Raw genomic sequence first — 72,089 nt, forward strand, 5'->3', positions numbered from 1 at the left:
TAAGAAAAGAGCAAAGAGCACACACTAGTGCATTTCCCTAAATCATCTTTTCGCACACAAATCAAAAAATGCTAAATGCAAATGCATGTATTTGTTTTCGTTCTCCTTAATGTGAAAAATGCCAAAAAGGAAAACTAAATGCAGCAAAGATCTGAAATATTTCACTCAAAATGACATTTTTGACAATTTCTTCTTCAAAAGAGAAAGGAAGACTCAAAACAACACTTTTCAATTTTGAATAAAAAAATCTTTCGGCACTTTGAATATAAAGAAATCAAACCAAATACATGAAGAAAAGTTTAATCGATTATCAAGGGAAGGAAGAATTTATGACACTTCTCTTTTCGACACAAAACGACAATTATGACACTTTTTGTACCAAAGCGACAAATTGATTTAAACAACTTTTCGACAAAGGATTGTAAATGAGGAAAAAATACACAAAAAAATTCACTAATCCTAATGTAATTGAGGCTAATCTAAGTGATGCAAGTAAGCTTTAGTAAAGAGGAACTGTTCATATGCAGCAAAACAACCAAACAAAAACTGAAAACAAGGTCAAAACCCTCAATTTCTAGATGGAAAAGGAGTTTAGTCAATCATCACACCTAGGCTTCACAAAAACTGAGATGCATCACACTTATTGCACTAGAGAGGTGCGATGCATACTGAGTCATAGTGGAAGATAGTGCGATGGTCTAGGAAGCACAACTGAAATGGGTTTTGGCTCAAATGTGGAGTTGTTTTCAATGAGTTAAGGTGGGTTTTGATGAACAATGATGAGCAAAGTATGATGGAATGTCTTGAGAGGTTATTGAGCTACCAAAATGGTATCTAGATGTGCTTGCAAGTCAAATTTTTAATTCATAAACTAAACTAGAGGTTGACTGAAGCAACATTCATCTATTATGCAATTGCAGAGCAAGAGCAGTTTGAAGGCTACCTGGCTGACTTCAGACTTTGTCTATAGTTTATTAAAGTGAACATAAAACAAACAATAACAATAAGCAAACATCTATTCATTCCCCAGTGGAGTTGCCAATTTTTTTCTGGGAAAACTAGTATTCCTAAAGAATGCTAGTCCTCTATGTTTGGCAGCTACCCTAGGAACAACAGTTTAAAGCAATTCAATGACTTCTTCTATGTGTAACAGATAAGAGAAAGATAATGGGACCAACCAAGAACTTCCGCTTATTCCCTTGCTTGCTCTCTCTCTCCTTTGACAGATCCTACAACTCCTTCCCGTACTTAACGCACTTGGAGATTACGTACACAAGTACAACAACAAAGAACCGTCAAAGCATCGTGATCTATTATAGCATAAACATTGCAGAATCAGATATATAATGAACAAATGATAGCATTCACAAATGATAACATTCACAATTGCACAATCATATGGAAGAAAACTTGAAGAGATTTATTAATAGAAAGGAGAATTACAACCCAGTTGTCTAATCCAGCATCATCCTCCCAGCTTCAATCCTTCACCTCATGAAATAGCAAGATCACTCCAACAAGAATACAATTCTCTTTCCTCAATTACAAACTATCAACACTTACTTGCAATTCACAACATTCCAGCATCTAGATCTCTTGGATGAGGGATCCATTGTGTGAAAGGGTGTGAGTCATCCATGGGACTTGATTAGTGTCATTCCACTTGTTACAATTGGTCCCACAAGAGAAGGGATTGGAGATTTCTTATATCCCTTATTCATCCTTGGGCAAATTCAGAGAGGCAAGTAGCACAGGAGAAGTTTGTAGAAGATTCCATGAGCAACCACCTAGCAAACTATCCTGGACATTTGTCCATCCTTGCCCATCGCACCCTATAGAAGGCCTAAACAGTATGCATCATACCCTGGCAGTGTACCACTCACTATGCATCACACTTTTCTAGTGGAACAATCAATATGGTTCAATTTAGGCAATTTCTGGATGGTTTCTCAGATAGAACTTTTGGGGAATGATGTATTCAGATGATTATGTTCCTTTAGGGTATGAAACAACTCTTTTAGGGGTTTATGAGCCCTAATAAATCAACATATAAGTTTGGGGTTGATGTGCCCAAATATATCTATAACACCCCAAACCAAACTATACTTTTCACCATAAGAACTGAATCAATAAATGAAATGTTGCAACTTCAACCAGTGCAAAATCTAACCCCTAGTTCAATTGGAGACCTATTAGGCTGGTTCCCCAAGCTTACCACTGTAAAACTTGCTAAGATGTTACAGACCTTCATCAGGGAGGAAAATCATATCCCAAAAGATCCTCCTCCATATGTGGTCACCGTATTTTCCCCATTTGGTCAGGACATTGTATCAATGATTTCTAGTATCTTAGGTTACACCACTAGTGAGTATATAGATCAAATCATCATGGCTTTCATGTCCATCTTTACTCCAGGAGAGCCTCCTGTTGTCATTTATGATTATGCCAAGTTTATAGCTGATAGGATGCATGACCAATTTCTAAGGATGAGTAATGAGAGAGTCTTTAAGTATTCCTCTATCATGTATCACCTCTTTTTATACTACCAAGCTGATAAGTTCCCATTTACTCTCCAGAAGCTTGATACAAAGGGTCACCCTAGGTTAGTGATTTTTTGGACTGCTTTGATCCATAAGAATGATTCCCCATATCCATATACAGACTTCATAGACCTATTTGTACACCCCATTGTGACAATGCTACTAGGACGCCCTCCTCCAAGAATCAGTTCAGATATAAGGAGGAACCTACAACTCTCAAAACGACACAAAGTGGGAGATTGGTACTTGTACCAAAATCACACTGAAATTAGAATCTATGGCTGTGAGTTGGCCCCATATAAACTACCCAGATACCTGCCAATAAGGTTATTTTCTCTGGAGTACTACATGCAGATAATAAATTTAGATGAGGTGCATTTTGCCAAAGCCAAAAGGAAGGCCCAGATCAGAATCAAAGATCAACTATGCCCCTTTATGTGTAATAGCCGAGAAGCTAGAAAGGAAGAGAACAAATCTTTTAGAGACTCAATCTAAAACAGAGCTTCATGTGGAGATATGATCCCTTGGACTTCATCTGCAACATAAGACAGAAAAACAAGATGGCTCCCTACATTCACCACCAAATCCCTGAAATAGAAAAATATGCAAATCAATTGGAATGGGTGGAGAATATTTTAGTGGATAGGGATAGCACTGAAGTTGCTGTTGAAAATACTCTAATTGATCTATAGAAACAGCTTGATGAGGGTTTTTTCCTACAGGTGCCAGGAGAATCTCAAGCCCAAGAAGAATCATAGGCACAAGGAGAATCACAGGCACAAAATGAGTCACATGTAAAAGAAGAATCCAAGGTACAAGAAGAATTAGAACAATAAGACCTATCAGAGGAGCTAACTCAAACAGGTGTACCAGAGCCCATGATGAGTACTCCCCTAGCCTTGCAAACTCCTCTAAATGAGGAGAAAAACCTCAAAAGAAATAGGGAAGAGGCCACTACTTCAGGCAAAGCCACATCACAGGCCTATGCAAAGACTAGCCTGGTTAAAATTCAAAGGATAAATCCTATCTCTGAACAGGAATTCATAGAAGAAACAGTTGGGGCCACCAGCACAGAAAGATACAAGGACATAAAAGCTAGAAATGAGAGGCTAAAAGCCCAAACTTATGCACAGTACTTACAGATGGCCCCTGCCAATCAAACAAGGCTTATGTCAGCCTATGATGTAAAAGAGCGGAATATGCAAATGAAATTCATGAAGCCCACTACTCAGTAGCCAAGAACAGCAGTAGACTTCAAAAGGATAGACTTTGAAGTACTTAAAAAGGATATTCATCCTATTGACGAGATTGAGTTGCACAAGCAGACAGGGGAGATGATTTACTCCACCTTGACAGGGAAAGGCATCATTTCCCACCAATTGCAAAACTCCCTGAATAACATATCATCTTAGTTCCAATTGGAGAAGGCCTCTTCACAGTCCAAAGACATGAGAATCAAGTCCTTAGAGGACTTAGTCATTGAATTGGGAAACGATCCCAAAGACGTAAAGGCCATTGAAAAAATGATAAAGAAGAAGAATGATGACATAGCTACTTTGAAGAAGCAACTCAGGATTCCACAATTACATCACCCACAAACTACAGAAGTCCTGGAGGCACAAAAAGGACATGAAGAGCTCATGGACTTAGTCCTAAAGCTAAATGACCAATTGAAAGAGACAGAGAAGGAGTTTGACATTTTGATTCATTCCAAACAAAGTGATCTGGCAACAACTTCCACAACTTCCATTCCCACAGTAACAATGATCGTTCCTTCTACATTGGCAACATCTTTGGCACCAACAGCTCCACCTGCCATAGCACTGCCAATCACAACTGAGTCTACAGCAGTAGGTACATCTACAAAGAAAACAACAAAGCTAGTAAAAGCCATGGAGGAGATGTCCATCTAGGCAACAGAGCTCAAAAGGCTAAAGGAGAAAGTGGCAAGCTTAGAAATTGACTGTAAGCTTGCCCAAATTCAACAAAGAGAAGAAACATAGAAACCCCTAAGGATGGGTGAGAAAATAAAGGTCCTAGAGAAAGATTTGAAATTACATAAGCCACTAGGATAGAGCAAAGAAATGCTCTGTGCCAATATCATTGATTCTATCAATGATATTTGGCCATCAATTCAAGTCATATTTCAGCAAACAGAACTAGTAAAGGTAGCTACTGGAGCTATCTGAAAAGTAAAGGAATAATTGGGTGATATGCTTGAGGATGCCAATCAACTCATCCACTTCCTAAACAGCAGGAACAGACATGAGCTAAATGAGCTTGGTATAGAGGATAGGATTGAAGCCATCCTAGAAGTGAAAAAGGTTCTTTCCAAAAGAAACTTCATGGTTAACTTAGAAGAAAAATGTCGTAACATGCAGGTGGCCATTGAAAGGTTTATTGCCAAATTACAAATTTTGAGGGACAAAGGCGTTCCCAGTCCTATGGTCATCCATGATAAAATCATGACCCAATTGAACTACACTGACAGACTTACGAAATTGGCTAAGGAATAAGCGAGTATTTCAGGTATCAAAGCCATGCCTACAGGGAAAGTACCATATGATACTTTTGAAAACTTGTTCTTTTTGGAGCATGAGGTGAAAGATTTGTTTGTCACCAAGCCCAATTTTGCTAAGCACATAGAAGCAGATGAAATATATAGAAGAATGTTAAAATCAAAGTTACCTGAGGATGAATGGTGGGAAAAAATGACAGATTTACTATAAGTTACCACAGTAAATCTGAAGGCAGCCAGATGAATCAAGTAAAAGACAGATCAGCAGGGTCAAAGAGTAGCAGGTCAAAGAGTATCAGTGAAAGATTAAAGATAAATATGATTCCAACATACAAATATCAGCCAGCTTAAAGGGCTCAAACTCAACTGCAACAGCCAGCACTACCACAATAAAAGGGACAACATGATGCAGTTTTCCATCTGTCTCTATCTTCATGCTTGAAGATCCTTTTATTTTCTAAATTAAATCTCATACTATTATCAGATATTTCGTAAATAATTTTTGTATAAATACTTCACATTTCGAAGTATTTATGGTGGATTCAAAGAAATTTCGTTACGCGTTTCTCTTAAATCAAAGTCTTATTGTATCAAAAAACTGGATTGGCTTGTTGGATCATGGAATAAAGCTCAGATATTTTTCAGGATTCTTGTGTAAAGCAAAAATCAAATAAGTATTCTCTCATGTGTATTATTGTTTTTCCTTATGTTTCTTAATTATCATATGTGTTCTATGAAATCTGAATGTTAAACTAGGAATGATATTTTTGAACTAGCTTATTTTCATTTTGTCTTGACTGTTTACATTCTTAATGTTTTCTGCTAAACTATCTTAGCTAGGGAGTTCTTAGCTACTCCTTAGCTTCTTTAGTTTTCCTTTTGGTATATGCAACAAAGGATTATTAATTTCCATTTTTTGATGATCACCCTCTGTTCCTCATTCTGATCCCGATCCAAGGATTCTTAAGTTCCCTTCACCTTGCTTAGAATCATTCCATTCATCAGCCCTTGAAGATTTGTCTTTTGCTTTGCTAGCCTATCTTGTGAACATTCCCTTTAATGATCTGATCCAATTATGCTATCCTTTTATTGACTCCATATTCCAATGGCTTGAAGAAACTAGCTCTATCCATCTATTCCTAGATTTACACCACCCAACCAAAAATCAAAACCTTATGAACACTAAGAACTAGCCTAAAATCCTCACCCAAACAAAGTTAAATTATAAAGAGAGAGCCCTCTCTGGACTTACGTTGGCTATAACCTGAGTCTGAAGATTGGTTTATGGTTACCTCAGATTATTCCTTCTTTTGATAACTTCTAGGGAAAACTTCTGAGTGATAACACATCATATGAGTTATGCAAAGTGGAATTTGATTGCAGTTGAAAAAATTAACACTCCCTCTCAACTAGGGAGAATTCCACCTACCAATGTATGTCCATCGATCAACATGTCATTTTGGTATCTTCAAGATTCATCACGTATCATCAATAATCATGTTTATAATTTACTCATCATGCTATGACCAACTCAAATGTCTCGTCATCACAACTGTACATCTTGATCTATCCCTTGCTTATTCTTGCTTATCTCTTGACTATTCCTGCTTGTATGTTGAACATTCTCGAATCTAGAAGAAGAATATTTTTTTTACCACAGGGGAGATTAAGCTACCACCCTCTATCCATCAGGCTTCTTTCTGGAATCTCTGTTAGTGGGCTACTAATCAGAATATCCTCATCAATAATCACTAGAGAGCATATCATCAAGGACCACATCTCAACCTATAACCACATTAGAGAGCACATCTTGATCCAAAATCTCATGGGGGAGTTATACATCTACAACCCCATATCGAGCAATAGGATATCCAAACACACAAGGGAGCACATCTTGACCCTGGAATCACATCAGGGAGCTCAATCTCAACCCGGAATTGCATGGGATTATCTCAACCCATCTTATTGTCTACTGATCTTCCCATTGATGACCCTGAATAGTCATGTTGTTGAACATCTACATCATAATCGACTTGGTTTGTACACCCTAAGGGCACTCTCAAATCATTGTCCAAATGAGGAGTGGTATTCCTGACAGGCCCTGCTTGTGGGTATGATACCAACTAGGGTATACTCTACAACAACCAAATAGGGGAGCATCATTCTTCAACCCTATGAAGATAGGGGAGTATCATCTCCAACCCTACGGGTAACAGATATGGGTCATACCCTATTTTCCAGAGTTCCCTCAACCCCAGGAGCCCTACTTCTCAATTCCTTACCCTGGGAGCTCATTCAGGGAGGAAGAGTTGGCTTAGTGTTTTCGATGAGCACTACTCTCATCATAGTCAAATATGGTATCTACTTGTCTCAATAGCATTTTATTCTTGTTCATACATGAAATTAAATCAAATATCATATTACATCATAAATAATCATATAAATCACAAAAGGATACCATAATCATCCTCCCTCTGAAGGAGATGTCAATCACAAGCCTAAGATTGTCTCAAATAGTTGCATTGACTCAATATATGGAAATATCGTAGTCCCAACTATATATATATATATGGGATTCTCTGTCATCATAATGTATCCATGTCATATTCAGATCCTGATCAGATGGATCTCTAAGGAGCTTCTACATCCTACCTCGCAACTAGCCATGCTAGCAACATCATACTCAATCTCGGTTGAGTGTAAATCTATGGACCTGTCATCAATAATATCATGGCATATCTCATATTAAGGAAACACTCATATGTGCTCATTAAAAATAGATCCATGCATTCACATATAAGAGAAATATCTCATCCTCAAAATATATAACATCTCATGCAGATATTTCAAAGGATGTTTAGTGGCAATTCTATGTGAATGAAGCAACTCACTCATGAATTTATTCAGGTTCTATGCACATCATATATATATATATATATATATATATATATATATATATATATATATATATATATATATATATATATATGGATGGATGTTCAAAACAGAACATCAATGCTTTAATCAACTGTCGGATGCCATATCAAATTCAACAACATCTTGAACTTCAAATAGGAATGTCCATGGATTTACATTTCATCATTCAAAAACATTTTTCAATAGCTTTTCAATATGCAATTTCTTTCTCAATTTCTAGAAATCGATTCAACATGCCATGATACATCATATCGAGCTTCATAATCCATCTCCCTATTCCTTAGTTCATCAGAGGCTCATCACCTGTCAAGAGTAGACCATCAATATGTAAAACCAAAACCATAATGAAAATCAAGCCGTACCTTGGAACTCATCATCCTAACTTCATCAGATAACTGTCAAATATGGACATATCTAGATTGAGGAGCTTGCTTTATACAATGCTCTCTGCAGTCATAATGCCTTACTAATCCAACATAATCAACCTTACATAAAACAATGTTGTATCAACAAATTCATCTCATTAGAGTTCAGAAGTCAGATCAACACTATTATCAAAGTCATCAATTTCACAGTATCAATTCTTTCAACCAGGTGACAGGTAGAGCACATATCAAGTCTTGAATTCATTTATTATCATGAAAAAAAGTTGTCATAAACCATTAAATATCAATCCAAAACTTTATCAAGTCATTCTCATAATAATAATAAAAGTTATTTCTGTCACAAGATGCAAATGCATACACCAAGGATAACTCATGCAGGTTCCATGTTCATACTGAACCACGACTATCAATATTAAAATCTTTGTGCTAGGAACAAGGAGGCCAATACAAAACCATTTTTCTAAATACCCACATAAGTCATTGAAGGTGACTATGCCCTCATAGCATTGATATCAAAGAAAATAAAAAAATGTTAGATCAAATCATTAGTCATTAGGTTAATTCCAAATTTGTTATCGTAGAGAGATCTATAGTCCAAAACATATCTCAATCATCAATTCAACGTTCTAAGTCATTGTCAAGCATCATGTCAAAGCTCCAAACACATATCATCTATATCAATCAGCCAAATCATGCCAAACTCTTGTATGTATGTCTTGGTCACCTGTAAACACAAGTCCAATATTCGTGTTCATATTATGGCAAACAATCAAGGTTTTCCTAGTTGCAGATCTTATGGTTTTATGCAACATATCTATAGTACTAACATCTTCCAGGTCAATATATGATTTCCTGCACAATACTTCATTTTCTGTGATCAGCAATTTAACCCAACAACTTCATAAATCAGTTTACAGTGGAAAAATATGTCAGAGACACCTTGATTCGGAGTTCAGACAGCTTCAAAAAACTTTTGATGATGATCAAATATAGTCAAACCCCTGGATACTCCCTCCAGGTTAGAATGGGAATGTATTTAGCATCTTGGACACTGCCTTGGCCTTAGCATGTGTGCGTATAGGGACGAAATCTCTCGGTTTTGTGCCTGTGTCTGGAACGGAAACCCTAATTTATGTACAAGGTTCAAATTTCAGACATTATTACAGTTCAATAATGTCAAATGAACATAAATGATCTTTCAACAGTACATAATGCAAATAGTAATGTGTGTAATAATCTTGAGAAGAGATTATCCTTCTAACTGGGAATCTACTTCATTCATCTTCATTCATGTCACCAACTTGTCTCTACTAGAGTCATGCAACAACAGATCGGTTAGATCATAATCATGTCTATCATGGTCATCAACATCTTGTCATCAATATTTTGTCAAGTGTCATACTAGAAAGATTAAGGTAGCAGACATATGTGACATGATATGAGCAAAATAACACTTTCTATCAAGACAATCCATCAAGTTAGGGAATTCAGTTTAACTATACGCCATTTAGACATAACCACAGGTAATAAGAGATCTAGAATATCAATCTCATAGTTATACCTTTAACATCAAGGTTACCATGCTTATCATGATCAATAGGATCAAGTTAGGTCATTCAATAAATCTATACCAAAACAACAAGAGTAACAATTTGTCTTTCCATTAGCTTTCAACATGCTTATCACAAGAACTATCAATAGCATCATGTATAAGAATTAGTGAGTTAACCTTCTATGTGAAATCCATCATCAAGTATCAAGAGTATCATCCACTAGAGTCAAGGTGCTAGCTTTCTTTATAGGATCAAGATATCCAATAGATATATTTTAGCCAAACATCAAATATATCAATGTATCAACAGTAGATAGCCTTGTAGAATTCAAGAAGATCAAAAAGTTCAACACTAGGTGCATCTTTTCATTATAGAAAACATAGATCCAAGTCACTTTCATATGCATGTATGAGCCATTAAAGAAAGATATATTATCATTATTCCTTAGGGCTTACCTAGCCATCAATGTTACTGTTGAAATACAACATACCATGCATACCTTGTGGTGTTCAAATACGTATGCACCTTTTAATTATACAGAGGCAACTTATAGCACTTTTTCATGTATATTGCCTCTTAACTTTTTCCATATCTAGACATCTTTCCTACATTTCAAATGATCCTCAAGGAGGATTCACTCATCACATCTCATCAAGGAAGTTAGAAACATTCATATATGCAGAAAATGTAAACAATAAACATAATAATTAGATCCATAAGTCTAAACAAAAGTAAGAGGATTCATAAGTCAAGAAATACTTATCTTCAATGAGAGGTGATCCTCTCCGTCTTGAACCAGTCATCACCATCCATAGTCCACATAACATTTTTACCTTTAATCAACCAACAAAACCTTCAAGGGATTAACCTATCTAGGGCTTCATCAAATCTTTCACAAGTGCTTGAGCCTCCTCATATTAACCATGATTTTCCATAAACCAGGGTTTTCTTTCCAAACCTAACCTCATAGAATCCATCAAACCCTAATAGTAAAGTTTCCTAGGGCTTTCTTCAAACCCTATAATTCTTTTAGGTCTCCACCGTCCTCTTTTTTCTCCCATCAATGGTGTTATCATGAGGTGATCTCCATGGATTTTCTTCAACCCAGTTTTGATACCATGTTAATTTTTCATAGGCCTATATTATTCTTTGCTTATATAATTTCATTTCTTCATTAACACATTAAGTTCACCCCATATCATCATTACATTGTTCAGATTTGCATCATTATTCATCAACATATGCAACTATGTAGAAAGAACAACATCATTACCATCGGTAGCGGAACATAAAGAAACAATGAAAGAAATGCATGCACACATAGAGACACTGGGATTGGTCCGAGACCATGGAAAAACCCACTATGGGGAAAACCCTTGTAAATTATTCTTCTTCTTAGGTCATCATCAAATGACACAGCGAAGGAGAGTACAATGATCCATATCTTCATCAATGCAACAAAACAACCAGAATATACGGGAAATTACCTTACACATACTTATACTAAAAAATCCTGATTCTAAGGACTGTAATGTACAGTTACTAACTTTCATATACTGTTGGATATTGTTGTCACTATGTTGAACACTTTTGAACACAGTTGCATACTGATAACTCATATTTAGGTCTCGGATGCATGCAGAGATATTTTGTGATAACGTTTAAGATAGATCTCGATGTTGTCTACATAACTGGATGAGTGCATCTAGGACAGATCTGGACACACCCAGGTGAACTACATGCGGGCGTCTGGGGACCAACCATACCTAGATCTGCCTCAAATCTTGGACACTCACTTTAGGTTTTTTTTCAATCGTTTATGGCATCCTAGATGCTCCCTTGAAGCTATTGTGCTAGTGTCTATGACACCCTAGATGCTCCCTATACTATTTTGTGTGTGCGTCGGAGATCCAAACTGAAATTCAGAAACCCTAACCTCCCAGATGCTCCCTTATATATTGTGTGTGAGCATCCAAGACTTCTCAAACATTGTCTTGACCATATTGTCTCAGTGTCTAGGGACGAAAATCCATAGTTACGAGCTAGAGTCTAAGACCCTGAAACCCTAATCGCATGCAAGCTTTGACCCTGTAGTTTCATACCCTTTACACAATCTTTCCTCTGTCAAACCTATGTGAACCAAGACAATAAGAGAAGAGAACATGGCTTGACCAATTTGTCTAAATGAGCTTGAGGTGTCTTCTATTTATAAGCTTTCATGAGGGTCCACTCGGGGTTGAGGCCAACCTAATCAATTTCACATGTGCTTAGGGCCGACCCAATCTAATATACATGAATAAGTAAATAAATTCAAAAACCAACTTCTTCTTGTCCAAATAAGGTGATATTTAGGTCGATTTTGGTCCTCTCAAAAATAGGAATCTAATGAAATTATTATATTCATCATATGAGCTGTCCAGAGTGGAGGTTGATCATAGTTGAAAAAATTAATAACCTGTAATAGTACGCAGCTTGAAAGGAACACACGACCACAAATGACATAGAAAGCTAATATGAGAAATAGTTCATAAGTTAACAGTGATGAATTAACCAACATAACATGTGCAATAAGATTCGTTCCAATCCAAATGAAATAGTTCATAAGCATAAGTGTAAGTTAAATAAAAGACATTACAAACATAATAAGAATAGTGCTACTATATTCACAACATATGCATGAAAATGTGCCAACTCTGAGCTTTTATTAAGTGGAATTTCCAATCATACATATACCATTAATGGAACACTAGCCCCAATAGTGGAACATGAAGTCAACATCACCTACTGCTCCAAAGAAAGATACTCTCTCTATGCTATGGAGAAGCCAAGGCTCTCACAAACTCCCAAGCCTCTAATCCTAAGCCTAATCCTAGCCAAAATCTTGGCTCCAAAAATTCCTTTACATGAGTTATGAGGTTATATTTATAACAAGAGGGGGCAACTCTTCAGCTTCTTTAAAAATGACTATTCAATTACATTACATCATGACTCTTCACATTCCACAATTGACACTTGGAATTCCACTTACAAATTATTTACAAAAGAATATTACAATACACTCACACCCATATAAGAAAAAATAGGGTAGAGCCTACTAGACAACCTAACAAGACAAAACACTATCATGCTTGAGATTAAGGAAAATCTAGCTCAGCAACTTCCAATTGATCTCTTTTGGGCATATATCGCTGCCAATCTTGGTGATGTGTGATGACATCCCCAAAGTGTGTGATGATTTCTGGATGGAAGTGGACTCTAGCCTCCATGGAATCCAGGTACAATGATTTGGAACCAGTTTGAACTTCCTTCTGGAGCACAAGCAACATTTTCTTGATTTGGACAAGGCAACCAATGTATTTATACATATTTTGTTTGTTCACCTCCATATTCCTTCATGGAAACCTGTTTAAGCTACTCCAAGTATTCTTCTATCTCCTGCTTGACTGTTTTGGGGTTTGGCTTCAGTGAGTGAGCCAATTGATGGGATCTTGTGGGACTTTCCCAAGAAATCCAGATTGTTGTATAATCATGTATATGAGGCCTAATGTTACCAATGAATCAGGCAAGTTGTTTTTTGTTGTGGATCAACATCCATACTCTTGCTTTATCCATCTCTACTTGTTGCTTCATTTTATTGCCCAAGTCAAGTGGTTCCCCTTTGTATTGAATTAAAATTAATTTACCAGCATCAATGACAACTTGTACATTCCTGATAGTTTTGACAAAGTCTTTACACTTTTGTTGCAAGCCATGCAAGTGGATACACTACAACAAAACCAGCGATTAGCGTCCCTTTTTACTTCTTTTTTTGCATCTAGAGCCCATTTTTGGTGCTATTTGCATCCATTTATCAAATATGGTGCAAAACTTGACACAAAATTTGCATCAAGTTTTGCACCAAATCTTACACCAAGTTTAGCACCAGGTATTGCAATAGGTTTTGCACCACGTTTTGCACCAAATTTTATGCCAAGTTTTGTGTCATCCTTTACACCAGGTTTTGTTCCAGGTTTTGCATCAAGTTTGGCACCTAATTTTTTTTGACATACTTTTGCATCCTCATTTGCATCCACTTTTTGCACCTACACTTGCATCAACTTTTGCATCGACTTTTGCATCCTTTTTTAAATCATTTTTTGCATCCATTTGTGCATCCCTTTTGCGCCAAGTTTTACATCGAGTTTTGTGTCTAGTTTTGCATAAAATTTTGCATCTACTTTTGTTGCATCCACTTTTCCCTCTTGTTTGGCATCCATATTTACATCCTCTTTTGCATCTATTATTGTACCCACCATTGCATCTAATATTTTTGTGCCACAATTAGCGCCTAGTTTGGCACCTCCTTTTGCACCCACTTTTGATTATAATTTTGCATCCACGTTTGCATCCTCATTTGCGTCTAGGTTTTCATCAACTACTACATCTATTTTTGCATCCCTTTTTGTATCCAATTTTGGACCGGGATTTGCATCGGGTTTTGTGTCTCGTTTTGCATCTACTTTTGCATCGACTTCTATTGCATCCACTTTTGCACACAATTTTGCATCCACTGTTACACCCATTTTAAATTTCACTTTTTGCATCCCTTTTTACATCTTCATTTGCATCATACTTTGATTCTTTTTTTGCATCTATCATTACATCCACTTTTGTTATGCCACAATTTGCACCATGTTTTGCACTCACTGTTGTATCCACGTTTGCTTCCAATTTTGCATCCATGTTCACATCCTCTTTTGAATCAAATATTGCATCTATTTTTGCATCCACTTTTATGTCAGGTTTATGCATTGGGTTTTGCATCTCGTTTTGTATCTACTTTTGCATCTACTTACATTATATCCATTTTTTGCATCCAATTTTGTTTTTCCTGTTGCATCAATGTTTGCTTCCACTTTTACATCCATTTTTGCATCTTATTTTGCATATTTTTTGTCTATTGTTACATCCACTTTTGTTGCACCATATCTTACGCCTACCATTGCAACCACATTTGCTTCCACGTTTGCATCCCCTATTGCATCCACTTTTGTTTCATCCATTTTTGCATATACTTTTGTTTCCATTGTTGCATCCACATTTGTTTCACCACAATTTGTGCCAAGTTTTACACCTACCATTGGACCCATGTTTGCTTCCACTTTTTCCTTCATGGTTGCATCCAAGTTTGCATTGACAACTGCATCTACTTTTTCATCCACTTTTGTGTCAGGTTTTTCATGTTGTTGTGCATCTACTTATGTTGTATCCACTTTTCATCCAATTTTACTTCTATTGTTGCCCCCATTTCTATGTTCGCTTTTGCATCCCTTTTCCAACACTCATCATATTTTCTGCATTGATGATATTTCTTATGGCATTGACAATTATGAACAATTGATGACAATGTCAATAATATTGACAATGATGAAAATGAAGATGATGGCGATGACATGAATTGTGATTATGATGATAAAGACGATAGTGGTTACAATGACAATGATGATGATGGCAATGATTATGATGATGACGATGCTAATGACGTTGGCGAATCTTCCCAATTTTAGATGTTGTCATTGTCATAATCATAAGCATTATCTTTGGTGTCATGATCATCATTTTCATCTAGGTCATCATCAAAAACAATAATGGCATGAATGATGATGATGCATGATTACAACAATGTCGATAGAAATTACATTAATGATGATGATGGGGATGATAAAAATGACAATGACGATGATAATGGTGGTGATGATCATCATCATCGATCATCTGTCAAAAATAGATTTGTTATTTCTCTTACGTATATCAATGTGTCCTAAACAACCCTTTTCTAGCACTGATCACATTTTTTGGGTTGATGATATTTCTTACAACATCTACAATTATGAACAATTGCAAACAATGTCCATAATGATGATGATGATGGCATGAATGGTGATTATGATGATAATGTAATGATGGCAATAACAATGACAAGGATGATGGTGATGATGATGACAATGATTATGATAATGAGAATGACCTTACAATCTTATGGATTTGTGAACAATTACTAGTTTCAATACCATCTTCTGGATACGTATTACTATCATTCTTCATGCATTACATTTCCATCGACATCTCTACTCTGAGTAGTGGATGGCATGTCACCAATGTATGCTAATTTCATCAATTCCTCAAATTTTTCACGTGGTAGTGCTCTCTTCAATGCTTCTCTTCTTCTCCTAGTATGGTTTAAAGGATGAATTGGATCATCTCGTTGAATTCTTAATGGTCTAGTTGGATCTTGATCATTAATAGGTGTATCATCAACATCGTTTACCTATAATTAAATGCAACCATTATTTAATGTTAGATAGCAATTACTGTATAGAACATGGATCCATTTCAAAGATATACGCAATAAATTACTCAACAAAACAACATTATACATGTATACAATAAATTAAAAATATTATTTTTGAACACATTATTTTAAAAACAAGCCACATTAATTTCATATTCTTAGATTTTCTACCTTAGGAACATCCAAAAACAACAATTGTCTCAAATTATTCATCTATGCATGTAGTATCATCATGACCAACCTCTTGTTCATTGTGTTGATTTTCTATTTCATTTACAAACTCCATTGTCATATCCTCTTCCACCCATTTCTTTTTGCGTGATTTAATTGTACGGCGTAGGCCACGTCCATATGCAGGTATTTGTATTGGTCTATCAAAATGATTAAACTCCTCATTTGTTCTGATTCCATTGCCAACCTAAAATAATTGATACATGCATTATTTTTTCCAAGGTTAGAGATTAGACTATATGATGTACTTATATCGTCCATTAATTTATAACTGAACTTATTTATAACACCCACAAAGTATAACAATTGTATCAAAGTATTCATTCCATGTATTATCATCATGACTAACCTCTTGTTCATTCCCAACTTTGGTTGAAGATTAAGATGTCATCTAAATACACCACCACAAATGCATTGGTGAAGGGTCACAAGATGTCATCCATCAACTTCATGAAGGTTGCAGTAACATTCGTCAACTTGAAAGGCATGACCAACCATTCGAAAAGTCCCTCCTTGGATTTGAAGGCAGTCTTCCACACATCAGAATTAACCAAACTTCAAGTTAATATTGCTGGAATATTTGCCCCCCTTGAGCTGGTCCAGAAGGTCATCAATCCATGGGATTGGGTACCTATTATAGGCAATGATTTTGTTTGGCACCCGATAGTCAATATAGAGTCTCCAGGTCCCATCCTTCTTATGTACCAATACAATCAGACTCCCACAGGGTGATGAGCTTTTCCTAATGTGCCCTTTCTGCAACAACTCCTGAATTTGCCTCTTGATCTCATTCTTCTCCAGAACACAACGTCGATATATTGATCCATTGGGAATGACGCGCTTGGGGTCAGATCGATGGAGTGCTTGACCTGACAATGGAGAGGTACCCCCGCAGGTGAGGTGAAAATGTCCTTGTACTCCTCCATGACCTTGTCCATCTGCTACTACTGTGCGGAGGAGCCATGTTTGGAATTTGTGGCCACAATCTTCTTCTTGTCCTGAGGGTGAATCATAAGGAAAACAAATTTCCTAGTCTGTGAAATGATCTTACTACATTTCTTTGCAGAGATCAAATAGATGGTGGTAGGCGGGGCTACTCGAGCTAAAGGAGTTGGAGACTTTTGGCTAGTCTAGAGAATATCACAAAACAACTCCTAAACTTCAATGCACTCGCTTTCCAACACATACTAAGAAAGGGCAACAAGTTGGTAAACATGCTTGCCAATGAAGGGCTCAACTTCACTTTAGAGGTCATGGAATCTCTATGGGAACAAATTTTTGTTGCTCAATGGAAGCATGAATGTCAGGACATTGTTGAACAAGACAAAGTTCCCTAAGGTGGGTGCACAACATTAATTTTCCTGATTGACCATGATCTGTAGTAATCATATGAGAGGGAGGCAAGATGCCCACACCTAGCGACCTGCATGGCATATCTGCCACCACCATCACAATTCTCAGTAGAGGATGATATTTATGGTATTAGAGGCATTTGTACGAAAGGAGGTGGGCTACTATCATTTCGTAGATCTCACACTCTTCGAATCGAGCACACATTCATGGTTTTGTGTAGGTGAGTACACCACTGTCATTTAAAGAAGCAAAGCATATCATGTTGGATCATTAAGAGAAAAATACAACCAATTCTCGAAGCCTTTAAAATAGGGCATATGGTCATGGGGTCCTGCAACACTCTATCAATGACTCTAGCTTGCAAGCGCCATGTAATCCCCGACGTTTGCACTTGCAATCAACCCCTTAGGATCTCCACTTTCGGTTATCATCCATGCCTCTCCTTTACAAGGATCTCTATCAATCAAGTTTGGTCTTCTCCTTTACTCCCCTTGCAACTCACTTCAGGATTGGTTCTTTTCCACAACCTCTCTTCTTGCTCCGATTTGGAATTTCGGATCTTGTCTCTCTGTCCCCATGCTTGGCTTTATTTTTGTTGCAGGTTTCCTCACCTGAGCCTCCTCACAATTTTAACCCCCCCCCCCCCACTTTCAGTTAGAAATTTTAACCTCTATCTAGTTTATTTTTACCCACCATCGACTTGTTCCTCCTTTCAATCGACTTTCTGCCGCCCCTACCTCTCACTCAGTCATGGTTCGATGTTGCACCACCATCTCCACAGAGGCAGAACATAGGGGCAGATCGAGTCAACCCCCCTCTCCTACTCGTCCCTCCCTGCATGCCTCCCATGCTCAGGATTCCACCGGAGCCATCGTGGACCATTATCAACGTCTCGTTCTTGAGGTCATGTAGTGAGCTATCGCTTACATCAAAGGGCAAGTTCATTGGGCTAGAAGATACGTGCCAAATCATCACGTGGAGCGAGAAACACAAGATTATATTCATGATAACAGAAACTCCACCAGGGCGAGGGCCTCTGCTTAAGAATATTAACCTGTAATGGCATACTGAGACACTCATGGGCCGGGTACTTACTGACAGGGTTGACACCTAACAAGAGCTCCTTATTTGATGTTAGAACTCCTGGACATAATGAACAACATGGAGAACATGCTGAATGACATGGATGACAACCTCAACCAAATTCTATCTGCTACCCAGGCTCCATCAACCACAGGAGATGACTCTCACCCTCGAGCTCATACTTAACACCCTGTAGAATGACAACTCAAGTGCAACTCTAGGAAAAATGATAACTCTCTCTATACCGTCTCTATTCTTCTACTTGTTTCAGAATGTATTTTGGTCTCTTAGTTTATGTAATTTTGTCTATGTATATCCTTGTTTTTGGTTTAAATTCCCAGACTCTCAGGTCAGAAAGAATGCGAGCAATATGAAAATTTTGTTTATGTGCTATTGCTTTGACCTCCCTAACGATAGACCAAACCAATCCATCTATGTTATAATCACGTTTTTTCTCGCAGTAATATAATCTAAATCCTCTAATCTTACAAAAATATGTCATTATTAGCTCAAGGCTGAACTCTTATGGGATTAATACCCTTACTTACTGGATTTTATTTTAAAATACTCGTTTATCTAACTTACTTGCTACATTAACCCAACTACCTTGTTATTTACTGCGCTAAGCGCATGAAATAACTCCATTCTTTCAAACAATTCTATCTCTTTATTTATCCTGTAAACTATTTATAACAACATTCTTTAACCCTACCTTATACCTTTATAAAAAGATTTAATTATCATTATAAATCTCCATCAACAATTATATTTTTATAATATCTTTCCTCAATGATCTTATTACCTTGAAATAAAAATTAAAAACTATCCTAATCCCTAAATATAAACCTTTCCCTTTCCCTAGAATGGAAAATGGTCCTTCGCACTCTTATAACCCCTAAAAACATATTCTTTTAAAATATATAGCTATCTCAATTATCACTCCCTTTTAAAAAACACCCTAACATCATATTCACCACTTTTAAAGATTCTCTGCAAAGATTCACCACTTTCGAGGATTCCTTGGGATTGGACTATTCGACATACATAACAAACAACTACAATGGTCCAATATCAATCAAAATATCCACAATATGACATATTCCATAAATAACTAACACCCCTGAAAAAAAAAACACTTTCCTTTTAAACACACCGAGATTTGCAATGTTTAAATACATTGTAAACGAGTCTGACCCCTAACCAGAGTTTGATAAAAATCTCCTAATATTATTAAATTTGGATTTAAGAGATCTGTGGTTTGTGTCTTTTGAATCAGTGATCGGAGAATCCACAGTATGAACATTTTTATACCAACGTTTCAAATCCCAAGTGGGATCCATCATCAGGGTTGAAGAATGATGATAAAAGAAGAGCAATAAGGCAGAATAAATACTAATGAGGAAGAAATTTTCAAGGAAGAACACACTGTCGGCTAGAATCTTTAATTTTATATAATTTTATTTTTATTTCATATTAATTATTATAAATAATTAATATTTAAAATAAATTAATATAATAATTCATACATTAATTAATGTAATAACTATTATATAAATTAATATAATAATAATCAATTATTATATAATAAATAAATAATTATTATTATATAATAATAATTAAATATTATAATAATAATTATTAATTAAATTAACATATTTAAATCATATTGGTAATTATAAATGATTAATATTTATAGTTAACTAATATAATAATTAACTAAATAATATATTTAAATTATATTAACTAATTAATAAATTTAAATCATATTAGTAAATATAAATAATTAATATTTATAGATAGCTAATATAATAATACAAATATTAATTAATATAATAACTAATATATAAATTAATATAATATTAATATAATAATAATCAATTATTATATAATAATTAATTAATTATTATTATATAATAATAATTAAATATTATAATAATAATTAATTAATATAATAATTATTATATAAATTAAATTAATATATTTAAATTATATTAGTAATCATAAATTTATTTAAAAAAATAAAATAAAAAATATCTCTATTTTATAATAACTTAATTAACATTTGACCAACTGAAAATTTCGATCACATGATGTTCCATTCCCGAACCTCGTCCCCCCAAAAGAGGGATTTCTATCACGAGCTGTCTGATTGTTAATAACTAAGAATTTCGCAATAAAATAGATTAAACCAAAGCCCTGCATAGTACCGTGAGGCTTTAAAATCCCTTTTAACAAAGTCATATCCACACATCTCCATTGATTCAGCCTTTAAGCTCTGGAATCTCCCCCTTCTTCTTCATCTGTCTTCAGCTTGCATTCTTTCAGTGTTACCAGCGGCAAAAATGAGTTCTGCAATGCGACGATTGGTGGGATCTGCACTGAAGAATGCATCATCTTCTTCTTTCAAAACTAATGTTATGCCGAGAAGGTTTTATTCGAGTGGTGGAAGTCCGCCACGCAAGGTTGTTGTGTTGGGAGCTGCTGGGGGTATCGGGCAGCCATTGGCCTTCTGATGAAACTCAATCCTCTGGTGTCAAAGTTGGCGCTCTATGATATTGCTGGCACTCCAGGTGTGGCTGCAGATGTCGGCCACATCAACAGCCTTGCTGAGGTGGGTTCCTCTTTTCCTACCACGTTTTTTTCGTTCTCTGTATGCTGGATCTGTTCTCTCTGCGAACGATAGAGATTTTTTGATTTTAGTTTCAAGGGATCTCCATTGGGATCGATCGTACGACGACCCACTTGGTAGGATCTACTTTTCGTTAGTGTTTTACCTGTTATTAGTTCTTTGATTTTACGTTTCTGATATTGTCCATGGTCAGATAATTTATTTATTTTGGTAAGCGCCTATTTTTTTAAAGGAACCAGTCCTTATACCAGGCTTAGACTCCACTGCTATAACCTGTCAAGGTCTTTGGGATTCTTCGAATGTGGAATTTATTCTTTTGGCCACATTTTTGCAGGAAATATGCCTTCCGGGGCTTTTGAACGTGGGTTTAAGCCCTGAAAGCGCAATGATTTAATTTCTTAAACACAACCCAATTCACGTTAATGGTCAACTCAATTCACTTTCATGGTCAGTTTGTAAATGTGTTTGTGCATATTTTGATTGATGAAAAAAAGCACCTAGATATTTATTTCGTGGAAATCCATGGCTGCATCATGTGCAGCTACTCGATTAGGGTTTTTAATTTTATGGATCTAGGTGACATTTGGCCCAACAATCCATTGAAGCAACGCCCATCGCATTTTCATTCTAAAACGATTGTATTGTACACCGTGAATATTGGATTTGACTATACCTGACATTCTTTGGGCCATTTCAAAAGAGGCAGATATTGAGGGATACATTATTATTATTTTTGATTGTTTTCTTGTTGGCAAATGTCTTTCTGTTAACATAGTGGGTTTTTCCCTCATTGTAGATGCTACAAACATAGAATCTCTATTCCACCAATTTCATGCAGGATTTGCACCTGATCTTGTCTGTTGAATCTCAATATGGTAGTTAACTCCGATGGTGAGATAATGCCGCAACATACTTCTAAGAGGGCACTGAAAGTGCTATGATTTAACTGCTTGACTACAATCTGCCTGACATTTATGGCTAGATTGAAATTTGGGTTGTGCTTATTATTATTATTATTAGCAGTAGTAGTATTTGCTATTGATAGGAGAAGGTTGAAATTGAGGTTGGGCTCACTATTATTGTTTTTGTTTGGTCAAGGCCTTTTGACTGGCGTGGGTGAAACACCTTAATTGCATCTATTCATCAAAGTCACACATGACTTGCAGGTGGGCTCATCTGTGCAAACCTCAATAGCACAGGGGTGATGATTAACGACACCTCTGCATTATCATTGAACTGGTGTTTATCACGTTAACCCGACTTCATATTTTGGAATGACATGGGCAGCCGCATTATCATGGGAATATGCCTCCTTGGTTTTGAACCTGGGTCATCCTCATGACAAGCACCCTACAACTTGCCACTAAACCACAGCCCAATGGACGAGGTAGTTCATATTTTTTTGATGAAAAGTGCATCTATATTTTTAGCAGAATCCACGGCTGGATCATATGCCTCTGCTTAATAGGACTTTTTGATCTGATGGATCTAAGTCATACTTGGCCTAATGACTACTTAGAAGTTAGAATAGTCTCATTGCATTGTCAATTTGTTATTTTGTGAGGATTGAATTGATGACCCTCTGCATATTGGATTTGCCTCTATATCCAACCTTTTTGGGGTCATTTAGATTTGCCTCTTTATCCATGAGTAGATTAAATCAAAATAGTCTTCGCAGCGTAAATTAAACTAAGGTTGAATAAACTCCCTAAAGTGGCTTGTGAGATGCTAATTATTTATCACAGCATCACTTTTATACCTGGATTGGATAAGACTATACCCTGATTGAAATGTCGTATACTTGGATTGGACAAGATTATACCCTGATTGAAACGTGGGTTGGTATAGGTCTTCAATCTCCTACGAGCATAATCATTGCTTTTGGTGCTCTATCTCCTCGGTAAAAGCCAAAAGGTGGATTTTACTATAGAATACAAATAATCCTATTCTTGTTCACTATGAGGAGGACATACCATTGCTTGGGTCATGGAACAAGGATAACAAGTTTTACTTCTTTTGGAACTTTGCGATAATAATTTCTTTTCTTATTTTTTGGTCTACATATTTATCATTTAATTTGGTACTGCCATATTGATTTTATCATGCTTGTGTCACGACCTTGTCAGTAATTCACAGCAGTGTGACCTGGGTGCAGGTTGCAGGATATATGGGAGAGGAACAACTTGGCATGGCATTGGAGAATGCAGATGTTGTGATCATTCCTGCTGGTGTGCCTCGAAAACCTGGCATGACCCGTGATGATATCTTCAACATCAATGCAGGGATTGTTAAATCTCTTTGCTCTGTAATTGCAAAATACTGCCCAGAGGTAAGTTGTCATGATTTATGATCTTCTTTGAGGTTTTTGTTTTCATGCGATTTTCTTATTGACTATTTCATAGGAATAAGCATGACGTTCATTGTAAGTTGCTTTGTCGAAGGCTTTGTATGTTTGAGATCTATAGAGATGGCAATATATACAAATACATATTTGCAAGAATCTTTAAGCAAGTTGTTGATCTAGATTTACATAATGTTCTTGTATATAATCAATTCTACTGGAGAGGTTAACGAAGCTTGAAGACTTCTTTGAGTCAAACGAATAGGTGATTGACTCATTATTGACTCTTTATTTAGACAAATTGCAGCTAACTTTTGCCCATAAGAAGGAAATACTAATTGAAATGAAGTTAAGAGTAATTAGCTGTGTAGTCCAATGCAAGTTTGCAGCCACTGTTAAAGCCCTGTTATTCTTGTTTCTCCTCTTGTAGTTAGTAACTTAGCTTTTGGACTTTTGAGAAAATTGGCATATGAATATCAATATAAAAAATATCCTTGGTCTTCTATTTAACTGTGCACAAATCCACTTGATCACGAGGTATCCTCTATAACATTATATATTACATACAATCAGTATGTACTACCATTAGTGTGGCAAGTTAATAGATAAAGAAGTATGTTTCACAATTATTTGTTTTGTTCATGTACTGGTGTGTGTGTACAGTATGTATAGTCATAGTTTTAAAAACCGCTCAGAAAAACCGGTAACCGGTCAAACCGGCCGGTTAGCTAGCTGGCCAGTCCGAACCGGCCTAAAAACCCGGTCAGCCTCTGCATTTGCCCGATTTTTGGCCCTAACCGGTGACAAAACAATCCTCAAAGCTGTCAGAGTGTCCAATCCTCGTTCTCACTAGAAAGCCAAGAACAGGCAGGACTGGCAGAAAGTAATCATGACAATGATTCCAACCACACACATCCGCCCAAATGTCCTGTTGCTCCATGACATCTTGCAAAGATGTTCCGATCAATTAACTAGTCCAGACTTCTAAATATTATAAAAAGGCTTTGCCCTGATTGGCATTTTCCCAACTTGGTCAAGAAGATTGATCGCACTGCACAGAAAACGTGACAGTGCCTAAAACTGGAACTAAGCAAGCCAGGCACATCACCTTGTATATACAATTAACAAGGCTCGATATTGCTAAAATTAGGAGAACCTTCCCACCTCATCCATGAAAAATACGTCAACCCAATCCTCAACACTACTTTGAGCTTTCACTTCCTCAGCTGTTATTTGTTATCAACTGTTGTGACTGAAGATGGTCTCCAGTGACTCCATTGTGCTGAGGCATTAATTTCTGGAGTGAGCGGTACTGAAGGCGGACACTTTCACCGGTATCAAGTACTCGAAGTAAGTACCTAGATGCAGCATTTTAATTTAGGATTTTTTGGTTACAAACCCTTGAATATTGGACGTAAAACAACATTTCAACTTACCATCCATTCAGGCAATGAGACGTTACATATGCCTCCCTCCCAACAAATTTGTCTGGTGTACGCATGTTCCCCTGCATAATTCAGCAGACAAATCCCTCAATGTTACTAAACTAGTAGGTTGCTACAAGCACTCCAAAACATGTAAGAACATGAACTAAATAAAATTTTCCAGGTGGTCTATAACCCACATCATCAGAAATTTGCACATTTCCAGGTCATTTCCTCATTTGGATTGAAGCTTGTTTTCAATCCCTAACCACAGCAGATCTTGGTAAATTTTTACGGAGGAAGCATTTCAAAGCATACAAATGGATAAAGATTGTCAAAAGAAAAACTTGGTATCAGCTGCAACCGTCTCATCATGTTGAAGACATGCTAGAGTCTAGAACAAGGACATGCCTTACTATATGAGTCATGACTCAACGATCTGTGTTTGACCATGTTCTTTACACTCACCATCTGATGAAGGAAATAATAACATGCTTAATGAAATGAATGAAATAAGGTTCAAGTACGGAATCTTCACAATGTGCCGAAGTTCTGAAAGCAAAACCCATAATTTATCCAGACACTGAAACCATCAAACTATCCAAGTCCAAAGATAAAATTTATGTCAATTCATCAACTATGCAAAGAACCTAAAAAAGAAATAAATAAAAACATTAACTGTAAAGTACTTCTAGGGTGTAAATGCAGTAAACTTAAATGTAGCTAGGAATCTACAATTCAGTACATTGTTGGCAACTCACTAGAACTGAGTGTATAGAAGGAATATTAACACTAATAAAAGATGAAAATATATATAATAGGATATACAAGAGGTGGAAATATTACAAAAAAAACAGGAAATTGTAATTTAAGGGTTAACAAAATTTGTAAACAAAGGAAATACTAACATGCTTCATGAAATAGATGTAGTTTCTACGTAGCAACATCTTCACAATGTGCTTTAATTCTGAAAGAAATCCATCCAAAAATGTTGGACATCAGTCCAATAATCTCAGACATGTAATCCTACGGGAATTTTTCCATTGTAAATTAGGAATATGAACAGATAGAAATGTGAGAAGATAGGAAAACCTCTTGGCAATTGAAACCAAAAGTCATGCATCTATTGTATTAAATATGGTTTTAAGCTTAATGAAAGGCATCCAAATCTAGTGTATCCCTAATAGTGGTATCAATTATCGAACCCTATTAGCTCCATGATTCTCTACTTGTATATGATCTACCAGATCCTGTAAAGAGCATCATTCCTCATTGTCTCTCTTTTCTTCAATGGAGTCAGCCCATGGGAAACTATGGTTCATGCATTAGGAACCTTATCCAATGTACTCCACTGTCTCACCGTAGCACTCGACCTGTTTCACCGACTTCGACATGTACCAAATCTCACTCTGTGCTGAAGAACCTTCCATTGTGAAGAAAGGGAAAAAAATCCAGATCCGTAGCCTCTGAAGTAGACTACCGTTCCCAAAGAATTTCACTTTAATTGACAAGAATCTAGACTACCTACTCTCAAAGGATTTCACTTAGCAGATGCAAACTGGGGTTCTCTATGTACCCATTCTATTTTCATTGCCATCTATCTTCACACTCTTGTGGGCTGTATCTCCTATCTGAAATTCCACTCTCCCTGCCTGTGACTCTGATCTCCTTTGCTACATTGAGGCTATTGATTACATTCACACATCCATTTTCATGCAAAAAATTGCTTGGTTGGAAATTCTTCTGCGCCCTGGGGACATTCATTTTCATGCAAAAAATTTCTTGGTTGGAAATTCTTCTGCACCCTGGGGACCACGGGCTTAATTCCATTTTTTTGTTCATATAACATTAAAACAAATAATGAAGGTGTACCTTCACTGTTGTGACACTCATTCTCTAGTAAAAATTTTGATTAACATATATGATTTATATCCCAAGCAATTTTTATGACTCAGAGATTTATTTAAACCAGTAAATAATTTGCTGAAAACGCTGAATGAAAATACACTGGTACACCAAAAATTGATAGCAGAAACACAAGTAGAAAATCAATCACACAAAAGAAATTATAAAACCTACAATTTATCTATCACTTTTTGTTAGGGTCCCACCCTAACCCCCTTATTTATGTCAGGGGATCATGTCATAGTCAAGAGTCAATAAAGCCCATATTAATAATTGTAAGTGGTTAACCCGCAATTAATGACGGGACCACAGTTAGTTGCAAATGGGCGGTAGTATTAGTTAGATGGTAAATGGGCGGTAGTATTAGATAGATGGTATTAATAAAACCCACGATAGTGGCTCGTGGTATTGCATGTATGAGTCATATATAAAGGATAGAGACTCCCTGCGAGGAGCATTGTGTCTTGTTTTGTAATCGAGCTCTGCTCTATTGGAGGTTGCCCCCTCGAAGAGGCCTGTGAACATTTCTCTCTGGATAATAAAATCATTGCTATTCTGTGCTCTGGGTATATTTTCTTTGCATATTTTGTGTTCTCGGTATCTTTTCTTCGCAAATTCTCTGTTTGGGTATCGCTTTGCAGGTTAAGAGCATAACACTTTTATTTCTCACAACAAACAAGAGTTCTGTTACAAGGAAAATGGCTCATAGAGAAATACAATTTTTTTACAGCAAATGGAACCTGGAAATTTGGCTCCCTGAAAACTCTGGATCTGCACCCATGCGGCATCCCTCTCTCCTAGTTGTCATGTGTGCAGACCCTGAGCAAGCCAAATTTATCTTAGCCATCACACGTGCACTGTGCAGCCTCTGTGTGCATGTCCTCAGCTCGTGTGACTCTCCTAGAGATAGATCTCGACCCTCTACAAATTCTAATGCTCAACAACTCGTATGGTCTCAACCTCCACTGAGTTTTCTTCCTTGAAATTTTCAGCTGCAAACTTTTCCTTCTCTTCAGCCTTTGATTCTCTCAATCCTCACTTGGGAAAATCTCTCTCAAATTTGCAAATCAGTTGTAAATGTAATTGTCAGGCCAGGAGTAACTCCTCAAAATGAGATCTGTTTATTCACTTAGATTGCTCATAGTTATATACATGAGGGAGTGACTCTTGGGATTCATCTCCTGATGGCTCTTCCTTTTCCATTACTTATTATTTACACTATTTACAACTGCTCACCCAAATCCCCATGATTAGGTGTCAACATTCCCCCCCTTAATCTGAAGGGATGTTGGTGAGTCCAAGGCTAGTATATTGTTACATATTATATAGATAGAGATATGGAGAGGGGGGAGAGTGTACTGGATAATGTTTTCCTTCTATCAGGAATGGTATATTTGGATTCAAGAAATCATCTAGAATTGGTTTTTATGGCATTGCTGAGGACTTGATATCCATGGCAGGCAATTGTAAATATCATCAGCAATCCTGTAAATTCTACTCTACCAATAGCTGCTGAGGTTTTTAAGAAGGTAGGGACCTATAATGAAAAGAAACTCTTTGGTGTTACTACTCTTGATGTTGTCCGCGCAAAGACGTTCTATGCTTCAAAAGCAGGAGTTCCTGTTGAAGGTATTTAAAATTCTGGCTTGTTATGCTTAGCTACTCTCAAATATTTAGTATTCTGTAAAATATTTTTATTTTTTATAATTTAATCATGAAATATGCATCCTGGGCAAACATGCCAGGCACTTCTCCTCATTTCAAGGATGGTATCATAGGGCTCAAGGCCATCAGAAATATAGTCAGCTCAAGATGTCACTTGAGGGAATTGAACCCGGGTGGGAAGGATAACAGTCTTTGCACACAACCATCTGGGCTAGACCCAATACATGATATGTTGCAGGATCTTACCAACATCATGCTTTTTTTAACATTAGATACAATTCTCAGTTTTATGTTTGTTGTTGATGTCATCCTATGCTGTCTGCAGAAGTTGATGTTCCTGTTGTAGGTGGACATGCGGGTGTTACAATTCTTCCACTTCTTTCACATGTATATGACTTTGTTGGATCCTCATCTTGAGTTTGTTCTTTACTCTTGGATATTAGAAGATTAATTTATCAAAGATAAAATGAGATCATAATTACCTACCCTTCAATACAGTTAAAAAGGGAACTAACACTTTTTTGTTTTGATAATTTTTTTTAGGCAACACCAAAGCCAAACTCTGTATTGTCTGAGGAGGACATTAAAGCCTTGACAAAGCGCACACAGGATGGAGGAACTGAAGTTGTTGAAGCAAAAGCAGGGAAAGGTTCAGCCACACTGTCTATGGCGTAAGTTTATGTTTTGGTCCTCTATAGTGGCTAATATGCATTCATATCTTTTGAATGTTTTTTTATTCTTATGTGACTGTCTAGAGTGCTGAATTTTTCATCTTGATGCAGTAATTGGAGTCAGATAATCTTATCATGGTGTGTGCTTCATGATTTCATGCTTGGCATGCAACATGATTTCATGCTTGATAAGTACCTAATCTGAGATTCACTGTCAGTGAGAATATGGCATGAAGGAGCTTCTTTCTCTTTATCTGAATCTTGTACTTCATACATTTGCATGTCTCAAATCTTTTGCCTTAAGCTTAGGTACTTATCCTACATGAAATCATGTAGCATGCATGTCTCAAATCTTTTCCCTTAGGCTTTCTCATTTGTGTGAAACTCAGCGGGTGCTTTTAACCTGTGAGGTTTGACCGATGGATTTTTGCCTTTCATTTACCTTAGTTTGATTGAAATGTTCAGAGTTAATCTAGATTCTGCATGCAAAGATCCTTCCCTAAGAAAAGCCATGAGTCTCTTCAAGGATGTTATTCCTTCTTAAACATAAGATATGTCAAATGGATCCCGCGAAAGTTGTGTGCTTGATGATGGGTAAATCTGGGTATGAGATTTACAAATTTGCACTTACATGTATGCCTGTGGTTGCAATTCACAGATAGGCGCATAGCATCCATTCATTACCTCATCTTGAGCATTTGAGCATGGTTCATGCAAAAAACATTGCTGGTCAGTTAAATCCATTAGTTGAAAACTTGGAAGTGAAGAGTAGTGTTGTAGTCTTCTCTATGTTGATGAATGCTTTTTGAGACTTCAAAATGTTTAGACATGCAATTCCTTTTTCATCTTGCTCCTGTGTTCTCAAATTTTTTTTTTCTACTGTTTTTTAAGGCCAAATATAAACCATGGGATATATATTTTTCCTACCGTGTTTTTTTCGTTCTCTGTATGCTGGATCTGTTCTCTCTGCGAACGATAGAGATGTTTTGATTTTAGTTTCAAGGGATCTCCATTGGGATCGATCGTACGACGACCCACTTGGTAGGATCTACTTTTCGTTAGTGTTTTACCTGTTATTAGTTCTTTGATTTTACGTTTCTGATATTGTCCATGGTCAGATAATTTATTTATTTTGGTAAGCGCCTATTTTTTTAAAGGAACCAGGCCTTATACCAAGCTTAGGCTTGGTCTACATATTTATCATTTAATTTGGTACTGCCATATTGATTTTATCATGCTTGTGTCACGACCTTGTCAGTAATTCACAGCAGTGTGACCTGGGTGCAGGTTGCAGGATATATGGGAGAGGAACAACTTGGCACGGCATTGGAGAATGTAGATGTTGTGATCATTCCTGCTGGTGTGCCTCGAAAACCTGGCATGACCCGTGATGATCTCTTCAACATCAATGCAGGGATTGTTAAATCTCTTTGCTCTGCAATTGCAAAATACTGCCCAGAGGTAAGTTGTCATGATTTATGATCTTCTTTGAAGTTTTTGTTTTCATGCAATTTTCTTATTGACTATTTCATAGGAATAAGCATGACGTTCATTGTAAGTTGCTTTGTCGAAGGCTTTGTATGTTTGAGATCTATAGAGATGGCAATATATACAAATACATATTTGCAAGAATCTTTAAGCAAGTTGTTGATCTAGATTTACATACTGTTCTTGTATATAATCAATTCTACTGGAGAGGTTAACGAAGCTTGAAGACTTCTTTGAGTCAAACGAATAGGTGATTGACTCATTATTGACTCTTTATTTAGACAAATTGCAACTAACTTTTGCCCATAAGAAGGAAATACTAATTGAAATGAACTTAAGATTAATTAGCTGTGTAGTCCAATGCAAGTTTGCAGCCACTGTTAAAGCCCTATTATTCTTGTTTCTCCTCTTGTAGTTAGTAACTTAGCTTTTGGACTTTTGAGAAAATTGGCATATGAATATCAATATAAAAAATATCCTTGGTCTTCTATTTAACTGTGCACAAATCCACTTGATCACGAGGTATCCTCTATAACATTATATATTACATACAATCAGTATGTACTACCATTAGTGTGGCAAGTTAATAGATAAAGAAGTATGTTTCACAATTATTTGTTTTGTTCATGTACTGGTGTGTGTGTATAGTATGTATAGTATATTGTTACATATTATATAGATAGAGATATGGAGAGGGGGGAGAGTGTACTGGATAATGTTTTCCTTCTATCAAGAATGGTATATTTGGATTCAAGAAATCATCTAGAATTGGTTTTTATGGCATCGCTGAGGACTTGATATCCATGGCAGGCAATTGTAAATATCATCAGCAATCCTGTAAATTCTACTGTACCAATAGCTGCTGAGGTTTTTAAGAAGGCAGGGACCTATAATGAAAAGAAACTCTTTGGTGTTACTACTCTTGATGTTGTCCACGCAAAGACGTTCTATGCTTCAAAAGCAGGAGTTCCTGTTGAAGGTATTTAAAATTCTGGCTTGTTATGCTTAGCTACTCTCAAATATTTAGTATTCTGTAAAATATTTTTATTTTTTATAATTTAATCATGAAATATGCATCCTGGGCAAACATGCCAGGCACTTCTCCTCATTTCAAGGATGGTATCATAGGGCTCAAGGCCATCAGAAATATAGTCAGCTCAAGATGTCACTTGAGGGAATTGAACCCGGGTGGGAAGGATAACAGTCTTTGCACACAACCATCTGGGCTAGACCCAATACATGATATGCTGCAGGATCTTACCAACATCATGCTTTTTTTAACATTAGATACAATTCTCAGTTTTATGTTTGTTGTTGATGTCATCCTATGCTGTCTGCAGAAGTTGATGTTCCTGTTGTAGGTGGACATGCGAGTGTTACAATTCTTCCACTTCTTTCACATGTATATGACTTTGTTGGATCCTCATCTTGAGTTTGTTCTTTACTCTTGGATATTAGAAGATTAATTTATCAAAGATAAAATGAGATCATAATTACCTACCCTTCAATACAGTTAAAAAGGGAACTAACACTTTTTTGTTTTGATAATTTTTTTTAGGCAACACCAAAGCCAAACTCTGTATTTTCTGAGGAGGACATTAAAGCCTTGACAAAGTGCACACAGGATGGAGGAACTGGAGTTGTTGAAGCAAAAGCAAGGAAAGGTTCAGCCACATTGTCTATGGCGTAAGTTTATGTTTTGGTCCTCTATAGTGGCTAATATGCATTCATATCTTTTGAATGTTTTTTTATTCTTATGTGACTGTCTAGAGTGCTGAATTTTTCATCTTGATGCAGTAGTTGGAGTCAGATAATCTTATCATGGTGTGTGCTTCATGATTTCATGCTTGGCATGCAACATGATTTCATGCTTGATAAGTACCTAATCTGAGATTCACCGTCAGTGAGAATATGGCATGAAGGAGCTTCTTTCTCTTTATCTGAATCTTGTACATCATACATTTGCATGTCTCAAATATTTTGCCTTAAGCTTAGGTACTTATCCTACATGAAATCATGTAGCATGCATGTCTCAAATCTTTTCCCTTAGGCTTTCTCATTTGTGTGAAACTCAGCGGGTGCTTTTAACCTGTGAGGTTTGACCGATGGATTTTTTCCTTTCATTTACCTTAGTTTGATTGAAATGTTCAGAGTTAATCTAGATTCTGCATGCAAAGATCCTTCCCTAAGAAAAGCCATGAGTCTCTTCAAGGATGTTATTCCTTCTTAAACATAAGATATGTCAAATGGATCCCGCAAAAGTTGTGTGCTTGATGATGGGTAAATCTGGGTATGAGATTTACAAATTTGCACTTACATGTATGCCTGTGGTTGCAATTCACAGATAGGCACATAGCATCCATTCATTACCTCATCTTGAGCATTTGAGCATGGTTCATGCAAAAAACATTGCTAGTCAGTTAAATCCATTAGTTGAAAACTTGGAAGTGAAGAGTAGTGTTGTAGTCTTCTCTATGTTGATGAATGCTTTTTGAGACTTCAAAATGTTTAGACATGCAATTCCTTTTTCATCTTGCTCCTGTGTTGTCAAATTTTTTTTTTCTACTGTTTTTTAAAGCCAAATATAAACCATGGGATATATATTTTTACCCTGAAGACCTCCAAATCATTTGGAAAAGGAGGTGCTGCAGCAAAAGAGATGGGTTGAATTTGTTGTTTGGATGGACTCTATGGTATGTAATCTTAGTTGGATTTCCAATATACTTTTAAACCATATTTTCATTTTATTTTTTAGTACTATTAGATATTATATCTTACCTCATTTTATGGTTAACATTGTATAACAAAAACATGCTTTGTGTTATGTAATTAATACTAACATGTAATATTGATTTTTTTTGTCAGAATGCTATAGGTAATGATTGCCAAGACGATGATCCAAATTATGTTCAACATATATCAGGAGATGATGAGGATGAGGATGAGGATGATGGTGGTGAAGGAGGAGATGATAATGATAGTTGCGGTGTTGGTGATGATGTGGATCAGAGTAATGAGGATTGTCAAGATGATCATGAGGATGATCTTGGTGGTGGTAGCTAGGCATGCACATGCATTGTTTTTTATGAAGAAATTATTGTGTAGAATGACATTGTTATGTTTAGAGGGGTGTTGTGAATTTACCCTATATCAATGAGACATTTTGATTTTGTAATCATACGCTGAGTTTGATTTATGTATGTTGTTAATTTATCGTAGAATAATGATATTCATGAAATATTTTGATTTGTTAATCATATTTGAATTTTAGTTGTTTTGATTAAAAATAACACTGATTTTATTAGTATTATGTTGCTATTTTATACATGTTTTGAAAATTGTTAATGACACATTGTTATTTTTTTGGATGGATGTTGTCAATTTCTCTTAAATTTCTTTACAAATGATTTTGAATTGTGATATCTGCTTTAATGATATTTAGAAACTATCATATATTTCACTATGAATCTATAAAGGGGGTCATAAATGTAAAGAAATATATACTCTATATAAGAAGTCAAATGCGGATGTAACCATGGGTGCAAAATTGAAAGTAAATTTGGATGTTAAACTAGGAATTAATACAAAATGCAAACAATTGACATACAAAGTGTTTTAAATTAGAAGTGAAAAATTGTGCAATAGTTGACACAAAGAAGGGAACAAAACATGGCATACAAAAGGATATCAAATTGGGCAAAAACAAGGACACATAAATGGGCACCAAATTAGATGCAAAAAAAGACAACAACTAGATGTAAAATAAGATGCAAAGTTGAGCGTTAAAAAGAAACAAAAAACGTTACAAATTAATATGCCAAATGATGATGCAAATAATGGTGTAAATTTGGGATGCAAACTTGGGTGCAAAAAAGGAAAAAAAAAGATGTAAGAAAAGACATAAAACAAGATGCAAAATGGGGCTGAAAAAAGGTGAAACCAAGGATGCCATATTGGATGTAAAAAATGATTCCTAATCACATGAAAATTTAGGCTCGAACTCAGACACAAAATTATATGAAAATGTGGACACAAAATGAGGCAAAAAAAGATGCAAATTTGGATGGTGAAAACGATGTAAAACTAGACACCAAAAAAATGCAAAATTGGATGAAAAAGTCGGTGTAAATAATGGTGCAACATTGGACACAAGTAGACACAAAAAAATGGTGCAAAAAGGGGCATAAAATAGCTTAAAATTGGATGCAAAACTTGGTGCAAAAACAAATACAAAAGTAGACGTAAAAAATGGCTCTAAATTGAATGTACCATTAGACACAAAATAAGATGCAAAGGTGGACACAACACATGACTCAACATAAGATGCAAATATAAATGCAAATTTCGATGCTCAAAATGATGTAACATTAGATGCAAGAGATGGTGTTAAAAATGATGCAAAATTGGATGAAACAAATGACGCAAAATATGGTGCAAAATGAGATGGGAAAAATGGAGACAAATCAAATGTAAATGTGGATGTAAAAAATGGTCCAAAAAAAGATGCAAAAATGGGCACAAAAATGGATGCAAAATTTGGTGCTAAATCAATTCAACACATGGTGCAAAGATAGGCAACAAAGCTGGTGCAAAAATAGAAGCAAAAACTAGTGTAAGACTAGATACAAAACCTGGCGTAAGACTAGATGCAAAAACTGACACAAAATGGATGCATAAAAAGACGTTAAATTGGATTCAAAATACAGTGTAAACTTGATGCAAATGATGGTGCAAAAATGGAAGCAAAGAATGACACAAAATAGGAAGCAAAAGAGAATGAAAAATAGATGCAAAAAATGACACAAAACTAGAAGCAAAACCTGTCATAAAATAAGATGCAAATCTTGGTTCAAAATTTGACGCAAAAAATGATGCATAGTTTGGTGTAAAAAATGATGCAAAATCTAGCGTGAAAAAGGATGCAAAATCAGGTGCAAAAAAGGACGCTTTAAAAATTGTACAATAGAGCCAGATTTAGCGCCAGGTTGCTCATCACAATTACAAAAAAAATGCACTAAAATCTGGCGCTAAATCTGGCGCAAATCGCTGGTTTTGTTGTAGTGATAATAGTGTTATGCACAGTAACAAGCTCTTCATAAATATTTTGCATGGTCTCTCTAAGTGTCAATACTTTGCCAAGTATCGCTACCTTTAACTCCTCTACATGGACCTGTGTGGAAGTTGCGTTCTGAGTTGTTGTGCGGAGTTGTTCTACCTCTTTCCTAACAACCTACAAGTTATTTCTTATTGACCGTCAAATACCCAGTGTTTGACTTTTCTTCACCTACAGAGGCCAAGTTCGCTGCAGCAATGGCATTGGGATTCTTCCTAGTGTCCACCATGGTCACCCTTTCTTTAATAAATGCAGGCGGTGCGAGGTCATCTGAAAAATTCTTCTTACGCACTTGTACAATATTCTTTTGTAGTTCATTGGATGACAGATTGTATGTTTCCATTACCAGATTGCCATCAAGAGGAACAACTTCCTCTTCCTCACCTAGAGCTAACCTACTACTAGAGGTGGTGGACACTAAATGGTGACCTACTTTGTTCTTGGCATCAGGTCGAAATCTTCATTTTGTGGCTCTAGTTCCTCCTCTATGTCTATGATCTCTATCAACTCTTCAATCTATTGAGAAAGCTCAGTGTCCTACATCTATCCTCTCTCCTCTCCTAGTTGTTAGTTTTATTCTTGCTCTTCAACTTGTTTCTATGATGTTTCTTATGTTATTGTGCTTCGCCTGTCTTCTTCTTCCTACTTCTACTTGTTTTCTTGTTCTTTATTCTTCTTTTCTTCCTCCAATCTCCACTTCTCTTCCCTTTTCCTTCATTCTTCTCTTTGAATCTTTTGTTTTCTCTTTTCCTCTATTGCTAAAGAAACTTTCATAATGGTTGGATCTGCTTTCACTTTGTGGCTCCATTCTCACCCTAGACTATAAGCAACCTTTCTCTTTCACTTATCTTGCGTGGGGTTTCTCCCTTATGCTGACACTACTTCCATAGTAGCTTCCTTTTGCGAAGTCACCTGTGAAGTTTCTGCAAAATTGACCAGCTTGCGGGACTTGGAGGCGTTATAACAATTCTTCCATAGATCCTCCTTTGGCCAATGAAATGTCTTGCTAAGCCATTGGAAATGAATTCTCACACAATTGTATTTCCAAATACCACAGGGATAGTACAGGTTAAAGTCACGAGTACTAAATGAAAACTTCTATATTGCCTTTCCTTTGGTATTTGCGACTTCCAAGTTCTTTATCTCATACAATCCAATTTTCATATGAAGAGTTGGAAAAGGTGCTTTCTTCTTCATGTTCAAAGCTGTTGACAACCCTATGGAGAGATGATATGAAAATTATTGCATGAAAAGCTTGTTAGTGGCATACCTTGGAAAAAGATGCAACAACTTCTGACTATCGAACACTCTAAGGAAGGTGCCATACGATGAGGCAAACCAATCTGCGATCTCTGATACTGCTTCCAATTCCCCACATGACATTCAAGGTGGTTATTCCTCAAAGATCATCTTGTATATCATAATGAGGAAGTGGTCAGTTAGATTCTCCATTACTCCTATGTGGCTGCAATTAGAGAGAAATCTATAGTTGATATACATGGCAGGGTCCTGTAGTGTCCAACTCCAATCCATGCTAACGAATGTATTATGTGCACATATTGCATCCAATAGATATGCATACATGTAGAATATTTCTTTCCCTCCCTTGGCAGGATTTTGGGTGTTTTCTACATGGATACTTAACTGTCGAGATGACCATTAAATGACTTCCCCTTGTTCAAAACCTGGTTCAATAATATTTCCTAGCCTTTAGGAAATGTCTTTCTTCTCTGCTGACCATAGGTTCTGCAGGCTAGGATAACCAAGAATTGATATGCCTTCCTAAGAGACTTTGTCTTGTAAGTGTTGGTGGGTATCTGTTGAAACTTTTATGGCTCTTTCACCCGACCTTTAACGTCTTTCATGCCCACATAGTTTTTGGTGGCATATAAGTATGAATCCATGAGTGCTTCTGGCTCGAGAAAATGGTACATACGATGATAATCTACTGCCAAAAAGGTAACAAGCTTATGTAGGCTAGCATTTCTCAAAGTCATAGTCTTCACATCATTATGTGAAACAATCTAGCTGATAACATCTGCACATGGGAATGTTATATATCTACATGCAACCCTATGTAGCCCTAATTTCTAGACATTAAAATATACCTATCGGTCCTCTAGATCTACTTTGAAGCTCTTTGGTGAAAAGATTATTTCACTTTCTGCCATGTAAGATCTGTTTCCTTCTCCACAAACAGTTGAGTGTCTAAAGATACTGACAAGTTTACAGGCATACTCTCAACTACTTCCTTAGTACTTATTTATGTGGTATCTTTTAAAACATCTCTCTTGGGTTCCATGATACTAGTGACTGCTGGAGAGAAGTGCTCAACAACTGTGATACCTACAGGAGGGAGAGGCACTCATGGCAATATTACATTAGCTTTTGGAAATCAACTTTAAAAGAAATATCAAGAAGCAAACACACGGACTGATGAGAGATTTTGCACAATTTTCATGATCAAGGGAGTGAGAATGGCTGAGGTAATTACACATTGTGAAGTCTCAACATCCAGTGATGCAACCTAAGGCTTGAGACTTCTCAATGTGTAGTTCAACCTGGGTAGCGACAAGGAGAGACTGTGCATTGTGTAGTCTCAATGGCCAGGGTGGCAGGATTGAGCCCTGGGACTAAGCAATGCATAGTTGGTCCAACCTATACTAGACATTACATAGTATCATAGGCCAAGCTTTCATCTTGAGCCTTAGACTTGTGCAATGCCCAGCTGGGCAAGGCAGTGGATGGCCAAGTGAAGTGAAAATCTACCTAGTGAGGGTGTAGGAAACAAGCAGATCTAAGTGATAATGCAAGTTAAATTTCAAATATGACAAAGTATGGATATATCAATCTTAATAAAGTTCATAAACTCAACAAATATAACTAAAAACAAATATGCAAGGAGAGTCGTTGAAATAGCAATCACCAGTGTGCAAAAACAAGAACACTGATGTGACACTTATGAAAGGAAAATGACAAATTGAATCAATGCTTCTACAAGCTAATATAAGTTAAAACGCTAGAAACATTGAAGAGAAACAAGAAAAACAACACTCATAGAAGTGAAACGATGAAAAACGACAAAAAAAGTGGCAAAAGACGACAAAATCAAAACTCATCCAGAAAACAACACAAACTCCACTGAAGGCTCCTTGATATCCTTGAGAATGATAGAGATCCAAGATCGAATGTAAAAATGAGCTCTAGAGGTGTCAATTAAATAGATTTGGGCGGATCAGGTTTTATGATGTGCATGCCTAAAATCAAGGAAAAAGAGACACTTGGCAGAAATTTCTAAAAATAAGTGGTGTGCCACCTTCGGGAAACTAATAATGACTCCCTATTTTCTAGGGATGCTTTTTATTTTTTTATTTTGTTTTTTCTCTTTTTTTTTTCTTTTTCTGGAAACTTTCCGTGCACACTACCAAGGAAGATTACACAATTTCTGGGAACTAGGCCACTTCTCGGCTCAATGCATTGCATAGTTTCTGAGCACAATGGATGAATTGCACAGTTTCTGAGCTTAGCGCTAGGATTCCATCCATGGCTTCTCATTTATCAAGCTCAAAGTTGGCTTGCCTTCCAAGATTATGTAGTTTCTGGAGGTAAGCCCAAGACTGTTGCAAGGTCAAGTCAGAAGGTTAGCTTGTGACTCAAAAATATAAGATCAATATAAAAATAAGAAAACACAAGCACAACATAAAAGGATAAGTCTTGAACAAATCATGAATATTTGATGACAGTAAAAGATAAGTTCTCGTGGAGAGAAGGGAAGGCTCCAAAATCAAATCATAGGAAAAAATTTAGAGGGTGGTTGTAGTAGCTACAACATGCACATAGGATATAGTAATTATCTCTTAACCTTCCTATGAACACATTAAATTTTGAAAATGACATCATCAAATGTAGAAGGAAAGGTTAACTATGCCAAAGGATGGCCAAATGAGCCTTAAATTATGACTATTTGGGAGGCTCGTTATACTCCCTTACTGAAAAAGTTTATCATCCTTTGAGAAACCTTGTCTTCTAGTTGTACCTCATTCATTATCATAGTGGCTTTCCTAACATCCCAAGTCATCTCAAAAGTGGTGGCCCCATCTAGATTAAATCATGCATTCTCTTCAATCTCTTTTCACTCCTTGTTTTACTCTACCTGATCCTTATTTTCCTATAGGACCAATAGTGGAGAAGAACTTATTTTGAGTCCAACCCATTAAAATCCAATAGAGGTGCCTTGACCAATGCATTTCTCAGCCTCTCTCGTGAATTATATTCTCTTATTCTCAAGTTTTGTGGTAAGGTATGCCACCTCCTATGGCATGCTTTCAAGTTTTGTGGTAAGGTATGCCACCTCCTATGGCATGCTTTCATCTCCCAATAATCTGAGAGTGTATTCGAAATAAATAATTACATGTTCTTGCTTTTCCTTATAGGAAGTTTCCATTTTTGGATCCTCTGCTACGAGTTTATTGTTATAAATGATGAGTTGAGGGGTTGATAGTTCTTCCCTGATCAAAAGTGACTCTTCCATCTCCTTGGCCATGATTCTCTTAATTTCCTTTCCCTGGTTTCCTCATGGTTTAGCTAGGAAGCTCAATCCATTATTTTAATATCACCTAATTGAGAACTAGTGTCCCAAATATTCATATCAATCAATACTAGGTTATGTATATAAATTTTTGCAATTCAAGCCCTATCTTCAATGCTACATTTTTGGAAAATTCAATGAACTTTGTGATATCTTGGATAGGAAATGAACCTTGTTGGTCCAACGTCCTAAAATGAAACTGGTACCATTAGTATTTTAGTAACAAGGAATGTGTTTTTGATGGATGCCTACAATGTGTGGCTTCTGTGGATAGACGAGCCATTTTGTTTTTTTGCTTTCTCCTGTAGGAGCCTTTGATATTGTTGCAAATGGGCTTTCAGCTCTTTATTATCCTTTTGTAGATGGTCCCATATATTTGCTTCCTTGAACCTAAGGTTAGTCATCTCCTCTTCCATTGTCCTTTTGATTTTTCTTCTTCAATCTCAACTTCCCATTTTATTAATATTCAAGTTCCTCCTTTGTTTCTGCCCCTTCTATCTCCAACTCAGGTTTAGCTTAGGTCTCTAGAAAGGCTTCTCTGTCCATATATATTACATCAATCCAAGAAACAGGATTTTGTAGTTTCTCTAAAGCATCCAGGACTATAAACTTTATCATCCCATGGTGAGTTAGGTACTGGTTTTTTTCCTCCTTTCACTTGTAGCCTCATTTATTTGATAGATTGAAGGAGGAAGTCAGGGATGCCCAACCTATCTTGGACAAGCATGTCTACTTGGAATTTGAGCTAGTAGAGAAATGTAAATTTATATGCACGCATAATATTTAACCTGCCTTCACATGATATATACTTGAAAACATGGTAGACCGCTTCATCACAAGGATAGGGAAAGCTCTCCCTCCTTACTCCATTTTATATTATATGGGCTTCTCATCCTAAAGAAAGAAGTTCTTCTTTGTTATAGGGGCCTCTTTGTTCCATTTTACTCCCTTTGGAAGTATAGTGACCCTGTTGACAATTTCTTCATTTAGTTAAATGATGAGGCCTCTAACTAATGTGATAGCATCATTCCCTTCTAGATGCTAGAGCTTTAGAGAAAATTCTTCAGAAATTCCATCATCAAAACACCTTAAACTCTCAAACAAACATAGCCATTGAAAATTTGAAAAAATGTTGTGGACATCAAGGTGTTGATGGCTCTTAGAGGGAGTTGTAGGTTCCTTTTTTTTAATCCCTCTCCCATATCTTCAATAAACTCTTATCGGAGTAAAATAATGATTTTTCCCTTTTTTGCTACAGGATCCTAGGGTTTCTTGTGCAATAGAAGTTGTTGAAACAAAGGTAAATTGGACAATTTGTTCTACGAGGTTGAGGGGAAGGAAAAATTCAAAATGTACTTCTCCCTTGTTCAATACACCTTATTCTTTATTCTCATCATGTTTATGACATAAATACTCACTTAATTCACTACTTTTCCTTTCTAAGTTTTAAAACAATGAGAATTATAGAGTATTTTCCAAAGAATTGAAGTAATTCCTTAAGTTATTATATCAAATGATGGTGAGGAAAATTTTTACTTCCTGATGGTTTTCTTTTGTTCTTCAGGGTTTGAGGGAAAATCTTGGAAAAAAATAAGCATCCTATAGCACCATATGATCTTCTTGTAGCAACCTATGTTCTTCCTATAGCACTATTTTGAAAAACCTTGTAGTTTCCTGTAGTGGCTTGTGTACGAAATGTTTTGGTTGTGTCAACCTCCTATAGTATTGGAAGGTCTCCTTGCGACTTATAATAGAATTTTCATGTAATATTAGATTCAGGTGGAGGGGTTGATTAATGTGGTTAGTCCTTGATGTGATGGGCTCAGTGCACTATATGAGTTGGCCCCCACCTACCACATTAAACACCACATTTCACAATGAGTAGGCATGTTGGCCCACCTCCTCTAGTTATCTTCCTCTTTTTCTCTTTTTCCTTTCACATGTGTGGGTGATGTTGGAGAGGACTGAAGTTGGCTATTAAATATGGTCAATACTGATCTACTAAGTTTTTCCTATAAAACCTTTTCCTTCATACACTTGCAACATTTTTCTAGCTAAAATAAGTTTGTAGAAGCAATTTTTAGGATTGCATACATGTGCCTTACCCTTAATGTCTTTTTCAGGTGATATTGAGGCCATTTATGTGACTATTTGAGCTACATTTCATGGTTTTGAAACTACTTATGATGACTTCTAGAGGCTTCAATATTTCTCTTATTGTTTTTGGAGGTCTTCTAAAGTTCTTTATTATTGTTGCTACTTCTCTGGTTCAGATAATCAAAGTATTGTTGATGTGTATGACTTGGTTCTACTTATTGTCAGTGATAAGGATCCTATAGAACCCTACAAGAAATCCTATAACTACTCAGGCTAGCTTTATGAGTTCCTAGAATATGTTGATCTTCAAAGCTCCTTAGATTGGTGTTGCAAATTTGGCCCTATAGGGATTCTACAGACAGCTATAGGAATGTGTGTTTTCATGTAACAACCACATAATCTCCTAAATCTCCCAATTTCCTCTAGTTTTGGCCTTCAAAAATCCTTTTAATTCAACGAGGGGTTGCTTGTGGTGATGGAGAGGCATTCTCTATTGGTGATAGGTGACAAAAACAGGGAAGGTTGGACTTTTGTGGGTTTTTAGTGGAACAATGATGATAAAATTAAAGGTTGATGGAATGTGTAGGTATTAGGAGCTTTCATAGACCTTCTCCCTTGCCCACATATGGAAAACTCTAGTTCTACACCCTTTTTCTATGCTTGGTAGTTTCTTGTAGAAATACAGGAACTTTCATGTAGCAATTTAGAATAGTAATTGAAACAGATGGAAGAGACCTGTAAATGATGGAGGAGCCTTAGAATAAGTGTGAGAATGAGTGGTATGGATGTAGAGAAACTTATTGAGGGTTCTAAAGGTGAGTTATTGGACTATAGGTTGATCTCTTTGATTGTTGCTAGATTTCTATTATGCTTGCATCATTGTTAGAAAATAGGTGACTTTTCATGTCTCCATTCTTCTTTTTCTTCTTGTTTTTTTTCTTTTTTTCTTTTTCCTTTCTTCTTTTTTAATTATGGGACCCATAGGTTGCCTCATTGTGGTTTTCATCCTAAGTAGATCTACCCCATGCACCTCAAGGGAAGTTTTCACATGGGATATTTTATTTTATTTTTCTTTTTTTTATTATTCAAGCTCATTGGCTACCTTAGGGAGGTTTTCAGCCTATGAGCATGCCTAAGGCGCCTCAAAGGAGGTTTTCACCTAGGGTTTTTTTTTTTTTTCTTTTTTTTTTTCTTCTTCTTTCTTGATCAAGGGCTAAATGGATTGAGAGATTTTATTTTCTCAATCACATTTAGTTATTTTCTTATTGAAGTAGTAAACTCCTCCCTTGAGAGAGGCTTCCTATAAAAATTCAATTTGTATCCATTCGATAGAAGAAGGATTTGTTCTTCATCAATTCTCCTAATCTAATTTGAGCCATTATCATGGAATTTCTCCACCAAGTAAGGACCCAACCATTTGGTCATGAGTATTCCTTTGAAATATTTGAACCTGGAATCATACAAGAGCGCCCAATCACCCTCTAGGAAGGTCCTAGCCTTGATGTGACTATCATACCAAACTTTACTTTGTAACTGAACCACTTCAGTGTGCATAAGAGCTTGCAGCCTAAGTTCATCAAGAGCATTCAACTATTGAAATCTCTCTTCCTAATATTTTGTGATTTCTAAGTCAAGTGATGTTTCCATTATTAGTGTATTGTGCTCAAATTCAATAGAAAATAGGGCTTTCTTACAATAGAACAACTCAAATAGAGTCAATCCAATGTGTTATTCCAAGTATTGTTGTAGGCCCAAGTGGCCTTGTTGGGTCCCTAAAATACTAGTGATTACCCCATTACTATTATAGTTATACCCCTTATTTATATTGTTGTGCCCCTATTACCCCCTTATTGTTATTTCTGTGCCCCATAGAATCCCTCTATTGTTATTTTTGTGGCTTTATATTATTATTGTTAGGTCGGCTGGATTAGATTGTGACTCCTTAGACTCCTATATATAGAAAGGAGGTTTTGTCTTTTGAATCATCCAAGAATTGTTCATTTATGTAATGTAAAGGAGGTTTCCCCATCGAAGAGGCTGAATTCTAAGGCGTTGATCTATCTTTTCTATCTTTTCTTGAGCTGGTTTCATAACATTTGGTATCAGAGCTTTGGATTCTAGGGTTTCGCTGCTCCAAACAGGTCATCGTGGCATTTTCGCTATAACTTTTTCTTCTGTAACGTTTCAGAAGTTGCAAAAAAAACCCATTTGAGAAGAAATCGCGCTGAACGTTGCGTCTGAATTTCAGAGCTTTTCACATGACATTTTCGGAGATATGATCTGAGGAAGTTGGTCTTTTTGCAGACTCCTGAATTACATTCAAAACAGGTGACCTGGGGAAAATTGTCATAACTTTCTCTCTGGGAATCAGATTGAAATTTCGTAAGAAGGTACAGAAAGAAGACGGACCGTAGTTTCTTGTATATCATTTGCAGAGCCAAATATCAAAAATTGTACACGTGGCACTTCATACAACTTCGCTCTTCTGGAAAGGTCTATAATCAGGTCATCTTGGGAGATTGTGCATAACTCTTTCTTGGAGAATCCAATTTGGATCAGACTGGTGGCATTGGAAACATGACACAGAGAGCTACTACAGGTCACAAATTCAGAACTATATGATTGGAAAGTACAGAGATACATTAGAGGCAATATCGAGCTCCTACAAACTGAAAAAAGGTGTGTAGATTTTTTTAAATTTTTGGTTAAGCTTGGTTTGAAAATTTATTTTGAAGGAATTCAAAGAGCATAGTAGAGCATTATTATCGGTAACTGATGCCCCAAGGAAAGAAAATGCAAACACCTAGTAAGGAACCTGAAAGCTCTAGCATGACTCATGAAGAAGAGGAAGAAATGCTACATGATATATCAAAATTACAAGAACAAGTGCAACAAATGTCACGCTCACAAAAGTTAACAGATGCTAAGATAAATGGCATGGAAGCTAAGATAAATGGTGTGGAAGCTAAGATGGACAATTTGAAGATAGATTTGAACACAAATTTGAAGACATGCATGGCAGATTTGAATACAAATTTGACAAATTTTCTACAAGAAATACTTACTAATGGTGAAAAGGTAGTAAAGGAAACTCATGATGAGAACAAAAGAAATGTTAATCATGATTCCATAGACGCTAATGTTGGATCGATGAATCACCATATTCCAAAAATCGATATGAGGAAGTTTGATGGCAAGGATCTCGCCACATGGATATTACAGATGGAGCAATTCTTCGATCTCAATAATGTGCAAAACGCACAAAAGGTACGTATGGCAACTGTATATTTGGAACCAAATCAGTTTGTATGGTATCAATGGCTTTGTTCTTGTAAACAATTTATCACTTGGGCAATTTTTACGGAAGAATTGATAGCACATTATGAGGACACAAAAAGCAACACCTTTTTTAGCCAATTGATAAGTTTCAAACAAAAGGGTTCAATAATGGAGCACATTGAGGAGTTCCAAAAATTGAACATAAGGGTAAAAGATATTCCAGAGGAGCATAGGATTGATGTGTTCATAGGGTCTTTAAAGGATAATATCCAACATGATGTTCACCTTTGGGAACCTGATTCATTAGAGAAGGCATTCAGGTTAGCAAGAAAAATAGAAAGCAAAATTATGGCAACTAGGAAGCATACCACTCACAACTATAAAGACGGAAGTGTTGTTGCCCCTAGTCTTCCACAACCTACAAGGTTGACACCACAACAATTGGAAGAAAAAAGAGCAAAAGGGCTTTGTTACAATTGTGATAGCAAATACACAAAAGGTCATAAGTGTGCTGAGAAGAAATTATTCTACATAGATTGTGAAGAGGAAGAAGAAAAGGAGCAAGAAAGGTCAAAAGAAGAGGATATATTCCAGGAACAAAGCCTAGATGAAGAACAAATAAATCTGACCATATCTTGTAATGCATTGGCGGGAATTACCACTCCTCAAACCATCAAGATAGAAGGACAAATCATGAAGAAAAAGGTAATAGTGTTGATTGATTCAGGAAGCACCCACAATTTTATTCATTGTAGGGTAGCAAAAGAATTGAATTGCTTTCTATATCCAACACCAGAGTGTCAAGTGATGATTGCAAATGGAGGAACAATAAATTGCTCTGGAAAGTGCCATAATATCAAGCTATGCATGGGGGAATATGTATTGACTAGCCCAATGCTTTCCATTCCAATGGGAGGTGCCGATGTTGTACTAGGAGTCCAATGGCTACAATCCTTGGGTACAATAGCTTTTAATTTTCAAGAACTTTTCATGAAATTTTCTGTGGAAGGAAAGGAAGTTGAATTAAGGGGTATTGCAGGGAAACCAGGAAAGATAATCAGCTCTAATGGCATGACTAAGCTTCTAAAAAAGGAGCAAAGAGGTGTAATTTCACAATTATGTTCGCTAGATGTTTCCACATTGGAATCGTCTATTGCTCCAGATCTCCAAAAAGTCCTGGACAATCATTCCAAGGTATTTGAGACTCCCAAAGGTCTCCCACCTATGCGTGATCATGATCATGCTATTCATCTGATTCCAGGAAGTGTTCCTCCAAACATCAGGCCATACAGATATCCCTATGTCCAAAAAAGTGAAATTGAACGTATGGTTGCAGAAATGCTAGAGGCTGGTATAATTCAACCGAGTCAAAGTTCTTTCTCAGCTCCAGTAGTATTGGTGCACAAGAAGGATGGATCATGGCGCATGTGTCCGGATTATAGGGAGCTCAACAAGCTCACTATTAAAGATAAGTTCCCCATTCCTGTCATTGATGAATTACTGGATGAATTGCATGGATCAATTTACTTCACCAAGTTGGATCTTCTTTCGGGATATCATCAAATCAGAATGAAGATTGAAGACATTCCGAAAACGGCATTTAGAACTCATGAGGGTCATTATGAATTTTTGGTCATGCCTTTTGGCCTTACCAATGCACCTTCAACATTTCAAGGTTTGATGAATTCAATTTTCAAACCATTCCTTAGAAAATTTGTGTTAGTATTTTTTGATGATATACTAATCTACAGCAAGTCTTGGAAGGATCATGTTGAACATGTTGATAGGGTGCTACAACTATTGGAGGAGAAACAATTATATGCAAAAAGATCCAAATGTTTCTTTGGAGTCCAGGAGGTGGAATATTTGGGTCACATTGTATCTCATGAAGGAGTTAAGGTAGACCCTAGCAAAATTAAAGCCATTAAGGAATGGAAAATCCCCACATCCATAAAGCATCTGCGAGGATTTCTTGGGTTGACAGGGTATTATCGCAAGTTTGTTAAGAATTATGGGAGAATAGCAGCACATCTAACAACATTATTGAAGAAAGATTCATTTTCATGGACTCCGGAAGCAACAAAGGCCTTTGAACATCTTAAAGAGGCAATGTGCCAAGCACCGGTCTTAGCTACATCGGACTTCACAAAATCCTTTATTGTGGAATGTGATGCTTCAGGAAATGGAATTGGTGCTGTTCTAATGCAAGATGAAATACCCATTGCTTTTGAAAGTCGTCCAATCAAGGGAAATTTTTTAAGCAAAGCTATTTATGAGAAGGAAATGTTGGCAATACTCCATGCACTTAAGAAATGGCGACCCTACCTAATGGGAAGACACTTCAAGGTAAAAACGGATCATGATAGCCTTAAATACTTTTTAGAACAAAGATTATCCTCTGAAGAGCAACAAAAGTGGGTCACAAAGATGTTGGGTTATGACTTTGAAATCATCTACAAAAAAGGGAAGCAAAATGTGGTGGCAGATGCACTCTCAAGAAAGGATGAGGATGTGGAAGCATTGTTGTGTGCCATTTCTATTATCCAACCAGATTGGATAAACGAAGCAAGGGAGGAATGGAAGAATGACGAAGAAGTGTGGGCACTTATTCAAAAGCTACAACAAGATTCCAGTACTTCTGATACATTTAGCTGGCAAAATGATTCGTTATGGTACAAGGATCGCTTATACCTCTGTAAGAATTCCCAGCTAAAACAAAAGATTCTTATGGAATTGCACACTTCTCCCTTAGGAGGGCACTCAGGATTTTTAAAAACTTACCACAGGGTTAAGAAGGAATTTTTTTGGGATGGCCTTAAATCAGATATTCAAAAGTTTGTGGTGGAATGTTTGGTTTGCCAACAAAATAAAGTTGAAACAATTAAGACACTGGGTCTATTACAATCTTTATCCATTCCAAGCCAACGTTGGGAGGAGGTTTCAATGGATTTTATCACAGGTTTACCCAAGTCTGAGGGAAAGAGTGTCATCATGGTGGTAGTTGACAGACTTACCAAGTATGCACACTTTTGTGCATTATCACACCCATTTAAAGCCAGTACAATTTCTACTGCATTTATGGAAACAATTCAAAAGCTACGTGGAAACCCAAAGATTATTGTAAGTGACAGAGATCCCATTTTCATTGGAAATTTTTGGACAGAATTATTTTCTTGTCTTGGTACTCAGTTAGCTCATAGCTCATCTTATCATCCTCAATCTGATGGGCAAACTGTGATAGTAATGTTTGGAAGGATATCTTCATTGCTTTGTATCTGATAAACAGACACAATGGGTCAAATGGCTACCTCTGGTTGAATGGTGGTATAACACTTCCTTCCATACAGCAACAAAAATGACCCCATTTATGGCACTTTATGGGTATCAACCACCATCCATCACATCATATTTAAGAGAAAATTCTAAGGTTCAGGCAGTGGAACATCACATCGAACATCAACAACAAGTCCTCCAACGCTTAAAGGATAACCTCGTGTTGGCACAAAATAGAATGAAACAACAGGCAGATCAACATCACAGTGAAAGAAGTTTTGATGTAGGTGATTGGGTATTCCTACGGCTACAACCATATAAGAAAATGTCCCTAAAGCAAGCTAAGAAGGATAATAAACTATCACCAAAGTATTATGGTCCGTACAAGGTGTTGCAAAAGATTGGTACTATGGCATACAAATTGGAGCTTCCTGCAGCTTTTCAATTGCACCCAGTTTTCCATGTTTCATGTTTAAAGAAGGTTATAGGTGACAAGCTCCCAATTCAAACAATATTGCTAGAACTTGACGAGGAAGGAAAAATTATATTGGAACTGGAAGCAGTCACAGAAACAAGTTCTCGACAGCTACGAAATCGATCAATTTCAGAGTATCTTATCAAGTGGAAGAACTTATCCGCTGAAGATTCCACATGGGAGGATGAGAATTTTATGCAGAAGTATCCAAAATTACTCAAGTGTTGAGGACAACACTTTTTTGAAGGAGAGGGGCATGTTGGGTCCCTATAATACTAGTGATTACCCCATTACTATTATAGTTATACCCCTTATTTATATTGTTGTGCCCCTATTACCCCCTTATTGTTATTTCTGTGCCCCATAGAATCCCTCTATTGTTATTTTTGTGGCTTTATATTATTATTGTTAGGTCGGCTAGATTATATTGTGACTCCTTAGACTCCTATATATAGAAAGGAGGTTTTGTCTTTTGAATCATCCAAGAATTGTTCATTTATGTAATGTAAAGGAGGTTGCCCCCTTGAAGAGGCTGAATTCTAAGGCGTTGATCTATCTTTTCTATCTTTTCTTGAGCTGGTTTCATAACAGGCCTCAACAATCCTATTCTACCCAATGTTTCTTTTTGTTGTTAATAACCTTAGCCAAAATGTCTTCTAGTTCTTTATTCGTCACCTCTACTTTCCCATTTGCTTGAGGGTGATATGGGGTGGATTTTTTATGCCTAATGTGATGCTGCCTCATCATCCCCTGTATCAAATTGGAAGTGAATTGAGCACCTTGATCTGTCACTAATTCCCTTGGGAAACCTAATTTGTGAGAAATGTTCTCCCTTAAGATATGCTACTTGTTGTTTTGTTGTTGCTTTGAATACCCTTACTTCAGCCCACTTGGTTAGATAATTTTTGCACATATTGATATACTTCTTTTGTTGAAATGGGGGGTCAATAAGCCTGATGAAGTCCATTTCTAAAGTCTCAAATGGCTCAAAAGTCACTTTAGGTTGTAATGGAATCTCATCCCTTTGAGTGGGATTCCCCATCCTCTGGAACTCAGCACAGTGTGTAGTGTACCTCCTGGCATCTTGATGAAAAGGTAGGCTAGTATTATCCTACCTGAATAATATTGTAAGTTTTCCTCTAAGCAACAAAATGGCCCCCACAGGGTCCATCATTGCATGCTGAGAGGATGCCATAGACTTCATTTTCTCTTACACATCTCCTTAGGATTTGATCAACCCCTAATCTGAAGAGGTTTCCCCCAATCCAGGTATAAGGAGCACTTTTCCTGACATTTTTTTTCTTTTATTTGGAAGATAATTTAGGAGGAAACTAGACAAAAAAAAGTTTTTGATATCATCAAACCGAGTTGAAAATTATAATACGGTGAATATATTCTCATATAGAAGTTGGTCATCCACCATCTCTTCATTCTTTACAGACAAGGTTAGTCTAGACAAGAAATCTGCAACAACATTTTCTTTCCCTAGCTTATCAACAATGGTTATATCAAATTGTTGTAACAACAATAACCATCTAATAATTTGAGCATTTACTTCATTCTTATTCAACAAGTGCTTAATGGTTGCATGATCAGTGTGCACAAAAACTTGATAGCAAGTAATGTAATGTCTGAATTTATTCAAAGAATGCATAAGAGACAAAAGTTATTTTTCAGTGACGTGTAATTGAGTTTAGTTTTGGACAAGTTTTTACTAATAAAATCAATAGCATGAGTAAATTTACCTTCCATCTACTCCAATTATAACCCCACTACTTTGTTTAATGCAGCTGTGTGAATGTGGAAGGGAAATTCCCAATTTATACCCTTGAGAACTGGTGCAGTTATCAATTTTTCTTCAATCTCTTCAAATTCCTTTTGATAAAGGTCATTCCAACTAAAATATAAGTCTTTTGTTATTAAACTAAACAAACGTGAGGAAATTTTATTGAAATATTTCATAAACCTCCTATAGTACCCAACAAGTCTTAAAAATCTCCTAACATCTTCTTTTTTCTATGGGACAAGAACCTTTCTAATAATTTCAATTTTATTAGGATTAACCTCAGTTCCATCCTTAGAGAGGGAGTGTCCTAGATCAATTCTTGCATTCATAAAAAATTGGCACTTTTCAAGGCTTAAAGAGAGGTACATTTCTATGCATCTTTTCAAAACCTTGCACAGGTTGGAGAGGGCTTCCTGTGAATCATCTCTATAAGGTGCAAATTCATCCATATAAATCTCAATTGAATCATGTATAAGATTAGTAAAAACTCGATACCACCCTTTGGAAGGTGGCAAGGGAATTACACAAGTTTATTGGAAGGACATTTTAGGCAAAGGTCCCTCATGGGAAAGTGAAATTAGTATTATCATGATATTTGAGACTAATTTGGATCTGATTGTACCCACCAAACCCATCCAGAAATGAAGAGAACTTCTTTCCTACAAAAGAATCCAAAACTTGGTCAATAAAAGGCAAAGGAAAGTGATTTTTCTTGGTACCCTTATTAATCTCTCTATAATCAATGCAAAATCTCCACTTACCATTCTTCTTAGGCACAATTACAAAAGGTGACATCCACTCACTATCTAAAATAGGATAGAAATAACATGCATCCAAAAATTGTTGCAATTTTTCTTTTACAATGACTTTTAGTGAAGGGTTCATTCTTCTATGAGGTTAGTGAATAGGTTTATCATATTCTTTGATGTATATATGATGATTAAAAATAGAGGGGTGAACTCCTTTCATCTCTTCATAATCCCAATCAAAAGTATCAAGATTCTACCCTAAAATAGTTATCAATTATGCTTCCTGATCAGCTAGACCAAAAGGGATCATTTTATAGTTCTAGAGGGGTTTATTTCTACAATTTTTACATTAATTTGATAAGAACCAACCATGATTAACTCTTCCCATGATTTGTATTCACGTTTTCCTAAAGGTTCCTCTTTTATACCATCAATTTGCATGGCAGGAGGATACTTATTTTGCATAAAATTTCCAATCAGAATGTCCTCATCCAATTGCATGCTACTAATAGTAGTTTCTAATGTAAAAATGGCGTAGGGTGATGATTGATAAAGTTCTTATTCTTATTCCTCTTCTACCAAAATAGGAAAATCATGCTCAACAAGGGGTTGATAAGGGGGATAGTACAATATTTTTATTACATTCCCATTTGTAATTGTCATGTTTCCATCTCTACATTTGATATAGGCATCAATAGTAGCTAACAAAGGTATATTTAGGATAGTGGGTAGCCATTGAACTTGGTTTTAGGTTGGAGAATAAGGAAATCAGTGGGGTAATCCTAGTAATCAAAGGAAACAATGACATCCTCAATGACGCCCTCGAGTCCTACTGTGGATCTATCTGCAAGTTGCAACGTTGCAGTAGTTTTCCTTAAGGCTCCTTGGAGATTAAGCTTGAGCATGGTCTCCTTTGTCATGTCATTGATTGCAGCCCCTAATTCAATGAGGGTATTTGGGACTACAATGTTGTTAATGTGCACATATACTACCAGGATGCCAAGATCCAAATACATTGAGAGGGTTACTTTCCCAAACATTAGATCACGCATTTGCCCAATGACATTGATAGTAGGGTAATCTTTCAGTTTCCTTCTTGACCTCCTAAGACATTCTTCTATAATGAATTTTTTATATATGGTAACATCCATGATGGTTTGTAGGAGGGGATTTTTGACACAGATATTTTTCGGTTCCCCTAAAAGTTCAACTTATTTTGGGGTGTGTGTTTTAGGATGGATCAACCATTCAAGGTAGGGTGGATTTTTGGATTTAGGAGTGATTTCTTCTTCTCTTCTTCAATATTTTATACTAGAGAAGGGGGGTGAACATTAAGAAGTACCTTTTATAGAGCATAGGTAGGAGAAGATGTCTCTCCACTTAGACTTGATGGGTTTTCTTATTGTTGGGGATTGTGTTTAGTTGAGAAGGAATTTGTGGTTGTTTAAGTGGATTGTTTTGGTGTAGTTTTGTTTGATGAGGAGAAGGCACTAAGGTAGGTGGTTTCATTTCCTAAGGCCTACACCCTAGTGATGGATTACCCCTTTGTGGAGGTTGGTGTTGGTATGGCTAAAAAGGGGAAATGATGGGTTGAGGAGGATAAAGCCGAGGAGTAGGCATAGGCCATGGTAAGTCTTTAGGTGGATACCAAGACTTAAAAGGTGCGTTATGATTTGTATTAAAAGAGGAATTATAGTTCATACCTTTTTTATATGGCCTAGGACCTTGTGGTCTCCTTTGATTAAAAAAAAAAAATTCTCAATGCCTCCTTCTACTCTTTAATACACTACTTTCATACCTAGAAGAGATGGAAACCTGTCATTTGAGTGATTCTCTTCACACATAGACCATATTTCTATAAAATTTAATGGTTGCTCATTTCTAGGGTGCCTCTTCATGCACATAGGGAAAAATATGGCTAATTCCATCTCTGCCTCCACTTTTTTTTCTTAATTTGCATTATGTCCATTTGCAAGGAAAAAGTATGTAAGATTTCACTTTTAAAAACCTCCAACGTACCTCCTAATTTATTCTTAATGACTGAAGTAGAAGATGAAGGAATTACCAAACCTTGGTTGAATCTACCTCTTTTTCATGCAGCTCTAGAGTGGCTTTTGAACACCCTTTTAATTTCTTCATAGTTGAGATGGTAAATATCTCCATTAGAAAACATATTGAGGGTCTCCATTAACTCTTGTTTGTCCCCTCGGAGCAAAATTAGCTTCATTGATTCAAGATCAAAGGTGTAATTAGCCCTCCTGTAACTCAAGGAAAACTTCTCTTCTAAGTCTTATAGTGATTTCTCTAGCCCTTGGGTCATTTCAAAGATTCCTCCTTTGTGTTCCTTTCTCTACAATAGTCTGTGTACTTGGTGTTGAATGCTTGTGACATCTGAGCCCTTGTAGTAATGTTGCCTCCTTATTAACTAGTGCAAGGTTCCATCCTTAAGGGTAGAAGGAAATAATTTAAGCTTTTGTTGATCAAATGTATAATCATATGTCTTGCAGACTAAATAAAATTCCAGCATGAAGGTGTCAGGGCTCTCAGAAGCCATTCCATGAAAGTGTGGAAGAGTAGTAAGGCTAATATTTTTCATTTTAGCTTCCCCATTTGCCTTGTTGATAGGAAATACTACAAGTTGCCTATTTCCAGCCATATTTTCATTAGGTGATGGAGGTTCTTATTCTCCTATAGGCTCCTTAAAATTTTATGGTTTCTAACCCAAAAAAACCTCTAGATATTTTGTAGACAGAGTAGGTGGCCCACAGTCACTAAAAGGGGAAGGTTGACTATTTGTAGAAGTGGGGGTTTTAGTAAAAAATTCTCCTCAGTTATCCCTAGCTCTACAAGGCATGAAATAAATAATATTTTATTTTTTTATTTTTCTTTTTAATAAATAGAAAATTTGATGCAAAAATTTTCTTTTTTTTAGGAAATGGAATTTAAATGAGGCAAATTAAAGCAGAAACAATACTTATTTTGACACCTATGCATCAACAGTGCCAAAAAATTATGACCCTTAGTATTGGAACAAGAACGTTGGAACTCCTCAGGGGATCAACTTTAATTATTGGCCCAGGCCTCGTGCAAACTTAACAGGTACCAACATTATATGTACAACAAGAAATATATTCTACTTAGGTTGATATGATGCAGTGAAGAGAGTCCAAGATGCATGGATACCATGATGATACAAGAGATGCTCGAAAAAATCAATGAGAAATAAATAGATCTATCTTAATTTTCAAGAAAAGAAACAACTGAAATGGACCCTATTCTATTGCAGAAAATTAAATGACAAAACCTAAACATGAATCTAACTGCAGGATTGTAAATGGAAAAATGTAATTCTACTCTTTTTTGCAGAAAGAAAATATATGCTACTATAGGAAAGAAAACGACCGAAGTAAACCCTATTATACTTGCAAGAAGGAAAATTAAATACTTAAATATTGATGAAGGAAAATAAATCCAACTTTATGGTGCATAACAAATCAAAGACAGAGAAAAAAGAAACAAACCCTAATTGCATGAAGGAAACTACAGTTATTAAGTAAAAGTTCCTAAGGGGTATATGATCCTATAAACTCCATATTCAAGGTCTAATGGCCATTGTTAAACGTTGATGGATGATGGGCAAGCTTCTTGTGAAATTTCGTAGGCATTCTAAGGCAATCTGTGTATTGCTAGAGGTTGTCATATTTTACTACATAAAACATCCGAGAGAAATTTTATGAAGTTTAGGAGTGGTTTAGAGGGTGGAAAAGTTGGTTAAAGGTTTTATAAGGGAAAGAGGGTGCCTACCAAGCTAACGTACACTCAATGAGTCAACTTATGCAGGGAGGAAACAAGGTTGGGGTTTCTTGTATCTTCATTGGGTAGATTTTGGCTTACGGGATGTTTGTAGAGATGTAAAGTAGTGGGTGAAAATGTGATTATGGGAGTGATTCAAATGTATGGAGACAATACTAATTTAACGTATGAAACAATACCATCTAACTACAAGCAAAGTGAATGTCTAACTAATAAAAGAAAAATGTTTAAACAATTGTCAAACCAGTAATTGTAGAAAGTAAAATAATGATGGAATGGATGAGTTGAATTTTGAATGAAAACTACTATTGCATGAATTAAACTATTTTTGTGCTTATCATAACAAGGTATATAAATCCTGTAAAGATAATAATTCTCTCAGGAATAAGATTTACAAAAAATCATAGCTGCACTAAATGCATGGAATGGAAATGCTAATTTTCTTAGAGCTATATTGTTCTTTGCTTTAGATAATTGCATTTTAAACCTTTTCACCATTTACATATTACATTCACCCCATAACATTGTAACATCATTAGATATTACATAGAAATAAAAATAACATCAGAAATGCAGTAGAACATAAATGAATAATAGAAGAAAATTATACACAATAGAGACACCAGTATTTGGTCAGAGGCCAGGGTAAAACCCTAGAAGGGGGAAAACCTAGAATTCAATTCTCCTTCTTCTATTAGATATTCATAATTTTTTTAGCTAAGATACAAAGTACAATGAGGATGATATAATCATATTAGGATTCCTAGGGCCTACCAAAGTTAGTTCACAACTTTGATTGTGAACTGAAAGATATAGATATTTGTCATCATATCTATGTATACTACAATCTAGGTGTCATCATCATTTTCATGATATCATCATACATCATAAATATATTTACAGTATCTTTTACACACAAGGTATCTTCCATCAAGGTCCCTTCCCTCATAGTCACTGCCATCACATTCATACTGTAACATCATGGACACAGTTCTGTTAAGATCATTTCCATGAATGCCATATAGAAGATATAGTCATAGTTTCTACCATATAACAAGGTTACTGCCACATGATTCATAGAATATCGTTGTCGTCATAATCAAAAGTATCAAGAGTATACATCAAAGTTACGCCATCACAGTCACCAAAGGCATTGTTATATATATATGAATCATTGTGTAATTTAAAGGAGAAGAATATATTGTCATTGAAAAGGGGTATGCCAAAGAGGACAATATATAGTCACTATATAGATACCACAATATATTTATGTAAAGATATCATAATATACCATTGTATAAATTTCATAATGTACCACTGTATAAATACAATATAGAACTATAGAAATACAATATACCACTATTGAATTACCACAATATACCATTGTTGAACTACCTTACTCTATACATGACACAGAGATCTTGTTCCAATTTTAAGTGCGATGGGATAGGGATCAATACTAGTATTATGTTGTGTCCATAAGACAGTTGCAGTCTAAAGAAGTCATGTCATCTTTACAAAAGAATGTGAGTCATTAGGACAGAGTATGTGAGTCATACATACACATAACAATTCAAGCCATGAATTCAAACCACGAAACTGATGAATATGTACCACATAAATTATGTGAGCCATAAAGTAAATTCAATACCATTGTAGACCATAATGTAACCATGCCACTATTATTATTGAGAATGATTCACAAAGGTCGTAAGTGTGTCACATATCCATATTCAGATAAATGCATGAGTCTCATAATTGATTCATTGTGTATGAGTGTGAGTCACATATCCATGTGTGAGTCTCATTGTTGAGTCACGGTGAATAGGGTTTGTTGCATAGAATGCCACAAAAGATACTACCTGTTGAAAACCTTGGAGTATAGAGAATGAATCATGAAGATTTGTCATTATAAGATGCAAGCCAATCTAACCCTTCGAAAAATGTGAGACAATTAACTACAAATATAATCAAACTTTGTTATGTGAGCCATCCTCAGATATGCGCAATCCCCATTCGATGATCTTGAATAAGCTCTCATCAATATTTTTTTATACTAATTGGTGGGGGTTATTTTATATCAATCATAACCCTTGAATTATAGTGAGACTACTTTATAACATGGAGGGAAATCCTAAAATTTGATTGATTTTTTTGGAAATAATATTAAACATATTTTTTTCATGTGCCTTGATTTACCACATTTATTAAAGTTCCCATCATATTAATATTAATTTTTCTCTTTTAATTTTTCTTTTAACCTTTATAAATTCAGCTAGGGAGAAATTTCCATTTACATCATAAGTCTTATCTCGAATGACACGTCTCAATATAAGAAGGCAAGTAGTTGTATCATTATTATATCTAGTTTCTTCTCATAAAAGAAGAATATTCCAAAATCAATGGTAGGGGAGATCAATCTTCTAAACCCTACTAGTCTCCAGGTCAAATCACACAATCTACATCTCAATAATATCAACAAGACATCCATCTCATCACATATTGTCTTAAATTGTTTCCTTTCATCATCATCTAAACCATGATGTCTCGATATAAGGAAGAAGAATCATCATAAGGGAGCTTTGGCTACCACCCTATATCCAATCGAAAATAGGCAGGATATGACTTACCATGAAATGCAAGGATCACAACGATCCTATAATCAGGAAAATAGGAAGGATACTACTTACCACATAAGGTAAGGATCGCAACTATCCTATTGTTCATTGATCTTCCCAACTTGACCCTCAACACTCAATGGTAGAACACCTGCATCCACTACCTTGGGAGGATATACACACTTACCGAGAAAGGCAATGATTAGGCACAATCTAATGTACTTGGGGTAGATACACACTTACCATGAGGTAAGGATCAAACACACCTAAGTCTCTTCACCCATTGGCCAGATGGGTGGAAATCCTGACAAGCCCTACTTGTGGGTAAGATGCAAACTAGGGTATACTCAGTAGGGGGAGATACACACTTACCATGAGGTAAGGACCAGACACAACTATACAATGAAAATAGGAGAGATTCACACTTACCATGAGGTAAGGATCATACACACCTATTTTCCACGAGTTCTCTCAACCCCAGGAGCTCTTTCACTTAATTCCTCACCCCGGGAGCTTAGACATGGGGGAAGATCATAGCTCAGTGTTCTTGATCAATCATGGCCCCTTCCTCTCATCAATGCCTTCACTAGGCTCATGGTTATTAGTCCTGGCCATAGTGCATGACACCTAGAGAATATTGGGTCAACAACATGCTTACATGATGTAACATAAGGATCCAATTGTTTTCCATCTCTTCAATCAAAATGAAATAGAGTCTCATTGATCCAATTACGCAATAATTCACAGTCGGAACCTCACTACTCCCTCTATGCTAGAGCTTCATTATGCCCTCTACATCAAATCTTGGATACAGTGACATCTTAATTCAATTTCTCTAAAAGTCAAATGTCCAGTATATGCTCAAACATATATTTCTCAATCATATGTTCTCACAGTTAACAATTTTCTATGCCTCAGTCATACTTGAATCAATTTACTTATGTTTCAGCCTCATAGTACATAATCCAAAGTAAGGAACTTCCTAATTGTATGTTCATGGGGGGTCCATAAAATCTGAAGAGGAGTCACTCAATTGCTTCAGTGTAATCCATCATACCAAGCCCCTAACAACATACTTCCTTTGACAAGGAAGTATTCTTCATCTCACTGATACTCTTCTAATCACAAGAAGTTGGTCACCTGAACTCAGAGGTCAACTCTTTTTGGTACTAGATGTAGAGAAGATATGATTATGTCAGATATATATATATATATATATATATATATATATATATATATATATATATATATATATATATAGATATATATCAAAGACATGCATTGAATAGAGGTAGGTGTATGCATTAGATGTTCATTATTTCAAGTGTACCAAGCTCAAAATACATGTCTCAATTCACTATCATAGAGGAAGCCATCTTTACACAAATCTGATAATAGGTGCTAGAATCACAACATCATCCTCTCTCTATGATAGTCTTTATCATTATCTAATATTGTGGAAGCATCTGACACTGTAACATCTATGTCATAAAAAATGGTTCTTGCATGAATGACATATTTCTCATTAGACAGTTGCATTTAATATACTCCCTCTGCATAGGAAGCCTCTTCAGTCATAGACATCAACGTGATAATCTAGGATCCTTCCTTCAATATATAAGCTTTTACCATCTTTGGGTGCCACACATAATCATGAGTTGACTCAATGTCTCCTTGGCTCTATATCCTCCTTAATATCGATGTTGAGGACCAATTCCATACATCTTGATGTTCCTGTAGATCCCATAGAAATTACAAGAGAAATAATACCAACTTTAAATAAACATAAGGAAGGTGTACCAGATGATAAGGTAGGATTGTATTTCTCCTCAAGGTAAGAGAGTGGCTCCTTCATTTTCTTGTATCACCTCACTCTTCACATACCATCTTCCTCTTCCTACACTAGTGTCTCCTTTTTGCACTACTCTACATTAAATGATTCTCAAGAAGGATATGCTTATCATGTCTTCATCAGGAAGTTAGAAATATTCAAATACTCAAGTATTCATGTAGGAAGGAAAAGAAATAATCTAAAGTAATAAATCTAAACAAAATCAGTGTCATAAAGAAATATCATAAGTCTATAAGGTACTTATTTTTAACTATGATTGAAGGAAGTGGCCAGCTCCCTCTTGATCCAACCTACAAGATTCACCAATGTCAATCAACTCATATGTCAATGTTTCCTTCATAAGAAAAATGCAATCTTTAGAGTATCAACAATTCCAAGTCCTTAATATTCATTCTTAACCATAGGGGGGCACAAGTCATCAACCATATTTCACAATCATCAACAACGGAAGAAGAGATGCCTCAACTGAGAAAATTCAATATTCTCAACCATCTTCATTAGTAGTTAAGCCCAAATGTCAATAAGATTATTATTGTAACATATCATATCTTATAGAGAGACTAGCCCATCTAGGTTTGAACTAAATATGCCATAGGTGTTGGAACAACTTTTCATTGATCATGCAATGGTCCCAAGGTTGTAGCACTCAAGTCTTTATCCTATTAAGGCCCTCCTTCAATGGCACTCCAAGGGTTTCTCCCAAAACCTGATCTCATGTTATGCACCAAACCCTAATTTCTCTTGTTAGAACAAGGTTTCCTAGAGTTTCCTTCAAACCTTAGAATTATTTTAGGTCTCCAACATCTTCAACTCTTTCATTTTCTTGATTCGGAAATCCACCAGGGTGTCTTCACAAGGGTGATCTTAAAGACTTTCCTTCAACCCAACTCTGATACCATGTTAATTTTCTTAGGGATATATTGTTCTTTTCCTTAGACAATTTCATTTTAAACCTTTTCATTATTTACATATTACATTCACCCCATAACATCGTAATGTCATTAGAAATTATGTAGAAAGAACAATAACATCATAAATGAAACAGAACATAAATGAACAACATAAGAAAATTATACACAATAGAGTCACCAAGATTTGGTCGGAGACCAGGGCGAAAAACCATAATTCAATTCTTATTCTTCTATTTGATATTCGTCAATTGTTCAGCTGATATACAAAGTATAATGAAATTGATATAATCATATTAGGCTTATTAGGGCCTACCAAAGTCATTTCACAACTTTGATTGTGAATTGAACAATATAGAGGGTTGTTTCCGCATCTCTGCATATTGGAAACATTCTAGGTGTCATCATCACTTTCATGATATCATCAAGAAATGTACATTAAGAGGATTGAGCACTTGGATTGGACCCTAACCCAAGGAGACTTAGGTCCCTTAGAATAAAATTAGATTGAGAATAAAGAAAAAAATTCATCAATATGCAGAAGTGTTCATACATGAAACGTGACAACTAAAAATGATAGGCAGGAGCCTTTCTCTGATAATGATTATCTTTCTCCTAAAATTTAAATCCCCTACTAAGGCCCTTTATTTTAAAAAAAAAGTGCTTAAGGGGCAGCTTAAAGGAAGTATGGTTTCCCTCCAAAATCCCTAAAAATGTGGATCCAGTTCCCTAGTGTTCCCACAACCATAGGGAAGTAGTGAATGTCCATGAGCCAGCCAAGATGTGATTAGCCTGTAGCAAGGAACAAGCCCCCATGATCCTCTCTTTTTTGTCTCCTACGTGATATACACAATAAATCCTCAATATCCTACACATTTAATGTATTAGGCACACAAGATATAGTAAATATCTCTTAACCTTCCTATGAACACATTAAAGTTTGAAAAAGGCATTATTAAATGCAAAAGGAAATGATAAATATGCCAAAGAATAGTCAAATGGGCCTTGAATTATACCTATTTGGGAGGCCCATCAATTGGTCTTTATATATAGGTGCTAATTCATTAGGTCCTTGTGGCCGCGCATTGGAACCTTGGTCCAAACATATTTCTCTGATAGATAGATCTACACCTGACAGAATTATCCAAATTGCATGCATTTTTCAGTAAATTTCCTATCATACCAGGTTATTGCATACTATAGGTATTTGTTTTTCATTTGGTTTGGTACCCTAGTACTCTGTTACCCTAGTATGGGCCCATAATGGCTAAGCCTTTGTTTTTCTTTAGAAAAGGCTCATAACCATGGCTTTTGATATTTTCAACCAAAAACAAAATACATGGGAAAACTTTACTAAACATGGTCTCGACATGAGTCCCAAGACCTCAATTTCTACCACATCAATCCACATTGGACCAACTATTATCTACCACATGTTTCCACTAACATGTCATCTTCCACATCATATCAGATATCGGCCTTGGCAATTATATACAAAAATGGACTTTGGTCCCATGATTCTGTACAGGACCCACCATTTCCACATCGCCTTCCATGTCATTTGTTGCAACCAATTAGTGCCTACCACATGTTTGATTGATAACATGTACCTGTCACATGTCACCTGCCAATTGTCTAATAGACTACCCAAATCAACCAAAAAATGAATTCCACATGTCATTTGCTTATGCTACCATGTCATCAGTTATATCACATATTTATCCATGTGGTTACACAACATAACGCTTTTATGTCATACTGGAAATCAGATCAGGTGCATTCCATGCTTTAACCACCACATGTGTATGAGCCCGATATGGATCTGGGCCAGTGGATCGAGGTTTTCTTAGTCATTAGATCCATAACATGCATAATTGTGCTATAAAATGCATGCATGTTGTGAGCCTTATATTACTCTGGGTCGTTGATATTCATGCCTAGTATATATCTAGACCATTGATCCTCTCAAGGACAATCATTGAAAAAACACCAAGTTTTGGTTCTTGAAACACCAATTTTTTTTGTTTAGTGCCCACATAGGTGTGTCATGAAAATGCTCCCAACAACCTAATTGGAATTTTTCTACTTGAAATACCATGATCAACCTTCTATTTCGTGAGTTTCAACATTCCATGTGTGTACTGAATGGAAACACTAAGTTTCATTAATCCAATTACCCGTTATGCCCTTGTTTGTCACCCTCTATTATTTTATCTTAGTTTGGCTCCACCTAACCTTCCTTGTCCCTTTCATCCAACCAACCAAGAGATAGGTGCTTTGTCCCTTTAACACTATGTGACCACCCTTGCACGAACAAGTCCTTTGGCAGAACCTTGACAAGATGGAACCATGAACATTACATATTGGATATGTACCTAGGCTCGCAACCCTTAGGTGCTAGACTTTCACACCTTGTAACCTATTGTTTGAATATGTGCTTACATATTAGATACCAGTTGAATTATTTAGCTCCAAGTTCTAAAACATCAGGCTCATGCAACTGTGCTCTATGACCTTGTCCATGTCTCCATATTGGATATCGCTTGAATTCTTTAGTTCTGAGTGTTAGACCATTAGGAACTCATGATCATAGACTGTGACCTTAGACCTATCATATTTCCCTAATATTCTTTTGACTTCAAATGTCCCATTAATGGTATTTAGCTCTAGGTGTTAAATCATTAGGCCCTTGTGATAATGCATTATGACCTTGGTCCAAACATACCACTCCATTAGATAGATATGCCCCTGATAAACTTATCTAGCTTACCTGCATTTGTCGATAAAGTTCCTGTAATACCAGGTTTTTCCATACTAGAGGTCTTCATTTTTCATTTGTTTTGGTACCTCGATACTCCAATACCCTAGTATAGTCCCATAAGGGATGATCCATTCGTTTTCTATGGCTAAGGCTAGTAACCATCGCATTTGAACTTTTCAACCAAAGAAAAATACACAGGAAAAAATTACTAAACATGGTATTGATGCAAGTCCTGAGACCTAAGGGTCTACCACGTCGAGCCATAGTGGACCAATTACTATCTACCACATGTTTCTAATGTCATGTCATCTACCACATCATATCGGATACTGCCCTTGGCGATTATATACAAAAACAAAATTTGGTGACTCGTTCTTTGATACAGACCGACCATTTCCTCGTCACCTACTAAGTCACCTTCTATGTCATCTGTTGCGACCAATTAGTGCCTACCATGTGTCTGAGTGTTGACATGTACCTGTACGTGCCACCCAAAAATTGTCCAATTGACTACCCAAATAGCCAAAAATGAATGCCACATGTCATTCGCCTATGCTACTACGTCATTAGATCTTCTACCTATTTGGCCATGTGCTTCCACGTCATAACACTTCTATGTCATACCAAATTTGGATTGTGGGAATTCCCTACTTTAACCACCATGTCTGAGCCTGATATGGATCTAGGTTGTTTGATCGAGGTGTTCTCAAGCATTGGATCCATCATGCACACAATCATACTATAAAATTTACATATGTAGTGAGCCCAATACTAATCTGAGTTATTGATCTTCATGCCTGATATAGATCTATACCTTTGATCTTCATGCCTGATATAGATCGATACCTTTGATCTTCTTAAGTTCATTCATCTTAGAAATTCCAAGTTTTGGTTTATCAAACACCATTTTTTTTTGTTCAATGCCTGCACAAGTGTGCCATGAGAGCACTCCCAACACACTATTTAGCCATTTTCTACTATGACTTGGTCTTCTATTGCTTAAATTACCCTAATCAACCTTTTTTTGCATGAGTTTCAACATTTCATGTGGGTACGTTGTGGAAGCACTAAGTTTCATTAGTCTAACTTCCTATTATGCTCTCTATTGTCACCCTTTGTTGCTTGATCTTGTTTTTTCTTCACCTAACCTTCCTTGTGCAATTCCTATCAAATTAATGACACTGCAAACCAACTCAAAACTTATTTTGACATCAATGACAACACACACTACTAATAATCTCCCCTTTTGTCAATGATGGAAAACCCTAGCAATGGCCTTTCACAACCCCTGGCATTCATGAGAATTGGAGCATTGTTACCAACCTATGATTTCTCCAAGCACTCTACCAATTTCCAATATTTTCACCTCTGTACCAATTTATAATCTCTCTGATCAATTAGAAATTTCTCCAATTGAAATGGCCAAAACCAAGTTCCATTCTCTCCTGCTTTAACATCAATGGAAAAGGGCTATGTATGCAACTTCAGGTAAATGTCTAATACCAATGACATTGCATGATGCCAATTTTGAAATCCAGATATGGCTAATCACAATTCCTTTTGATGTTGCACAATTATGCATCTATATATTGGATGTTGAAGTCCCCATGAACTAATGTTATTGAATATTTACAACTCTCCATCTCTTTTAATACAAAATAACTGATGCTACTGATGTTGTTGACTATTGATGGTCTAATACCAATGTATATGTTGATACCAATTATTAATGTGGTTGTTGATACTAATTGTGTATATTATGGAAAATTTCTTGTTCATCATTCTTCTCCTACAAATCACTTCCTCCTTAGGGTTGCTTATAGAACCTAATTATCATTATGTCTGCTTATTTTGATAATGGTAAGAAAATATGGATTGTACTTTTTCTTGCACTCTCTTTAACTAAGAAAGACATGGAATTTACTTCCTCTCATTACATATTTCTCATTTGACTACGTCTAAACCCTTCCCATGCTTATGTTTGATTTTTCTTGTGGTTCTCTTCATTAGCAACTCTTCTTATGTTTGAAACATGTCCCTCTTATTGCAACATGATTCTCTTTGGAAGCAAGTACTTCTATTTCTGCAATTGTGTCTCACTAATGGGATACTCCCCTTGAGATTATGTTTTTTATTAATTTCCACTCTCAACCTTATTCTCTTTGTCACCAAGGATTATTCCCCCCCTAGACATATGCTTCTTCTCATCTGTCATTTCTATTTTCTTGTAAGAGCTCCAATATTTGGTATGTTTGACTTCCACTAAAAATTTATTCTTTCCTTTGAGATATTCTTGTATTTTCTTCTAGATGAAATTCCTTCTTCCGTTAACTACAATTTCTATTATCTTGTTGAAGAATAAATCTCCCAGACTCCCTCTATCATTAACATTGTCTTTGGCCCGTTGCCCTTAAGCATATGACTCTTTCTTTCCTGTTTATTGTCTGATGTGTCATTTTGTCTTTACTGCTCATTTTATTAGCTTAAGAATTATTTATCATAGTCTTCGGACATGCTAGATCAGCTCTGATTTTGGATTTATACTTACTAATATATAATAAAATACAATTACTCCAACTTGTTGACTTATTCAACATCCAACTTTGTTGTTCCTAAAAACAATATTATTGCTAATGCATTTCCCATCATTTGTACATTATGTCATAGAATTTACTTTTGAAAAGGTATCAAACTCCATGTTGATTTGAAGTTTATCATTCACTTTACTTTCTTCACATTATGACAAATGGCTCACTTTATTCATTCTTCTCCTACAACCTTGATGTTACCTTCCACTACTTGCTTCATTTGAATCTATGTTTCCCTTCACAAATGTGAATTTATAAATGTTATCCCCGTAGATCAATTTTTATTTTCTCTCAATCTCATTTAGGACATACACGTTGTTTGGAGACATGATTAGATTTGCTACCAATCTTTAGGAACTTGCTTTTCTTATTTCACATCCTTTAAAATTGAACGTTAGATCATACCATTGATCAATCATTTGTCCTATACTCAATATATTGTTCTTCAACCCTTCAACTAGAAAAAAAAAATTGGAAATTTTTTCCTTTCATCATCAAGAATGAGTGTGAACTTTCTAATAATTATTTTTGTATCATCGTTTCCAAGAGTGGCATAGAATCCTTTTACTTCCTAGAGAGAGAGAAACTTGCCTTTATCACCATTCATATGATGAGCATTCACTATATATACACCATTGGATTTTCTTATCTTGAACAAATAGAGCTAAACTACATTCTTCAGCTACTCTTGGTTCCTTCTCCATATCTTCATTCTTTAATTTATATTGATGATGATGTATTATTTTCTTCTTCTACCTTGAAACCTTAATATATTTCTTTCATAATCACAATATTTGTTTCTGAATTTGTTTCACTTGAAACATTCAATTTGATCTAGTAATGGAGCAAAATAATTAAGGTTCATGATTCCATCATTGTAGGAATTTGTATATCTAATAATGTTGCTCACTGAGATCTGGTAAGGAGATTTGTTTCTTATTTATCTTTAATATTCTAATGCATGGACAAAGTTGATAAAAATAAAAGAATATCCATTAAAGAAATTTGAGTACCTTGATGTGACGGGCGTTTTTGGAGGAATTGATCCTTCTAAAGTAGATGTATTGCTTTGAGGAAGTCTAGAATTTTGTGGATTTATTGCTTCATCCCTACCTATGCAACCGATTTTACATTGATTTAGTTGATCCTCACCTTCTTTCCTGTTCTTTGTGTGGCTGGTTTGGTCAATAATCTTTTAATAAGTTGCTTTGTTTCTCACTATGTTTAACTGATTATTGGTTCCTTTAAGAATACCGACATAGCTCTTAGGTTCTTCTATCTTTGATGTGTTTTCACTTGATTCTTCCTTGAAAATTTCATGATAATCTTTGCCTATTTTATTGAAAGGGGATCTCTACTTGTTAGGTATAATAATCTAATATTTTAGAACTCGTTCAAAACTTTAGCTAATCATTTCCATTTTTAAGATCATTTCTCAAGAAAACAATCTCAAATTCTAGTTTATCACAATGTCCTTCCTTTTCATTAAGTTGGTTGGGCACTACTTCTTTCATTCTTATTGCTTCTTCTCATTAAATTTTAAGGATGCCAACCATTTTCTATGTTTTATCATCATACTCCTTCAATATCTCATTTTTCCTTTTGTTTGTTATTATGAGCCTCTTTATCTCTTCTGAGGCTGAGTGGTAACTTCTCTTCTAAAATGTACCTTCCCATCAATATCTTCTGCCTCTGAATCTAATTTTTCTTGCTCAGTGTATTATGCCTCCATGTTCATGAGTAGATATTCCCTGTTGTTGTTATCAGAAGCATATGTATTACTTTCCTTTGATGAACAACACATTTCCTTTTAATCCTCATAAGATTTTTTATTATCTTCATGTTCTTCTTTATTGCTACTATTTTTCAAAATTATATGTGGACATCTAGAAACAAGATGACTTATTCTTCTACAATTATGACAGAATAGTAGTTTATTTGTGGGTTTCACTTTTTCAGCATCTTCTTCACCTTCAGAAATTTGAGAATTCATGCATAGGGGTTATTTTTCATCATTGTTATCTTCCACTTTCTTGAATTTTCCTAATCCTCGTGAGATATTTAGCATTTCTCCTTCATCTTATACATATAATCTCTCTTTCTAAATCAATTTTGCATCAATGGGTAAGATGAAACTCCTTCCTTGTTGTCATCTTTTTATGATCCCTTTCGCAGTATCTTCTTGGTTTGGGTTTCATCCTTATCTGATTCATCACTTGAGAAGTCATGGTCTATGATATTCTTTGAGTATTTTGGTAGTTCTTCTTTATGAGATGACTTTTCTATATTTGTTTCATATGCATTGTGCATATCATCTACCTTATATATGCATTACAACTTATCCAACATTTCGTTTTTGATTTCATAATAAATAAATGTTGAATGGTGTTTCCATTGATGCCAACACTAGTTAGTGAATGCTCTTAATATTTGTCTGGATTGCATGAGTTGGAAGCTCCAACGGAAGGATGGTTAGAAACCCTAGATTCCCTGGATGATACACATACCATGTATTTATTGAAGGATTTTGATAATGCGGATCATCAAATCTATCTTCGAAATCTGCAACATTAGATTTTATTCGTCATGCTGATTTCGTCAGTATGTGGAGCATTTAGTGGACCTTCACGGTTTGAGAGATATGATGGTTTAAAAATGAAGCCCCAACTTGTGGGCTTAAGCACCAAAGGAAGATGATGTGCTAGTCTTTCTTTTTCCATCACAACTTCTCATGCCATAACTTTAGTATCATGAATTTAAACAATATTCCTTATCGAAAAAAAGGTATTTTTGGAGGGTTTTCAAATTAATTTTACAAGTCAAAATTCAAAAAGGTTTTTGGCCAAATTAAAAATAAATATATTTATGAATTTCTTCAATGACTCACCTATGTGGAATCCCTTTCTCTAGTCAAAAGAAAAAAACTATTTAAAGGATTCATTCAACCCTCCTCCAATAGGAAATTTAGTGAATATCATTTGTGAATCAAGCTCTACACTCATCCCTATGGATAAAAATATTATTTGATGATAGATTTGAGTTTTTCATTTTGATTTTTGTTTGAGGGACTCAATGGGTTTATTTGGCATCTTCCTTTGTAGGATTTGGCCCTCTCAAAAATATTAAATTCATGGAATAGACCAGTGAGGTTACAAGACTGCTAGGCCATTATGCTTGAAGAAATATGAAGTCTATAAACTCCTCTGTGGTCAAGAAATATTAAAACATATGCACCTTTTCTGAGGCTAATTTCTCAGGAATTTCGGCCCTCAAACACATCACATATGTCACTCTTTTCAATGAATCATTCTCATTCCTCCTAAAGAAATTCAACGCCAAATATTATGTGCATTGTTTGCATCTTGAAGGAAGAAGCATTTGGTTTTTCGTTGAGTATTTTTTATGATTTAGGGCTTCGCCGACAGTGGAATTTTTTGTGCTATTAAGGGTTTCATTCTTGACCAATTATAGTAGGGAAAGGGTTGCATTTTCTATTGTTTTCAGAGGCACAATATCTCCAAAAGGTGAAGTTATCTATGGGAAAACCAAGTTTATTTAAGGAACATGCAAACTAGACTGAAGGCACAAATACTTTGGCATGTCTCTTTATGATCTCTTTATGATATAGTGTGGCAATAGTTGTGTTTGTCTTCGATCTTTTTTGACAATGGTCTATAATGCATATAAAAATTAGGAAGTGACCCAGTGATACTGAGATCAATTATGTTGAGTGGTTTCCTTAATACAAACTGATTTGGACGTAGAGGCCTAGGATTGACAGAATGTTCCATAATTAAGGACACTAGAAGCTCAATAGTATGATTAATGAAGAGAGACACCACTTTTAGAACATTGGTTGGCTTGATATTAGTATTGAAACTTATATGTATGATTGGTTTCTTTCATAATAAATGATGAGGAGACTTTGTTCAGAAGTTTTTGGTATATACATAATACCTAATCATGCAGACCTACTTGAAATTGCTAAGTAATCATGAGAAGAATTTGAGAGGTTCTCTCTTTCACATGTGACTCTCCTCTATAACCCTAATATGTAGTAGTATGATCATTGTTGGATCCTGTTGATAAGAAGAAAAAATAAATTTGATAAAATCATCAAAGGTATAGGACTTCTTTGCAGTTAATGTTATGTGTTCAAGTTTCACTTAAAATTTATATAGGGTGTTTACAATATCTTCAATGTCTATATGTGTGTCACCTCCAATAGCTCTCTACAACAGTGTCTTTATTATAATCATGACTATAACCTTTTAAAGCAATAACCTTGAAATTGTAGTAACCTTGTGACTTACAAAGTTATATGTTTTGTAATGATACATGACATGAATTAACTATGAAATTACAGTAAGGCAGTGACTTGGAGGCATTCAGATGGTAGTAAATAAGTATGATTACAATCCATTTGAAAATGACATTAATCTGGGAGTACAACACTAGATTGGCAGTAACCTTGTATTGTCGTTACAAGTGTAGTTGGATATATTACTATAGCTAATATTGTACACAATAGTTATGACAATTAGTTCATGATTATACTGGTGTAGTAATGGATAAGGTTTGAGACAGTAAAGTGCAGTATTGAGGTGGTTAATATGAGAATGATCGATGCATGATAGTGACTGTTTGATGCATGGCATCATTTCTATGACAATGGCCTTGTCGGCAGTATTGATGTATGACATTATCTCAATGGCAGCATGACAGTGAGTTCTAATGTGTGTTAGTGATCTTGATCTTGACATGACAGTATCCCTAATGTAACAGTAGCATTTGATGTAACAATGATTTTTTACTATGGTAGTGACCTTTGACTATGAAAATGACCTTTTACTATGATAAGTGACCTGGTGACTAGTGGCTTTGATGTGTGATAGCTATGATAGTATATGTGGCAATTGTGGCAGTGTTCTATATGATTGTGACAGTGAAGGTGTTGTGACTTTGATGATTGTGATTTGACAATTATGATAATAGAGATGGCAATGATCATGACAGTCATATGAAAAAATTGTACAACTTGCATTTATGTTGTTAGTTCTAGTCTTCGCAGCCTGTCACCAGGGATCAAAATGGGCTCTTATTATGTTTGGTTTTCAGAGATGTTTTGCACATA

General features: G+C 35.9%; 2 protein-coding genes, 1 long non-coding RNA gene and 1 pseudogene across 4 annotated transcripts; 3 read left to right on the forward strand and 1 right to left on the reverse strand.

Annotated features, from left to right (window-relative positions):
- The first annotated feature begins 21,229 nt into the window (after positions 1 to 21,229).
- LOC149217226 (malate dehydrogenase, mitochondrial-like) lies at positions 21,230 to 29,571 on the forward strand (annotated as a pseudogene). Its single transcript, XR_016250640.1, has 5 exons — positions 21,230 to 21,543; positions 23,717 to 23,890; positions 28,692 to 28,860; positions 29,222 to 29,295; positions 29,440 to 29,571. The product of XR_016250640.1 is annotated as a malate dehydrogenase, mitochondrial-like (transcript).
- On the reverse strand, positions 24,945 to 25,412 carry LOC149217227 (U-box domain-containing protein 62-like). Its single transcript, XM_089391323.1, has 2 exons — positions 25,339 to 25,412; positions 24,945 to 25,260 (listed from the first exon to the last, which is right to left on the reverse strand). The coding sequence occupies exons 1-2, from the start codon at positions 25,401 to 25,403 to the stop codon at positions 25,125 to 25,127; spliced, it is 201 nt and encodes a 66-aa protein (XP_089247449.1). The 5' UTR covers positions 25,404 to 25,412; the 3' UTR covers positions 24,945 to 25,124.
- LOC149217228 (malate dehydrogenase, mitochondrial-like) lies at positions 29,440 to 32,423 on the forward strand. The gene is made up of 3 exons (XM_089391324.1): positions 29,440 to 29,567; positions 30,855 to 31,028; positions 31,866 to 32,423. The coding sequence occupies exons 2-3, from the start codon at positions 30,867 to 30,869 to the stop codon at positions 32,040 to 32,042; spliced, it is 339 nt and encodes a 112-aa protein (XP_089247450.1). The 5' UTR covers positions 29,440 to 29,567; positions 30,855 to 30,866; the 3' UTR covers positions 32,043 to 32,423.
- Positions 32,424 to 33,496: 1,073 nt separating this feature from the next.
- LOC149217229 (uncharacterized) lies at positions 33,497 to 34,185 on the forward strand. The gene is made up of 2 exons (XR_016250641.1): positions 33,497 to 33,748; positions 33,921 to 34,185. It is a non-coding gene; the product is annotated as an uncharacterized LOC149217229 (long non-coding RNA).
- The last annotated feature ends 37,904 nt before the right edge of the window (positions 34,186 to 72,089 follow it).

Source organism: Pinus tabuliformis, chromosome 1_1, assembly GCF_031772625.1.
Source record: "Pinus tabuliformis cultivar Carrire ecotype Pingquan chromosome 1_1, CPIR1, whole genome shotgun sequence".
Lineage (NCBI taxonomy): Eukaryota > Viridiplantae > Streptophyta > Pinopsida > Pinales > Pinaceae > Pinus > Pinus tabuliformis.

What these genes read in the sequence shown, in the direction of transcription:
- LOC149217227 (XM_089391323.1), bottom strand. Translation starts at nt 25,403, where the DNA reads ATGCGTACACCAGACAAATTTGTTGGGAGGGAGGCATATGTAACGTCT. An exon ending in TCTCATTGCCTGAATGGATG is followed by an intron (nt 25,261 to 25,338) that starts GTAAGTTGAAAT and finishes TGCTGCATCTAG; the next exon opens with GTACTTACTTCGAGTACTTG.
- LOC149217228 (XM_089391324.1), top strand. Translation starts at nt 30,867, where the DNA reads ATGGGAGAGGAACAACTTGGCACGGCATTGGAGAATGTAGATGTTGTG. An exon ending in TTGCAAAATACTGCCCAGAG is followed by an intron (nt 31,029 to 31,865) that starts GTAAGTTGTCAT and finishes TATCCATGGCAG; the next exon opens with GCAATTGTAAATATCATCAG.